At 42.5% G+C, this 63,446-nt stretch overlaps 2 protein-coding genes across 2 annotated transcripts; one reads left to right on the top strand and one right to left on the bottom strand.

The window, feature by feature from the left end:
• Positions 1 to 8: 8 nt before the first annotated feature.
• RGS2 (regulator of G-protein signaling 2) lies at positions 9 to 2,230 on the top strand (the record flags this gene model as incomplete). The annotated part of the gene is given in 5 exon segments (XM_010088113.1): positions 9 to 61; positions 332 to 433; positions 535 to 596; positions 1,389 to 1,588; positions 2,036 to 2,230. Coding segments are annotated over 5 exon segments (612 nt in total), but the record flags the coding sequence as incomplete, so codon positions are not given.
• A 44,326-nt stretch (positions 2,231 to 46,556) lies between these two features.
• UCHL5 (ubiquitin carboxyl-terminal hydrolase L5) lies at positions 46,557 to 62,745 on the bottom strand (the record flags this gene model as incomplete). The annotated part of the gene is made up of 10 exons (XM_010088111.1): positions 46,557 to 47,171; positions 48,933 to 49,031; positions 49,507 to 49,620; positions 50,074 to 50,176; positions 51,262 to 51,325; positions 52,709 to 52,839; positions 52,926 to 52,987; positions 53,073 to 53,198; positions 61,699 to 61,804; positions 62,682 to 62,745. Coding segments are annotated over 10 exons (914 nt in total), but the record flags the coding sequence as incomplete, so codon positions are not given.
• Between the last annotated feature and the right edge of the window lie 701 nt (positions 62,746 to 63,446).

Raw genomic sequence — 63,446 nt, 5'->3', positions numbered from 1 at the left:
CGCTGCGCAGGGAGCGGAGCGAAGCGGAGGAGGCGGAGAAGGGCAGGATGAAGAGGACGATGTGAGTGCCCCCCCGGGGGTCCCTCCAGGGAGCGGGTCCCGGGCGGGGGGAGCGGGCTGTGTCTCGGCTAGCATTAGCCATTGGCCAGCAGGCAGATCTGCCCGTTTAAGCCAGGGGAAAAGAGTTTTCTTGTCCTCAGAGAGGTGCTTTGGGTGACCGAGTACAGAGCTGGAAAAGCACCGTCAGGAGTACTTTTGCAGCTTTGGCCGAGAAGGGGGCTGGTGTCTAAAGCATTTTGGTCCTAAGCATGCTGCTTCTCTGTTCTTCCAGCATTAAAGATTGGAAAACGAGGCTGAGCTACTTCCTGCAGAACTCTTCCAATTCTACTAAAATGAAATCTAAGAAAGTGGGAAAACACCGCACCTACTTCAGGTAAGTTATCAGCAAGAGACTTTGTTTAAATAACTCAAGTGTTCTGCAAAAACAATAAAACTTGAGCAATGGAGTCCAATGTTCTCCATCTCTTTCTGCAGACCTTCCCCTGAAGAAGCCCAGCTGTGGTCAGAAGCCTTTGATGAACTTCTTGCTAATAAATGTAAGTTTCTCTTCAAAAGTAACATTCAAGAGCAAAGGGATGGTGAAGTTCATATGTCTGTAAGAGATTGCTTCCTTGCATGTCAGCATTGTACCTTCCTTAGCTTTAATTCTGGTTTTGAAAGTTAAATGCTTTGAACTGTTTAAAGCCAAAATTCACAGAAGTGTTCTTTTAAAAAATTATAAACTAATATTAAAACATCAAGAATACTACATTGTAGTTTAACTTTTTCTGGAACCCCCATAGTTTAAAATCATACCTGGCAGCTTAGCTTTGCCGAATGTGAAAAGAGCATTTGTTCACTGAGCTCACTGCTGCATTCAGATAACTTGGGAAGGATTCTGCAGCACAGAAGTTGAATGATCTCAGGGTTTTACTGCAGCTCTACAAGGAAAAGCACTCACCAGCAGAGCAAAAAGACTAGGAAATAATATTACCATTTGCTCTTTGACCTTGCGTCATCCTTTCCGTTGCAAAAAATATTCCAGAGTTTGTAACACAGTCATAAATATTTACTCCAGTGTAAAGGTTAACACAGGAGATCCCATCTAGAGGGAGGGGTTTTTTAAATATATATGCAGACATCACAAGAGGGAACAGACTGACTAGAAATGGCTTTTTTTTTTTGTGTTTGCTTAAAAAATTACTAACTCAAAGTAAAGCCTGCCAAGCTGTTAATTTGTTTGCATGTGTAAATGTGAAATTTTTTAATTGCTATGACATCCCTGAAAGAACCAGACCTATAGCAAAATGTTTTGGTAGAAACAGATGTGACCAGTGGGTAAATTCAAGATTCCTGAAATAGGCAATTGATGGATATTTTTTTTTGTCTTGCTGCTTTCCGAGCTTTTCTGAAATCAGAGTTCTGCGAAGAGAACATCGAGTTCTGGCTGGCCTGTGAGGACTTCAAGAAAACCAAATCACCCCAGAAGCTGACATCGAAAGCAAAAAAAATCTACAATGACTTCATTGAGAAGGAGGCTCCAAAAGAGGTAAAGAAAACCTATTTAAAGATAACTGCCCTGCTCTTAGTTCTTCAAGCCCTTCTTTATTTCTTTGACCTCACTTCCAGATAGATGCCAAAACTGTATCCTACATACCTCGCTGTTAATATCTGTGTCTGAACATAACTCTCTTCCCTAACTGCCTTTCACCAAGCTGGAAAATGGCACAAGCAGTATTTTAGAGTTTGTCTTAACTGACAAAAGTCAACAGCCACATCTCACACCTGTCGTGTATTGGAGCGCAGTCCTGAAAGACAGTATCATCTGAATTACTCTGGGTTTTATATTAAAGAGTCATTTTCTTCAAGGAAATGCCATTAACTTAACCCTGTGGTGATAGGGTCTTGCCTTTTTACCTCTTCAGAACTGTTATGGTGTGTTATACTTACTTGAATTCCGTTCTCAGAAGTAAGCATCCTTTTTTTTGTTTTTCAGATAAACATAGACTTCCAAACCAAGAACATGATCGCGCAGAATATTCAGGAAGCCACGCATACCTGCTTCAGCGCGGCGCAGAAGAGGGTTTACAGCTTAATGGAGAATAACTCATACCCACGGTTTTTGGAATCTGAATTCTACCAGGAGCTGTGCAAGAAGACGCCTATCAGCAGAGCAGCCCAGGGGACATGAGCGATGCAGAGGAGCGAGGAGAAGCCTCTTGGCTAGTGAGGACATGAGCCACAGCTCACGGCAGCATCCTGACCTGACAGGCTGAGATAGCAGGCGCTCAGTCTCTTTGCCATGGTGCAAGGACAAACACTGACTCTGGTGCAGAGCTGATGGCAAAGCGTGGTACTGTTGGCAGGCGTTCAGAGGTGACACAGCAGTCTGCCAGCCGGCTGCTGGCAATGTGCTTCTCTGGGGGTGCTGCAGCGAAAGGTGACTGTGTGTTAGAGCAGCCTGTGCAGCACAGGAGTCCTGCTGGCACAGGGGCGCAGCAGGGCTGGACAGAGCTGCCTTCTCGCAGACAGAAGCTGCTCTGTATGGTTGCAAAGTGCTGGGAACTTGAGTAATCGGTTGCGTATTTATTTTTCCTAACCAAGAGCCAGTGTTGCTGTCATCGGTCACCCTGTGTGTTCACGCTGGTTCTGCAAACAGCCTGGAGCTGCAGAGGGACGTGGTGGGGTTCTGTGCGACTTCCAGACAGTCACAGCACTGTGCAGGCTGCAGTGAGGCAGGGACAGAACTTGGTTCCCAGAGGAGAAGGTTCTGCAGCTCAAGCGTGCAGGGCTGGCTTGTGTCAGCAGGGCTGCATGAGGCTGGACTGAGGGCAAAACGTGGCCGAGGCGAAGAGGGAGCTGCACAGTATTATATTTATATGTGGATTGTGATTGTGTTCAATGCTGCAATAATGGCATCATTCTGTCTCAAGGACAGCAAGCTTCAATGAAGTCTCTTATTGTTTTTAATAAACTATTTTGATACAAAGCTGCTTTTGGTGCTCAACTTATTTTGCACACACAGATACTCACTGTCTGGCACTGAACTCTGGAGTTTGGGGATGGTGTGTCCTGGGTGCGATCTTAACAGGGCTCATTTTAAAGCAGTTAGTTCTTCATGTACTGGGCAAGTGTTTTGTTGGGGTTTTTTTTAACAGAATAAAAATCCTCAGAGCTTGAAAGCTTAACAGAGGAGGCATATTCCATCACATCCTGTCTTAACCATGTCCCTGTGAAACCAGTCTAAGATGGGGCAAGGCACACACGTGGCTACACATGGTGACAGATCAACTAGAAAGCAGCAGTAGTGCTGCCGGAGTCTCAGGATGCTGTTTGGAACTCAGCACCGTTGCTCCTGCTCCAGACCTCTGCTTCAAAAAGGGGTTTAGGAGGGCTTTAATATCGGGCTGTAAAACCCATCCAGAACACTGGAGGCAATATTAGAACAGAAGGATCCAACCCACTGCTAGGTGAGTGCTGCTCAGGGGGAAAGGCATCGGTCATCCTTATTCCAGGTCAGTTTCCTTAACCGACAACATCCAAAACCACTACTTCCCAAACAGTCCCTAATTTGTTATTTTTGTGACTTGTCTGCACGCTAGGTCTCTGTAGGTGCTGGCTCCAGCTATTTTGACCTCAACACCTCAGGTGTTAATTGTTTAGTTCACATATGTCCACAGCAACCACTTCTATAATGGTCCGCTTCTCCAATCATCAAGAAAATTCTAACGACAGGATTTTCCACTTCAAATACACATCCAAAGATTGTTCAAAAGCAACTACTTTATGCATGTGTGTACATATTGCAGGACATATAGTGGTGTCTATATATACATACACACAGATATGCATATCCATTTACTGCCTCTGTACATGGAAAGAGCCCCCACTCTGATATAGCCCCATTTCTGGGGCTGTGAGAGCTGGCTCTCATACACCCAAGTTTGCTGATCAGTTAAGTCCACAAAATACAAGCACAATAAAAACTCAGCCCAATAATTTACTGCAACAGAGAAAGTTTTTTCTCTAAAACAGGAAAAACTGATTTGAGCTTATAATTGCATTTGTGATCTAACAAAATCTTCTGACGACCATAAAAATAGCCAGAACTATAGCTATTAATGACTCGGAGTCAGGGCAGGAGTAATTCCATGAAGCTTCTTTAGCTTCAGTGAAGCTTCATTAATCTATGCCAATTTGGGATGCGGTAATTAACCACTGCTGGTGCCTGGTTTCAGGGAAAGAAACATTTCTAGTTTCAGCAGGTGCCAGAACTACTTATAGCACAGTATGCAGTTCAGAGGAGAAATTAGGTGGGGCCATTAGGCAGGGCATCACCGCCTGAGGGCTGTTCTTGTATATTTTTAAGATTTGAATCATGAACTGTATCTGTGTAGGCAGCTCCATAGCTTCCCCAGAGCATGCCACCAGGGTGGCAAGCCAACCAAGACGCACTGAGTCCCTGGCGGGGTCTGTCCCTGGTTTCAAGGCTAAGCTTTGCAGCAAAACAGTTTGGTGTATCAACCAAAAAAAAAAAAAAAACCCCAGAAAACTTCTTTGTAGTAAAATGCAACACATCTGTGCATGCAACGTGCCTTCCAATTACTGCTTTTCCAGTCTTTGTTAAGAGCCCTGTTTCTCCAACTCCCAAAGGTAAGCTTCACCAGGAAAAGGGCACTGCAGGCGTGTTGGGAGCGTTCCAACCCTAAAGATTGCTATGAACAGTTCCTGGAGAAAGATAAAACCACCGATTGCTTTAAGAGATGCTGGGTCTGTACTCTGGGCAGCCTTACAGCTGTGGTTCCAACTGATGCTCTGCTATCAGCATCCTATGGCACCAAACAATGAACTGCTCATTCCTCCGCAGCCCAGCTGACCAGTTCACCCTCCCACCAGGCTGCACACAAGCAAACTTTCCACGGTGCTGGGGAAAAGACCAGTCTGGGACTGGCAAAGGGAGGGCAGCAGAGCTGGGGTCCCACAGGAGAAGCTGGGGGCACTGCTCAGCAGCTGCCCAGAGCATGGTCCTTTTTTTGGCTTCCATCAGGTTATAAACGTGCTCCAGCCCACATCCCTGCTGACAGCCACCAGGCAGGGAAATACGAAGAGATGCCGATGGGTAGCTGTGTTCCAGGAACCATAGCTGCAAAGGAGCAGGGGTCCTGGACAAGTCTGTAAGCAAGCTTAACGGTTTTAGAGAAAAGACCTGCTGCAAAGAGCTGAGGGGAGGGAGAAGCCGGCACCTCCAGCGGGCGGTGGGCAGGAGGGCACCGCAGCTCTGCTGGCACGGCCGGCAGCTGCACAGCCAGTCCTGGCTGATCCCGAGAAAGCCCATGGCAGTCCATGCACTGCTGACATAACTGATGTGGGCAGGTAGAGCCTGGGGATCTGGAACGGTTGAAAAACACCAGCAAATCTGCAATAAAGGAGACTTTTAACTGTCCATGTATCACTGGTTTTAAACCAATCTCACAACATTTATTTGGTGCTTCTCTTATCCGCTAGAGGCAAGTGATCCCCCTGCTTTCATATCACAAAAAATACATTTCTCACCCTTATAATTATGAAGAAAAAATTGAAATTGTAACTGGAGTATCCTCAGTAATTCCCAGAACCAGAATTTAATGCAAAGCCTATGCAGTCATTTAAAAAAAAAATAATAATCTAACTTTGTACATCAGTCTTGTGACTTTGTGAAACTAGGTCATGAGTGTCAACTGCCTGGATCCAGGAACAGCCTGGGTTTGTCAATGGCTTGTGCTGACACTGCAGCATGGGGCAAGCTGAAGGAGAGCCCTCTGTGCTATCAAGAGGGCAACACACAATCTCCTCAGAGCCTGCACCACAGCAGCTGACCCTCGGGCGAGTGCTCTCTGGCCCAAGGGCTGGAGAGGAGCTCCGAGAGCAGGGGCAGCCCGGCAGCAGCGCTGGTCACCGCTCCCGCCAAAGCGAACAAACTGGAGCGCAGTGCTCTTGCTCCATGTGTTTGTGTATGGTGGCTGAAAAATGCGCCGAGACTAAAAATAAAATCTGCATTTCCACTTGAAATTCCAGATCTCCGTCTGGAGAAGGGGACACTGATGACGGTTTAAAGGGCTTTACAGGCACACATCTGTGTGTGGAAGTGTTCTTTGGATGAGACTTCATAACTTGGCAACTCGCATGGAGCAGAACAGTGACCTTTAGAAGTAGTTTTAGGATCTTCATGGATTTTTTTTTTTTTTTGGTGGGGGGGTTGAAAATTTGACTTGCTGTGATTCAAGCAGGAAAAACTGGTTGAAACCTGGGGAAGCATCCACATCCATCTTCCTTCAGGTGGCAAAACATTACCAATGGCTCCTTCCCATCCCACCAGCACAGCAATGTCCCAATGGCTCCTTCTCATCTCACCAGCACAGCAATGTCCCAACCAGCTGATGAGTAAGGTGGCAAAACATTACCAATGGCTCCTTCTCATCCCACCAGCACAGCAATGTCCCAACCAGCTCATGAGTGCCAGGAACAAACTTCCAGGTGACACTGCTACACCAGCCCAGGGTCCACCCCAGAGACCCACCAGCAGCAGAGCTGGTGATAGACCTACCTGCAACACTGGTCCTTGGTCCATCCAGGGAAGAGAGCCAGGCATGAGGATGCAATGCCAGCACAGCACAGGGGAAGGGCCAGGTCCTCAAGGCTGAGCTGAAATGGAGCCTGGCTGATGGGCAGCAGGTATGGTGGGGCCAGCTGGGGCTGCTCAGGGCCATCGTTAGGGCCATTAGGACCCCAGGGCCCTGGTGGAAATCTGAAGGAGCCCTTTTAGTACAGTTTGTCAGCTCATGGCCCCAGTGCAGTCTGAATTTCTGAGGAGGGTCTGCAGTTGGGTTTGTGGTAAATGCCCTCAGGAATACCCTGAGTGGTTCTGTACCCGTGCTAACGGGCATCACCCTGAGCAGTTCTGTACCCGTCCTAACAGGCATCACCCTGAGTGCTGTCACTGGGACGTGATGGCTGGCAAGCACGGAAACCAGGAGAAATCGCCTCACTGTTATCCTAGGTAGGAGTTCAAAATCTGAGTCCTTTGGCAATTTTTCATTAAAATAATAATTTAGATCAGAGTTTCCAACACCTGCAAAGTGCCCCTGAGAAGCAAGTAAATGATGTTCCACTAAAAATATTAAATATTCCATTTGAGCTAGTCTGATTGACAGAAATCGGTACTTACGTTTCCCAGCCAATTTTCCCACTCAAGATCTCATGGAATAAGTTGTGTTTCTGCGTTACAGATTTAGACCAGAGAGCAGCTCCGTGGCTTCTGGGCTGAGAGCCTGGCTTGGGGCTTTCAGGGGACATTTCCAGGGCTCGGAAAGCCGGCTGTGCGATATGGAAAAGGCCCTCGGGAGCCGAGCGGGCTGTTCGTTGCACTGGTGTGTTCCTGCACCTTTGCGGATGCCCAAAGGAGATGGGAATAACAGAGGCACGGAGGGGCACAGGGCTGCAGAGGGGCAGCGGGAGCTCTGCTCCCACCCCTGTTCCAACCCTTGCTTTTAAAGGCTGCCCAGATTAACCCTTTTGCTGGGTCCAGCTGGAGCTGCTGGGGCTGAGCTCGGGAGGCGAAGGGGCACAGGGGGAGCCATCCCCGCCATCCAGGGCCGTCAGAGCTGTGGCACATGCAGATGTTGGGGCTTCCCCTTCCCTTCTGTACTGCGTCAGAGAGACGATCTGTGTGTGGCTGCCCTCCCTGGCGTCCGCCCAGCCCGAATACATCTGTCTGCAAAGCTGAGCTGTCTCCTGACTTGGCTGCGGGGGGTTCCTGCTGTTTACTGTCCCCGATACCCACTGAGGGCTGGGACCAGGCGTCCGAGCAGGGGGAGGGATGACTGCCAGGCGGGCAGGACCCTTCCAGCCGCACTCGGTGCTGCTGACAGACTGACACCTCGCTTTTGCCGCTCGTCCTCCCTGCAGGCTGCCGGGTTTTGGAGCAGGGTCCTGTTTTCCCGAGGAGAGGGCAGGTCACTCAGCAGCAGCAGCCCTTTGGGAGGAAAGTGCCAGAAAAAGTATGCTGCATAAATGGGTCACAGTTGAAAGCTGAGGAAAAGATCAGCTGTGACCTTAGGATCAGATAGTGACAGAGCTTTATGGAGGGCAGGGTGGAGTGACACAGTTACATGGGCCAACTGCAGTGTTTTTATGGTGCTATGGAGATGGCACGTGTTACAGCAAGCTATTGCCTGTATGGACACATAGGTAGCTACTGAAAATGTACAGAATCTTCCTGATAAAGTCTCTTGGCTTCGTTTTTTTAGAGGGGAAAACCAAGGTGCTCTACAGAGCTGGATATGGGAAGACGATGGGTTAGCCAGACACAAGGGGACCAGATTCATTTTCTGACATCTACATAATAATGTCTTGGAGCTGTTTGGAAATACCAGAATACACAGTTTTTATGGTGTGGTGTTCTGAAACACAAACACACTTGTAAACCATTTCTCCTTTTGTATGTTTCCTTACAAAAGCAAAAAATAACAATGGTATAAAAAATAAAAAATACTGCTGTGCTCTGGAACATGCAGTCTTTGCACTTCACAGTTCACTTGTCTCTTGGCGTGCTCGTGCCCTCTAACTTCTGGAGAAGGTACCTACCTCACACATGCAAGAACTTTAGCAAATCTCTTTCTTTGTATATTTTCCTCAAGGCTGCCAGTTGTGGGGGAACCTCCTGAAAGGGGCTCCTACCTGCCTTCCCTTTTCATGGCTGGAACCAGAAGAAGTAAATTTTTTAATCAGCACTACTGGCCACCATAAAGCAGTTAGTTATGTTCTTTCAGTAATTTCAGTCCTGTGAGAAAACCAAACATTTATCAGGGCAACAAACTAACGACAGCGTCTAGTACTGACAGGAGCACCAAGCAGCGACTGCACAGGCTGTACCGCACCTCCCAGCTGATGCACCTGCCCTGCAATGCTCCTGGCGTGTTTGACACAGAGTAATTATTACATAAAGCCTCGCTGAGCAAAGTCTAGTTTTTTACGGTGTCTGTCAAGGGTTTGAGCAAGGTGTTGGATCTGGTGTCAAATAATCCCAGTACCCCTCTGAACTTGTGCCCTCTGAGGTGCTGAAAGTTTCCCAGAGCTGCCCAGCTGGGTGGAGTGTTGGGATTGCCCAGCTGAGCACCAGCACTGCAGCCAGGGATACCTACAGCCCTTCTCCAGAGTCTTCGGAGCAAGGAGCTTTGCATCCATCAGAGGTTAATCACCACGGTCTCGCTCTGGGATAGCAATGGGGAAACCAAATCACTGATCAGCCAAGTGACAGATATGAGGCAGAATGATGTAACAGAATATATGAAACAGAGATCCTCAGCTTTGAGTAGGGCAATTATACAAATCCAGAAGATCTCGGCTGATGTGGTGTGGCTGAAACAGCACAGCAGAGAATATGCCTGTAATCAGGTTGTAATAGCCAGCTCCCACAAGTAGCACCTAGAAACCTCAAAGGAAGGTGAGTCTCTCTGAAACACCACTTCAGCAGTCACCGGCATGCCTTCAGAGCAGAAGCATGACTCCAGCCCAGCAGGCCAGCAGAGTTACAGGAGCTGTGGGATTGACGAGACAAAAGAGAAGCGCCCTTGGGACGGGAAGTGGTTTCCCTGGAGAAGACAGAGCATTTCCATCAGGGCAGGCGCGTGGCAGGCAGCATGGTCAGAGCAGGATGTTGTAGAGGGATGGGCTGGCCACCAGAACGAACCTGGCAAACATCTGCTTCAGCCACATGAATCACTGCCGAGCGTAGGTTCAGTGGGGCAGGAGAGTCATCCCCTGTTCGCGCAGGAGCAGGGAGGATCAGCACGGCCTCGGAGGGCAGGCTGTGTGGAACATATTTTCCACTAGGAATTAGTAAGTGACTAATGATGATGGCAGTCAATAACAATGTGACAAGTTAGGAAATAATGTCCAAAGCCAGCAGCAGCTCCTCTGAGTAAGCGCAGGCAGGTGGAGCATCAGCCCCGCCGCTGCCTTGGGGGAAGGCTGGGCTTGGGCAGGTGCTGCTGGTGACAGTGGGAGGACTGGGAACCAGTGCCACCAGAAACAAACACACATAAGAGGAACAAAGTACTATATATAGGCAAGGAACATGTCAGCTGCAGGGTTTGCAGGAGGTTTTAGTGCCATGAACAATAGAGGAGCGTGGATGAAATGTCAGTGAGGAAGCGTGGGTGGAGCTGATAGCAGATTGCCAACAGATAGGAAACCTTCCCCCCTCAGATCAAGAGGAGCTGGCAGAAGCACCACTGCTTGCACTCCCCAAGGACAGAAATAATGCAGCTGCTTTGCTGCTTTACTGACAACAGAGCATAGCTTGTGCCTGTGGGAGTTAATATGCCCCAAATTACTTTTTCCTGGAACAAGCCACTTGCAGAACTGATATAACCACAAATGGCTACTCAGGGTTATTTTCATAGGAGTTTGCCAAAACCAGCCACACTTGGGTAGCTTTTTTAAAATCTCAGCATGCTGTTAACATGCACATGGAAGGACCTTGAGCAACATGGCCAGCTGGGGGACAGCTGTTTGGTCACATCCTTCCCATCCCTGCTACCCTGGGTGACTGACAGGGCACAGGATGTGCCTTTGCTGCGACAGCATCGGCGTTCCTCGGTGGGCTTTCCGAGGGGCTGAGTCAGGTGCTGCTGGCAGCATGGATTCAGGGAATTTTGCTCAGACAAACGAAGGATATGGTTTTCATGTTACGCTTCGGGATGACGTATCAGCAACAGCTGCTTTACCGGGAAGCAGGACAGCCATGTTACGCTTCGGGATGACGTATCAGCAGCAGCTGCTTTACCGGGAAGCGGGACAGTGGCAATCCCCCACTCCCTCCCCTTCCCTGCTCCCTGCACGTCCCTCACTTCCCTTGCATCTGATTTAGCAGCTGTGCAGCTGCTGCGGAGCTGGATGAGCAAGCTGGTCAGGCAGGAATTTTTTCTTCTTTTGGCAGATTTGTTTTCTGTGGGACCAAGGCCCTGCTCCGACCTGCCCTGCAGCCACCCAGCCACTAGACGAGGGTGCTGGGGAAGAGAGGAAGATGCTGGGGGGACGTGCAGGATGGTGGGGCTGACTGACCTCAAAGTTCAGGTCCCTCATCACTGTGTTGTCATACTTTCCCCTTTGCACTCCTCCTCCACCTTCCTCTGGGCATCGCCAGCCTCTTCCCAAGGAATGCCATTCACCTGCTCATTTTCTGCCCCTCCTTCCTCGGTAACCCAGCCAGACCGGTCGCACAGCAGCACATCAGGAGACATGCAGAGGCTGGGGAGCAACTTTCACAGTGATGCCCAAATAGGGATGGGACATCTTGGGTTGGTCATTAGGAAGGAGAAGGGCTCGTTGGCTGGTTCAACATCCACTAAATGGTTTCACGTTATGGATCACCTGAACACCTACTGACGCTCATCAGCCTTGTTGGGAGGTCCAAGGTTCAGGTACAGCCTGAAAATAATCTTAGCATGTTGGCAACGTGACCTGATCTGACTCACTGGTGTGATGCAAATAGGCAAACGTGTAAATGGACAAAGCAGCTCAGCACTATCATTTTCCAAAAGCAGCTCAGCTCATTTCCAAACAGAGCTAGAAAAGCAGTGATGCAAATCCACATCTTCCAGTAGCACCGTCTTGTACTTAGTGGCTTTCCAGTGAGGAGTGCAGTTTCCAGAATGAGCAAAACCCACACTGTTATGGAATAGGGAACACTGTCCACAAGTACCGTAGGGATTTTTATAAGGCAAATACCAGGTTGAATAACTCCTTTTTACAAACCCTTTGCCAGGAGCCAGTTTCACTAGTGATTAGGGTAGCCAGCTGAATTTGCTGCTTTCTGCAGAATTTCAATGCCACCAAGAAGCAGTATCTTCCCAAACTAGTTGGGCTCAGACTGACTTAATCAAGAATCCAGTAGATTTGAGATGAGGACTAGTTTTAACTTAGTCTGTTGATGTTTCTTTCTTACTGTGTAGTTTGTAATTATTCTTCCCCTCTCATGCACTACCCATAACAGAGGAAATTATTTCCAGGCAGAGCTCAGCAGCAGCAGCTGAAGCAATTGTTTTATTGACAGCATGGGCTCTCTGCTGTCACCAGACTTGCACTTTGACTAAGCCCAAATGAACTCATTCCAATTAAAGCAAGGACTTTAATGGTTCTTGCTTGAACAGCTTCAATTTTCACCTAAAATTTGCTAAAGTTTCATTGAAAATTCATTTAGAGTACATCTGTGTTTCTAAACAACCCATACATCCTAATTTCATCTCTCCTAAGGAGGTACGGGATACGCTGCTCGCTGATAGGGGGCAAGCGAGGAAGCGCTGTGATTGACCCCTGCTGAGGTTTCGGAAACACCAAAAGACTTGGATAAGTTGGTGTAGCAGATTGTTTCTTTTTCCCAGACCCCGGTGTCTGATGGTAATTATTTCTATTCTTGCAATCTTCTCTGATTCCCCAGCTGCTGTTTCTATTTACTGCCATAGCTGCAGTATTGCAAAACAGAGGGACTCCTTTTCACCCACATTTCCTCCTTGGCGAGAATAAATGAAGCCAGCTACGTCAGATGTCTTTTTTTCTCCGTCATCTTTTTACGAACAAAGAACCAAATCTGTCCTTGATCACTAAAAGCTGGATCCAAGGGACAGAAAATAACTGTGAGATGACCTTGGAGCCAGGTTTCTGGTTTGAAATACCTCCGAAATATAGCTTTTCCCTGTCATCAGATGATGGCCAGTTACTGATGGGCACGTCTTGAGCTGTATGCCGACAGCACAGCTTTCTTTCCATCAAACTCCGCGGCAGCCGCTCTCCTCCTGGGGGAGCAGCAGTGTCTTTTCCAAAAAAGATTCCTCCCACAGTCAGCATTTCCATTTCTAATTAACCTTTCCCAAGAAGCCAGGTTTGTCTGAAGCCGGGCTGGTGTTGGAAGCTCAGCTAACATCGGTTCAGTTGAGACACACCTGTGGTAACGCTGTCTCGCTTGCATTCAGGGTGAGGATCGAGCCCTCCAAGACCGTTGGCTCTGCTTGAAGGTCTCAGCTTCAAAAATCGCCCCCGCTTCTGCTGGTACAGCCCTTGATTTAAACCCGAAATAAAGCACAGTGCACTCTGTAGGTGGTTAAAAGCATTTTTCTTTCTGACTGGTGGTATATAATATATGCAAATCAGTGATTAGTAGCTAGATCCAGTGCAAAGGGAAATAATCCCGTTTATTTCAAGCGCTGCTCATACATTTCTACCTATCATTTAGTTAGATCTTAGGAGTTACCATCTTTAAAGGTTGTGTTTAAAATGTAAATACTTGCTAATATTAAAATATGATGTATATGGAATAGCAATGGTTAATGCCACCGGAGCATTAACTTCACCCTTTCTCATTGCTCCATCTGAGGCCCCATCTGTACATGGGTTTTGTAAGATGCAAAGAGGGAGGAATTTTACTTTTTTAAACTGAAACTGTTAACACATAAAAATTAAAGAAATACAATGGTGGTGGTAGGAAAGCCACAAGAATGGGCAAAAGAAACAAAGCAAAATAAATATATTAATTCAATTTGCGTAGAAATCTTTGATCTTCAAGATTAACCAGCACTGTTTTAGGAAAAAAGTGTAAGAATAACAAACACCAGCCTCCCTGGTGCCTGGTGCGTGGGCGTGCGGGGAGCTGGAGACGAGGAGCCTCACTCTGTGAAATAGCCTAGACTTTGGGGACACATTCAAAGAAATGAGGAAATACACCCTGGCTTAGGCTTGGCTCCATCCTGTGACAAGGCTGGCACACTTTTGTTGCAAAAAGGCAAGTTATTGCTGTATCCTTCTTGCTTCTCAAACTAAACCCAGGCCTGTCGCTCCAAAGGCAATTCTGATCTAAACAGAGTACAAGATTTTTCAAAAAAGAGATAGCTGGTATAAAGACTGGCATTTATAAATGTCAGCATAACAGAAATTTCGACTTTTCTGTCCAAAATATCCTTCTTGGTTCTTTAGTCTGGGAAAATATGAAGCAATTCAATGAGGTTACAGTGATGCTTCGGTTTACTGGAAAAAAAAAAGGGGGGGGGGGGAGGGTGTTTAATTCTTTCTGTAGTTCCATTAAACTTCTTTTTCACAGGAGAATTTTCTGGAATAGTTAATATGGAAGAAAATATTCCACAGTAGCTGGGCCAGGATAGAAATATTCAGGTGCTGGTACCCAGTTGTCTTTCCCTTACTTATTTTAGCCCATTCAGGGAATCACATTAAGCTAAAATGGGCTTTTGTTTGGAGCAAGGTTCCATGAACAGAGATGTTCAGGAATCGCTTTAAATTTTAAACAAACCTAAGCTAACTCCAGAGCAATTTCCTAACACTAGTTCTTATTTTCTTGACATACATTACTGGGAGGAGATGGGAAACGGAGAGACATACGAAATCCCCAGGCAGCATCGGAACAGATCTCAAAAGCAATTTTGGCTTCCCTGGGCTCCCGCTGCCCTCAGCAGCGAGTGCTTAAGAGAAATCCCGTTACTGCACTGGACAGCTTTCCCTTTCAGAGATTTATTTCCCACAGAAAAGCCCATGGGAACGAGAGGATAAGCAAAAAGACCCGGATTGTGAAATCGGATCCACGGTCATCTCCCCGCCCAGCCGGGGAATCTTGGGGAAGGACTTCACACCTTGTTCCCTGACAGCCAGTTTTGAGGGGGTTTAACACTTCAAGCTGAGAAAAAACGGTGGCAGAGGAGACTGTTTATAATTTCTCAAAGAGTACAGAGAACTTAAAAAAAAAAACCCAACCAAACCCTCCTTGCTTCATGCAGTACGGGAAGTGTCTGGCTCCCAACTGCATCTGCCAGGGGCAGATCTACAGCAAACAAGTGGGAGCACATCCTTGCACACTCTGTAATTGCACTCTGGATCATCCAGAGGCCAAAAGTATCAACAGCTTTAATCCATGACTAGATTACAAAGAAAAAACAAATTGGGCTGAGTGACTATTAGAGCTGATGGTCTGCTTGCAAGAAATCTCCAAGCAGTGGCTGCAGCCAGGGCATGAAAGGAGAGGGACCACCTCGTATTTGGTGCCTTCACCATGCTGAGCGGGGCAATGAGCAGCAATTCATGCCATTGCACAGAGAACCCTTAAAAGTTGGGGGCTTCAGCCGATGTGCAGATCTAGGAATGGGAATGGGTTAAGGCAAAGCTGGAGAGCTTCTCAAGGCTTTTGCTGAGTTTGCAATTACGACTGCGGAGCTGCGTGTTTTATCTGTCTCTGCTGTACCCCCTGTGCGCACACGCTGCCGGCACTGCCAGCTGCTGAACTGGGCAGCTGAGGAAGGGGCAAAAATGCAGCCATCCACCAATGGTACAAATCGGTGTGATTAGAAGCTCTTTCTGCACGGCCACTGCAAAAACTCAGGACAACCTTACTGAATGCCACAGATGAGCACATACGCTCCAACGTGCCTAGCTTTATGTCAGGGATGTGTTTCTATACTGTGCCAAAGCAGCTAGCACACACGGGGCTTGAACAGCATAGCCCAGGGCACTGGAGAGAGATGTAAAACCAGCATTATGCTGCAAAAATGCGGTCTGAGAATCATCTGCTATTGTCAGAGACTGGAATGTAGTCCCACAGCACTGTATCTGGGGACTTCCCATCTATATTTAGGGTGTTGCAATGCTACCCTCTCACCCACACATTCTCACCCACAGCGGGATGCCAGCTCTGGCATTTCTGGAGCAGAAAACAAGCCAGATCCTGCACCCCCATCCACATCGGTGTCACACACATCAGCCCTCGAGTTGGGGCAAGAGCGTGTGGCAGGGCAGGGCTTGGTGACAAAACTCTTCATCATTTCCAACCCCTTCGGTGACGGAGAGAAAGGTTAAGAAGTGACTCAGAGCTCTCCAATACTTGATAGCTGGTGTTAAACCTCTGTGCACCGCTCTCCCTGGAGCTGTTTGCGCTGCGCCCGGAGCCTGCCCTGCAGCGTGGGCTCAGACAGCCTCTCGCCCTGCGAGCCACAGCAGGGCTTTCAACACCCCTGCAGCCCATGGGGCTCTATGTGCATGTCCCAGCGAGCACAGAGGTGGTATTTACACTGCAGCGGCTGTGTGCGTTCCCAGGTTTCCAGCCAACAGGAGCAGGGATTCCTACAGGACTCCTGCCCTATGGAAACCACACCCTTTGCTGCTCACACATCCTTCTGCAGCAAACCCAAAGAAACGTTCAGTTTAAGAGCAGAAACCTGATGCTCTTGGCTTGTTTGATTTGCTGTTCACGTAAGCCAGCCCAGAAAGCTTAGGCACAGCCTTTTTGTTCTCGCTCTGTAGATTTAAGACTTATTCAACCACTTGTCAGACAGCGTGAGGCTTTTTTTTTGTGAAGCCCCTCGTCCACCCAGCACTCCCATGTGCACTGTTCGTTAAGCTGATGCTTAATATTTTCCATACCATCACTGCTGCACACCAGGATATACATATTGAAATTTGCCCTTCCCCTTTGATTCATGCGGAGATGTCATTGCGCACAGCCACGGATGTCAGCGCGGTGGCACTTACGTGTCCCCATGACACAGCTTCCTGCGCGGAGCAGCAAAAGCCAGGCAGTGAGGCAGGAACCCCTCACTGCTACCAGAGCAGCGCCAGAAAACAATCACGGCATGTCAATTAAGCGGGTATTTAGTAATACACTGTCGTGAGATTGTTTGACAAGGTTTGGGCAAGGGAAAACGGAAAGTGAAAGTTTAAGACTTAGAACCAGATGTAGATTAAAGGCATGCTGTACTCCAGCAGCATTTCTGAACTCTGTGATCTTTTTTGCTTTTAGGAGAGCCCTCAGTTCTTGGAGTTGTGGTTTAACATGACAAACTCAATTTTCTTTTCAGAACATGTTTATAGCATTTGTGGTTGCAGAGCAAAGGCTAAAATACAACTTCCAAAAGCACAAAAGACTGCAAGGCTAATAACCCCACCATTCTCCCCAAGCCTAAATCCTCTCCTTCTTATTATTATTTTAAAAGCCTTTACTTGTTAATTCAATTTTTTTGAGTGTTTAGGACTAACAAAGTGGTGCAGCGTCATTGCTTTTGCTTAGAGCCCCCACTGCTGCAGCACAATGGGCTGCTGGAGGGTGACAGCCTCTCCCCCTGTGGAACATTTGAAAATGATTATTTAGCCCCAGTTGTGGAGGGTCAGAGCCAGACTTGCAGCAGCAGCATCTTAAAATAGCAACTGTTTTACTTGGTTTATAAATCTAAATACCATTTATGGACACAACCCCACAGACAAGGGTGGGATCCCCTTCTAATGTATGAACCTCATGTTTCAGACTGAGAGAACTGAATGAAACTGCCAAAATAAAGGCACATCATGGAAAAACCTGCAGACAGGCAGCAGAGGTGATATATGAGCGTGGAGCTGTGTGCAGATCCAGAAGCAGGCACCACGTCATTGCTTGTTTAACATCTACCAGTGCGTGAGCACAAGGGGTGAAATAGCCTCTGGTCCTTGTGATGGTCCCTGGGGCACAGACGTGTCCCAGCCCCTGCCATTGGGGACAACAGAGCCCAGGGCAGCCCACGGCCACAGCAAGGTCACACACAAAGGGCAAGGACAGTAGCACAAACTACTGCAAGAGTAGGTCAGAATTGCCTTGATGAGGACAGAGAAGCGATTGCACAATTAGTGCAGAAGCGAAACAGCCCACAGCCTTTGTCACATCTCCAGGGAGCAGGGTGACGCCTGCGCAGCCCCAGCCGGGCACCAGCGCCTCTCCCTTGGCGATGCAACACCTTGTGCTCAGCCCAGCACAGCCAGGGGAGGGCTCACCAAGGAGGGCTTTGGGTTGTGGGATCCTAAATGAAATCAGGGGAGGTATGAAAGGACCTGAAGATTTGCAGAGAGTTTGGGGTTGTTGGTTTTGTTTGGGGTTTTTTTTGGTTTGTGGTGGGTTTTTTTTTGGTTTTTTTGTTTGGGTGGTTGATTGTTTTTTTTACTGCAAGCTGGATACAAATAGCTTTAATCCCATTTTAAAGCACATTATTCAGGCTTCAAAGAATGACCTGTGGAGAGGGGCAGGGAGCTGTTACAGATGTCAAGTCAAGCACAGCACAAAGGCAGCATCTTCTGAAGTGTAGTGTCCAGACCTTGCACCTCCATCTACATGGACTTAGGATCTGAGCACGTGGATGCAACTGGCCTACGCGTGCTGGGTTTACATCACTTTTTAATCATACGAAAGATCACCTCCCTGGAGTGGATAACATTAAGATAAAATTTAGAGAAAGAAAAAACAAAGTACAGGCAGGACCCAGAACTCAAACATTTTACGCAAGAGTCCCTGAAACTGCACATTTTTAAACAAGCGCTGTAGTTTAGTTCTAAACCTTGTTGCATCTTTGTAAATGCAAGAGGCAGAAAATAAGTAAGCATCATAAGATATATTTGTATTTCTGTCTAAACATTTCCAGAGGCAGAAAGAGGATGGGGTAGGACTGGGTGCACAAGAAGTTAATGTAAGACAACATTATTTATAAATTCTCTGAGGAATGATACAAACAACTTTTCTAAGACAAGACTTAAATTCTTGCCATATTTTCGTTAAACACTTTGAGGACTTTTAATTACTCTTTCAGAGAAAACGCCAGCGTCACATAGAAATCTTCAAGATGGTTACGCAAAGCGCTATGAAGCGAAGGTCTCCAATGAAGTGGGCTCTGCAGAGGGGGTGGGTGGGCTCCGCAGAGGAACTGGCTCACGGATAAAAGTCAAAGTTAGTGGAGAGTCTGGCGGCATCTGAGAGAGTTTGTGCCTGTGAGCCACACAGACAGACAGCAGCACTGCAAGCCGCTGCATGGGAAGGTAGGAAGATATTTCCATCACCAGCCATCCCCTCCTGCAGGGAAACCCAGGTTTTGTTTGGGGTTCTCTGGCTCTGACGCTGCCCTGCAGCCACTGAACATTTCTGCCTGTGTTAAGGGAACAACGGAGTCCCTTTGGTCTGTGCAAAGTTTTGCATTTTTGCCTTCAAATCCAAGGCAGAGCCCCGCACCTCCTGCTGCCAGCACGCCTGGATCGCTGACAGAGGCTGCAACTCCTTTCCTGCATCGCTGGAGACAGATCGCTTGTACATCAGAGATTACTGCAAAGTCCAGACCAGGCCATTCTTGTTTGGGGAGAAAACGAGAAAGTACAAAAGGTGACTGCGGGTTATGTTTATAGACTTACTGTGCAACAGCAAAGCAGTACAGAAACCAGAGAATGCAGAAGGGCACCAAAAAATACCAGTTCCATGCGGATTTTGTATGTCACCTACCTGTGAATGATCTGCTCAGAGAGGGGGTATGAGCTGGCTGCAGCCGTGTCCAAACTAAGACAACAGTATGTATTTAAAATGTCTTTGGAAATCAAAGCACTACTTGAATTCCAGATTTAAAGACCATATCTTGATGAATGTACTCGGGGAAGACCAAGCAAAATTTTACAAGCAACCCTAATTCAACCATTTCTTTTGCACGCCCAGTTTGCCCCCCTGATTATGTTCTTTTGACACAGATGTACATGTATAATTTATGCACTGATGCAATACCTATTTGCGTAACACATAGCACTCCGTGACATTCACCAGAAACACTCGGGGAGGAAATCCTGACTGCTTGGTGCTGCCTTCACACAGCCTTCCCCTTCTCTGGGGCAGCGCAGAAAGTACAGGGAACATCCTCTGCCATCCGCTGTGCATCTAACAGCGCAGATCCCTTCTTATTTACTTCCCCATATGGCTCAGGCTCATTGACACCATTCACAAACAGATACACTGCGGTGTCAGATGCAATTGCATGGCAGAAACCACAAGTTACCTCATCTCTGTCTCTCTCCTGTTGCTCTCTCCTCGTGCGCTGTACATCCTTGGCGCAAACAGTAAATATGTGCATTGACTGTGGTATTTCGCCTCTGGTTTTGGGATAGCCTGCTACTTCTACCTGAGTAGCTCTGAACGTTTGTGCCGGCTCTCTTGGAAGCCGCGTCAGTAGATTCTCACTATTGACTTCAAAAGAGTTCAACCCTAGCCAATAATTTTGAACCAAATACTTATGTTGTTCTTGCTTTATCCACCCTTTGTGACTCTTGATACAGTCTGGGATCGGGATTACAAAGGCTTGGAAAATGCAGGAGAGGGAAGGGTAAAACCCTGGAGCTCCTGGTTTGGGATCTATCTGAAATGCATTGATGGATGCTGATAGCATGTGGGCACTTAAAACACCCAGTGCCACAGGGATGTCTATAAATGAAAAAACACTGAAATTTGCTCTTCCACATCCAGCTCACTTCAAAGGGGCCAAGTTATAGTCTCATATTTTACTGGGGTTTTGACACTGAGTGTTATTCTCATATAGTTCTTAAGATGAAAAGACAAATCTTTTTCTGTGGAAAAATGGATGGAAATGCCTGTTAACTTTGAAAACAGGTTTCTTGATCTACCTATAATCAGTTTTTCAAGTATTACCTGTTTGGAAGGAGAGGTTTACCTTTGCCAGTGCAAGCTAGCCGCAAGCCGTTTGCAACCAGCAAGGTCCAATGCTGAGCTATAACGCACGTGCCACCAAGCATCCACTGCCCGCCCACTTCTCCTGTGTTTTGGAAACACTTACTGGCCTCTGCAGCTCTTCTGGGCAGCTCACAGATAACCTCGTCGATACATATTCTGTATAAATGTACACCTTCCCATGTCTCTACTGATTTTTCCTGACCTGTGCCGCACATCTCCAAGTACTGGTGCAACTTGCTTCTTGCCAAACGCAAGCATCTCTGACAAAATAGAGAGTCTCCTCCTCCCTGGAGGTCACGTTGCTATACAGCAAGAGCCTTGCTAACGCCAGCAGTGATTTATTATTGGCTGGAGATCCTGATCCGATAACGCTATTTGTGTTGGTAGGTTGCTCACGTGTCAGGATTAGTGCAAGACGCCGAACAAGGAACACAGTGTTCTGCTCCTATTTGTGTTTCTTGCTATAGTTCCCTCAAAGACTAATGTGATTAACTCCCCTGGCAGAGAAATGACACTCCATTCCAGGTCATTTGTACCTGCCCCTTGCACCTCAGGAGTTCTTAGAGGAGTTTAAAATCTGATGAAAAGCTGAAGTATAAACAGAGCAATGTGTAATACACGTATTTACATCAAAACAGACGTTTGTGGATGGCTCCTGTCACAATTTAGGACCTCAAGCCATCAGCAAAGCACCAGGAGATGCTGTATTGACTTTAGGGACATCACTCACATCCTTTTCCAGATGTAAGGCCTCAGCACTGCCTTTCTGGAAGTTTTGGAGTGACACTCACAAAAGGCAGAGCTGACCTCTGCCCGTCAGACTCTCTGGCCGAGGGACACCTGCATTTCACAGGGCAGGGGCTCCAGCATGCCCGGCAGCTCTGCGCTGTGGAGCCTCAGCTTTCTGCAAGTGTCCCCAACGGGGACTCTGCCGGGAGCAACGGCATTGCAAACCACTGGAAGGATGGAGCAAGAAGAGATCTGCAGAGAAGAGTCTGCAAAGCAAATGCATCTCCATGCCTAAATTTTTGGGTTGTATAAGCACTATCTCCATCTAGGTTTCCTTCTTTGAAGGAGGGAACCGCAGCCTTCCCCTCTTGGCAGAGGGGTTCCAGGGCTGGGAGAGCGTCAGGTTCACTCGCCCGTGGCTGCAAAGCACGAAGCGACCAAAACACTAATGCCTAGACCTTGACTGCAGCCATCGCAACAGCCCCTGTGCAGGACACGAACGGGGGAGTGAGCTGGGGCTGATCACACACGCAGAAAACAGACCCATTTAGTCAGAGGCTGACATTTCTACATAGCTGCTTTCCAGCTCCAAACACAGAATAGTTTCCACTGTTTCCCTTTGCACACACGCTCGGAGTTTTCCAGACCACTCACCTTTGGCGAAAAGCTCTGTGGCTGGCCCCTGCTAGAAGGTCAGCTTGTTTGGAAACATGAACAAAACTCTGTCAGTTGTCACGGACGTGGGGCAGCAAACGAATTTGCTTTTAGATCTGAGAGTTTTTTAATTCATCATTGTCACAAAATCTGTGCACCCACTTCCTTAAAATGTATAATTCATTTTTTGAATGAGACTTTTGCAGACTGGTAAACAGAATTATCCCCTAGTAATTTAAATATGTAAGAGGGAAATTAGGTCTCCCATTGCTACACAGAATTATTTCTTTTTTTTTTTCAGCAAAACCTATTTTAGTCCTGTACTTTTGGTGCCATCGTCAGATTTTTTACGTGCGCACGCTGGTATTTGCATAATTTCCATGAGGGAGACTGAAACGTTTCAGGGAAACACAAGGCAAAGTCCAGGAAGAGAAAACTTTTTGTTCGGGGAGAAGGGAAATGACAGTGCCAAGGCTAACCAGGGGAGTATTTTCCATTGTGCCGCACGGGGCTCGCTCCCCGGTTCTGGCTGCATTCGTTCTGACATGTACTCCCCAGCTGTTCATTTTCACCGTTTCCACCAGACCGGGGTGTTTTGGCCAAGCGGTTCTGTACAGACCTACAGCTCCTCTCTAGCTGGTCAGCAGAACCAGCACCAGCAGATACGGTGCCAGGAAGACGTGACCCTCAGGACACTGCTGAGCAGTCCCTGATTTTCCAGCCGCCCCCCTGCCTTCAGCCTCTTGCCCAGGATCTGCTCCAGCATCTGCGAGGCCCTTCCATCCTAACTCATTGAAACAGCAGAAAATGATCCAAAAGAAAATTTAATAAGTTTTATATTATGTTAGAAAGATAAATTAGCTTCGTTATGGTTCAGAACTAGTTCAAGGATGGGGCAGGACTGCACAGCTGAGAGCGAGCAGAGGAAAGGGCAGAGAAGCAGCAAAAGCAGCAGAATGAGCTGCTGCACTGGCTGGAGTGCCACGGAAACACTGCTCAATATCCAAAAACTTCATCCTGGCCATCAAAGAACACCTTAGCTGGAGCGTGAAGAACAAGGGAATGTAAGAAGTAGTGAAACTTGGTGGAATAACAACAGTCATCTTAAAAACCCGCACATGTCTAAGGATATGATACACATCCTGAGTCAGCACATCAACAAATGGAAAAAAAATCTTCAGAGACAGGTTGGGTTTTAAACTGCACTGGAGCTATCTTCTACCTCCAACTTCCTTCTATTTCTGTGATTATATTTCATTAAATCTGATAATTTATTGCATGACCTCTGTAAATATTCTGTATGTTAGATCATTGTTGGCATTCAGCTTCCCTTTCCCACATCTGCCATTTCGTACCACATCTCCTTTTCTAGGAGAAGACCATTTGAATAACAACTGCAACGACAATGGCATTTCATCCAGAGGCACCACCACAGTTCACACCCTTCCAGTATTTCTGGTTGTCCCAGTTACACACAAATGCAAAGACAGAAGAGATGAAATTAAGAAGGCCAGACTTTTAAAATACAGGATCTACATATACGCAACCTCAGATAGCCTCCACTTGCCATTATCAAGCTGCCCACCGTATCCAAGAGCCCAGAAATCTAGAGCTGGAGAAGGATCAGAAGGCTGCCAGGAAAGATGTTTAGGATGACACTTTCTCCTGTATTACCAGCACAGCTGACGAATTGCAGTTTGTTTCACAGTTATCTTACACTGAAAAGTCACATGGAAATACAGCACACAACAGAAAATGTTCGGCTCAGGATGGGAAAAAAGCATTCGTGGAAATAAACACAATAATTATGACAATATACATCAGAGAAAGAATTATATTCATTACACTCTGCGGAAAAATGACTAAGAAAATATATGCTGGTGACATAAGAAGCCAAGGGCAGAGTTTAGAGCTGAATCTTCAACCCTCGTGCTTACCTGGTTATTGTCTGCAGTGCTTTCTTCACACTTCTGGTACAGAACACCAGAATTATTCAATGGTGCTGTTTTCACCACTCCTTCCTTGCAGATAATCACCACGACAAGGTGACCAAGGACTCAGGTACTACGATTCTGTTCCATAAGAAACCTCAAGAGTTTGCACTGCTCAGTGTTTCTGTACCTTTTTATTTCTTCATTAGCAAATAATTCTTTTTTTTTTTTTTTTTGGCCTTTCTGGCCTGTTTTCTTGATTTCAGTTGTTACCTCTGTATCGCAGGTGGGAGCCCAAATGAATCTCAGATGCAGCAAAGCATTCAGTCTCCCTGCAAATAGGAAAAAGTCCTTATGACCTTCATGGGGACAGAGTCACTTCACATCTATTACACTACTGTACAGTCTTCATTTATTTTTCATAGTTATTAGAGCTTTCTTGCACAGCTTGTAGATGAAAACCTCATTCATTTTACGCTTTAGAATGAATGGTGCTTTTCTTCTTGTCACATGTAAAACCCCACATGTAACTCCATCCCTTCGTCTCTTGGTACAGGCCAAAGACTTATAAAATTTTCTCAGGAATCTGGATTTATTACAAATAAAGAGCAATAGTGAAAAAAGAGACAGAGAACAAAAAACTATACAAAAGCAGAGCTGGTCTAAAACTTTAATGCTCACGGGAGAGCACTGACGGCACTTGCACCACTGACCAAAATGAATGGGAATTGCATATTCCAGCCACCCTGCTCCAACAGCTGGCAAGTCCTCAGAAAAACAGAGTTTACTTCTCCACAAAATCTAACCCTAAGCAAAATGCTGAAATATTTGTCTTCCTGCTTGCAACAACATTATTTCTTTTAAAAGAACATCCCTCACACTATAAACAAGGAACACAAGCATTTGTAATAACATAACTTAAATACACCATGAATAGTTTAAAAACTGGTTAAAAAAGTCTGGCTTGTAGCGCTTAAGGGAAGATGGAAAATAACGCAGTCAACAGAGAAACATTATACTTCACAAGAGAAATGTTCTAATCTATTCTTAACTCACTTTTATCAATAATCCCCATAGCTGGCTTCCGGCCATCCCAGATGAATAATTTAGAGCCAGGAAAAAAAGCCGTTTGGACAGACATTATCCACATCTGTAATTCATCTGCCTTGCTATATTAAGTCATTCACCTGTTAAAAGCTAATTTACCAGTATATAGACAAATATGCTTAAAGGTTACACAGCTAAAAATAGCACGGCCTCCAGGATTTTCTATACTGTGAAATACATAAATTCTCCTTGTCAGTATGCTGCTATAAAAAGGCGTTGGCTTGTACTTCCAAAAGCAGACTTGCAAAGTTCAGTCAGGGGTTACATCTTGCAAACACAGCTTAAATAGCTCTGCAACGTATATAAAGGTGCGCGTTTTGTTTTTAAAGATCATTTATTATTGCTGCTATTCAGCAAAAAAGCTATCAGGCTCACCATCTGTGAACAGTAGCACATGTCTAAAACTAACAAAATTATGAGTTGGGTTTTTTTGGTTTTTTTCTTAATTTTTTTTTTTGTAAATTCTCTATGGCTGATCTAACGTAAACCTGGAAATTCTATTTCTGAAAAGTCACTGCCCAAACGTGCTCCTTCTCTCTCGAGAAGGGTGACGGGGCAGCTGCAGCTCCTTTCTCCCCTGACTGCCGCTGAGCCCCAGGCTGGAGCCTGCACCCACCCTCCCCAGAGCCCCTCGCTCCCCGTCCGGCTCCTGGTCACCTGCACACCGGGAGCCACTGCGACAGTCCCCCACTGTGTTTCCACTCTGAGCTCTCTTGGGCTAGTGGGAACGTGGCTTTATTCCATCTTGAGCATCATGAATAAAAGCGTTTGCAAAGCTGCACACGTGTGTCACTGCCTCTGCGCTGCTGCTGTGACAGCCCTGGGGGGGGCTAATAGAATATTTATTGTTTGTCATTAAACACACGATGGAAAAAAATGCTCTTTGACTCCTGGGAGCCTGAGATGACTTTTACTAGCCTGAAAGATTAAAAAAAACAAAAAAAAAAAGTTCAATTTCTAATCTGGATCTGTAAATCACTGAGATGTAGAGTTAACTCTACGGCTTATGTCTCCAGTGGCCAGGACATCACCCTTCGGTGCCACCCAGCAAGGCCTTACTAGGAGTGAGTGAAGTCTGCTATGCACAGCCACTGTCCTGCAGTTTCCTTCTGCTAATGAAAATGCAGCAGGAAAGCCAAGGTGGCAGAATGCCAGCGACATTAAATAGAAAACATGCAGCCAGCAAGCCTTTGTCCATAAAAGAAGTTATCCCAGGGTCAAAACAACAATGGAAAATTGTAGTTCTAGTGTCACCACTATGCCAAGTGTCGTCAGGAGCAGAGGGTTCTGCTCCAGCCCCGCAGAGGGAAGTTATTCCATTGCATGGAGATAGAGCAGGGCTCCCACCCGGGGGGCTGACCACACAGCTGTGTCTCTGCCTGCACCCAGCCCTTCCACCTCCCCCATGCACAACAGCTTTCAGGAAGAAGGTTTGATACTGCAGCTATTTTTACTAGTGCTCCCTATCCTCTTGTCTAGAGATGCAAACACAAGGACAACTCATTCTATGAAAAACAAGAGCCTTCCTTTGGTACACAGGATGCTGGGTTTTCTGTGGAGCTGTGCTCGCACCTGTTCCCTTTACTGCTGCGTAAACGTCCCCAGCTCCCGCAGAGCCTTCCACATACTGTACACGTAACGCATCCTCCTCTTGCTATACTCATCGCCAGGCTTCAGTGGGAGAAGTTGGCGTGTCCCTCAGAGTGCTCGTGTCGTTAGCAGGGTACCGTAATCACTCATTATCTCATTTACGGCGCTGCGGCACAAAAACAAAGACAAATACATGAATCCATTCACAAACATTTCAAAGAAATGCACAAGTTTTCCTTTTAGCAGGATAAATATTGAGAAGTGACCTGTCAGCTTGCAAGATCAGCTGGCATCCTGCTCTATAGTATTACTGATATTTACTTTCTCTTGCCTTATCTAACTTGATTAACTTGTTTTCAGGATATAAGCACACATCCATGTTTATCTTTCCGAATATAGCACCATGACTGGAGTAAACCTCTGCTGGAGTGACATTCCACTCAAGTCAATGGTATCCAGCCATGTTCTGACACGTGGGCCGGGCTATCTCTTGTTTTCACTGTTTTTGGCTCACACCCAGGAGCGGTGCTGTAGCTGCACTGAAGCCCAGTGCTGCCCGGGGGACGCGGGGTCCGGGCGCTGCAGGCTCTGCCTCGGGGACACCGCCTCGGGACACCAGCCTCATGATGCTTCTGAACACACGCAGGGAGCAGCGCCCACCTCTCCATTCCACCCTTCCCCACTCTTGTGGTCCCATGCCCTTCATCCAGTTTTCTTTTCTGCAGCTCCTCTCCTCCCCATCACCCCAGATTCACACCAGCTTTCAGCTGCCCACATGCCCCTTTCCCCTTCTTCTGCACCTGAGGACTGTTCGATTCTGCAGGACAAGCCTTGGCTGCCTTTGTGCAGAGAAATCTCAGGGCAGCACACCGGCAGGAGCAGACAGACCAGCGGTACTGGGTTCTGATATCGGGACGAGGTTTATACCCAGCAGGGAAGGCGCTGCACCTTGCAGCAGGAGGTTCCCCCACAGCAGAGGTGTGCGAGCTTGCACCAACTGAGACTTGGCTCTGAGCAAGCAAAAGTGCAAAATTATCAGAGAAAAGATGTACTTTTAAATCAAAATGCTGAACAGCTTACCAGATCAAAAAAACCTAGGCTGGCTTAGGGCTCCAGGCAGGAAAACAAAGCTTTGGTTTCATATCCTTGTAGGTTTTAAACCCAGAGCAGCATCAGCTCCTGAGCTGCAGTAGACTTTTGGCTTTGGATCACTCAGCTCTGAAGCTCGAGTGGTCAAGAAGCGTCATTGATGGACCTGAAACTTCTAGGCTTCGCACATATCCGATTTGTGAGCTAAAGAAAGTTAAGGGAGATTAATAACTTTATTTCTTTAGTCAGAGCAGCATCTTTTCAGAAGCAGTGTTTGTCTGACAAACACTTCAGGGGAGTTAGGTTCAGAGATGTAAACGCAAACCATCACATTGCTGTTCCTGGAACACAAACAGCCTTTTGTTACCAGCAACCTGGAAATGAAGTAATGGAACAAAGAACACAGAGGTGTTTGATGGCTCTGCTAGAGTCACTGCACTTGTGATTCAGCTCTTAAATCTGGGGTAGCAATTTTCTTGTAAGATCAAAGAGAGATCCAATATATGCAATAAATGACAGACTTTATCTTCAAACATTTGTCCTCTTAATAAACAAAAGACAGGGAGAGAGACAGGAAATCAATACATTCATTTTAGAAATAACATCAAGAACAATAATCTGAGGAAGAATAATAAGAGGAAACAGAAAAGATAAAGCACACTGGAGTAATTTTAGACAGAAAGAAGACAATAACATTCTTCAAAACTAGCAGGGAGCTACCGCGAGGGTGACCTGGGTAGCTGGAGGTTATAAATAGCATGGAACAGTAGAGAAAAAGAAATAGCAGAACTCTTCAAGCCAAGGGAGAGGAAAGAAACGAAACTTTACAGTCCCATAAAGTTTTTTGTGCAGCAACCAATACTCATGTGGGTGGGACAGTACTTTTTTCCTCATCAGTGTTTATGAGCGTCCCTCTCACTGCAGGTCAGAGTTAGAAAGACCAGAGCTGGAGAAAAAGTTTACCAAATGTCAGGGCTATTGGCACAAAGCCACAGGGTAAGATCAGAGGACTTGTAATTGGGCATTTCTAGTGAGAGAAAAGTGCTGAAGAACTAACTTAAGACAGTTTTCAAAATGATTGTGCAATAGAGGGAGATCTCAAACACAACAATGTTTTAAGGAAAAAAAAAATAGAAGTTTAACTTTAATCCCACGCAAAAGAAGAAATATCTGTAGCAGTTACTTTCCCCAAATCTGGTTGCCTTAATGTTGTTAGAAACAGACAAGGAGCTCCATGTCTTTGAGAAGAACCAGTGCAGAGTCTAATAAACTGTTGACCATTTAAGAACAGAGTTCATTTCATACGGATGACTTTTTCTCCTCTTGAGAGTATTTTACCAGATTATAAAGGCACTTCTCTGACTGCACAGATTTCTCCCCCTCCAGTCTGCCCTGCTCCATTCTCATTTACTTTAATCAAACACTGAGGTACGATAGTTGTGGGCATTTACTATAACCCTGCAATGCACAGGGAAAAGTTACAAACAAGGCAGCGCGAGAAAGAAGAGGGATGCAGAAGGGGCAATAGTCACCAAAACAAGGACCATGCTTCTTGTGACTTAAGGATTCTTAATTATTCCACTAAAACCAAGCTCAGGCAACCCCACCTCCCAACACATTTAATGGCTTGCCCAGGCCAGCACCTGGATCTCAGTCAGCACCGAAATCCCCTCTTTAGCTTGTGGAAAGCTATTTGGAGTAGTCACTGTCATCATCCAGTTTTCAGACCTTGCATGGATATTTCATTACGTTCTCTGTTTTCCAAGATGAGTCATTCTTGCTTCAGAGTCATTACTGAAGACAACTCCACAATATGCAGAGACAATGCAATATTTTCCTCCTTCCAGAAGTTTTCTCAATAATTTTATTATTCCATTTCAGAGGGCATTATAAACACGTATAATGACATTTCTACTGTTCTTGGGCCATCAGCTGCTTCTCATCACAGTTCCAGTTCAGTCACCAGTTCTAATGAGTTCTTTCTCACTGAAATTAGGGGAATGATACAGATAGACATTCAGTTAAGATTTGGCCTAATTACATAAATAAGCTAATGCCTGTAGCAAGAAATTATTTCTTTAAACAGTTGATTTAAAAAAAATATTTAAGGATATTTCTAAGTTAGTGCAGTGCCAGGCAAGTGGCTCAGTTAACAGCACCTGCACCCCTGACAGCGGGCGAGATAATTCCCACCTCCCTGCTTTCCACTGGAGATAGTTGTCGGAAGGCAAAGGGCACGGTCCAGCTTTAAGTTTTGTCACTACCACAACTGGCATTCACTTATATGCCAAGAAGAACAGCGGCCTCCCAGCTGTCCAGGAGGCATTTGGGGAAACTCATCAGCCTGTCCCCGCCGTCAGCACCTGCCAGTGCAGACCTGCGGGATGGTCAGCACAGGTCACCGCCAGACCTCCGCTCGCAAGTCTTGATTAAAGACTGCTTGCAGCTATTTTTAAGTCCTAGAAAACAGGCCTAAGAAGGAAAGAATTAAACTATTCTATATTTGGAGACATACTTGCTGACAATGGATTTGGCTTCCCTCGCCCCTGCTCTTTTCTAAACCCCGGGATTCAATATTTTATCCTGAGCTTCAAGCTAAAAGCCCAAGACCAGATGCTTTTGATACCCACGTGATTTGTATGACTGATCTACTTAAACAGACTGACAAATTCTCATCTTTGTTCTCCTTTGCTTCTCCTCCTCCCTCCATTCTCCACCAGGCAAGAAATACAAATACCCCAACCAGCTGAAAGGTCTGTTCAGTCTCATCACACATACACCTGCTCACAAACAACGGTTTGTCTGAGTAAAGATTTTGTAATAAAATCTTCCTGCTGTGCTACAGGATTGAATTTCACTCTGATTTAACGTAAATGATATGAGATGGGAAAACTACAGAGGTTTGTTTTATTTTTTTTTTAAACTTGATCATCAGCTGATGACCAACAGAAACAAAAAATTGCATTTTGTACAAACCTATGACATTTCCGTTAGTTCAGTGAATAACACCAAACAGGCCCTGTTTTGTCCCCCAGAAATATTTATGTGTTTTAGTTATTAATCAAGAGAACCCAGAGCTTCTATTTCTAAAGTCGTAACTTCAAAGGTGCTGAAGCTATTGTGGGTCAGTAGAGCAGACAGCCCCAGCGGCTCCATCTAAACATAACCACTGATCAATAACAGCCAAGTTAAGCAGTAAATATCTTACAATGTAGCAGAGAACTTTAGTGAAGAGATCATCACTAATCCTTAGGAAATTATTTAGGAGATAGTATTGAGAAACTGTTGGCCATTTAGGATCTACCAGTTTTAAACTCTACAATTCAAGATTGCAGTATGTCCCACCGCTGCATATATTTCATATTTTAATAACACTCACATGAAGTTAATAGGTACATTAAAAGAATCCTTCTTTTCTCTTTATGAATCACAGAACACTCTGCTCTGCACCCTTAAGAAAAAATGCTTTTTTCAGGTTTTCTGCACAAGTTTAAGGATTTAGTGTAAAGCACAGGAACACAAATTAACAGTTGCACATGAAAAATCAGCCCTTTGAGGAAAAGGCTTGCTGGCTTGCCATAAAAAGCCAAACAAGAAACAAAAATTAGGTGCATTTAAATCAGAAGTGAGATGCGTGATGAGCGCTAACACCTATTGGAAAAATTATTGTGAAGAAACAGTGAGTGCTTCTCTCAGTGTTACTCAAGGCACGTTAACAATTACATTCATCTCCTGCCGAGGCTAATCTGAATTTTCACAGTGGTTCCCAAAGACCTGAGTTGGTCTCTTATGGAAGCACAGATACAGAAAACTGACTTACTGTGCTCACTGCTTTGTCTTGTCCTTAAAAAGCATCTCCGCGCCTGCTTTCAACCTCTGCAGCCTGGTTTTTCAGGTTTGGTTTGGATGAATCCATATGAAAGATCCAACAAAGTCAGCCTTTGTGTACTTGTTCTAGCATTGCTTTTATTCGCTGCTGGTATCTTCTACCCCACAACAATAAAAAGCTTTTGATTTCTTGATGCTGGAAATTCACAATCCCTTGCACCGAAATGCTATAGGAAGCCCATGACACACTAAAAAGCCCTATAAATATTGACATTTGTGTGCGTCAGGTGAGACACCAAGGAAGCTGTCACTTACTATTTGTAACCAAGCTGAACATTGGAGGGGTCCATGTGTGAGCATCTTGCTGTTTCATGGAGCTGACAGTACACTTCAACAAAAGCCACCAGCCCTGAAAGCAAACTTCCCACGCAGTCTCGCATTTCCCTACAGCTTATTTGACATTTATCAAACACGTAAAGCAAAATGATACTTAGAGACAGTAAAAAGGAACGTAACAGGAAGACACATCAAAAAGTTTTACAAAAAATGTTGCAGATTCTGCAAATAGCCAAGCAGAGAAGGGAGAGGGTGGACGAGGCGCTCCCTGTGCAGGCACTAGGCTCCCTCCCGGCACAGCAGAGTGCTCAGGGCTGGCTGCTGGGAACCCCGGGCTGACCCTGACACGCTGCCCACGGAGCCCAGGGCAACCTGACAGCTCAACAGGAAAATTCTACAATAATTGAATCAACGCTAATGTTTCTTACCTTCAAGCATGATCAGGATTTATTAAAAAAAAATATTGCATTTGCAGTATCCTTGGAGGAGGATGTAATTTGCAACCTGAAAAACTGCAGTTACTATCATTTGCAGCAATCTGTTCTCACCTAGTGTTTACTGTGTTTTGATGGTTACTGGAAGATTGGGAGCACGAGCCCCCATGTCAGTGCTCTCATCTAGAAGCCCTAACTCTGACATTTCCTATTGAATGTATCGCATAGCATCAGCTCCTAGTTTTACAGAACTACTACCCCACCCTGTAAAAATCTGATTCAAAAAGAAAATTAAAAAATACTGTATGGTAATAGAGCATCTTTCTCTCTCATCTCCAGATTGGAAGGAATGAGAGATTACTACACATCAGCAAAGCAGCAAGTGAAAGCACAGTGGGGAGAAGGGATTTCTGCTCCCAAGCAGGGGCAAAATCAACAAACCCAAGCTTCTCATGAGAACCTTGTTCTTGAAAGGGTGAAGAACAGTTAAAATGAGAGTTTCATTTTAGCCTTCTGTGTTCAGGCAAAATATCCAAGGCAGTCTGTATGCAATCTCTGCAGATCCCGAGTTCGTAGACGTGACTGTCTGCAGAAATGCATTACAAGGTCAGTTGTTTGCTTTTGCACACAAATGGAAACGATTCCCATATGGATTTACTGGGCTCTTTGACAATGTGATGGAATAGATTTGGCCAGCCAGAAGACCCTTCAGTGTGGTTTAGTGTATCATGTGCTTTCCTCAGAGCCATGGCAAAACGGATAGATGGTTCTGGATGAAATATCTGAAGACGCAGTGAATTCTTCAAAGACCCTTACTCGATCCCCTCCAGCAGCCCTTGACAACCCCGTCCTTAATTAATTTATTATATTACATTATAATAACAAAGGTTAAATTCTTCTCTTTGTTGCTATGGACTGTTTGATAGAGGTGTGTAACAGAACAGGATTTGTGCCACTTGCAATAAATTATGGCCAAGCGTCACTTTTAAGCAGGCTTCATTTCAAGTAAATAATTAAAAAAAAACCCCAAACCTTATCACAGTCTGGCAGTTAGGCATTAAAGCATTCAGTGAACACGTTACCTCCAGCACAGCTGATGACACTAAGCAAATCCAAGAAATTTCTGGGCAAATATTTTTCTTCACCGGACCTGGAACGGGCTTTGCATATAGTTCCTTTCCTCTGCTTGAATATAATAGCACCTTGGTTACCAAGGTGTTCCCTGAAGTAGATTCAGGTATTCATGTCAAAGTATTTTAAGAATCTGTCTTCACTTTACTGTTGGGAGAAGCAAGACTGTTGAACCTTAAGGCTTTTGCACATTGTGGGAACACATCAAGCCTTGAAAGCTTTGTCCACAGACCCCACAACAAACACGACTCATGAAATGCTATTCTATTCTCAGTGCTATGATGCTATTTATAGCATCATACAAACTATTAAGAAACTTTTTTCTTTGAAGTTTAGGCATAGCAAGGGAATAATAACTTGGGTAAACTGTAGTGCTCACAGTTTCTTTGAAGTGCGGCCACACATCATATCTTGGCAAAATATGTGGCTATGACGAAGGATCCCAGTTCCCCCAAATAATTCTGACATTCACAAGTTTGCTGAGATCTAATATCTGATTGTTTTGGCTTAGGAGTGACTTGAGCACCAACGTAATTTTAAGAACATGAAGAGTGGAACAGTTTCCTTGCCATAAGGCTCTCACTCGCGTGCTTCATGCTTGGTCTTTACATTTATTCTCAAAAAGGTCCTACAGTTCTCAAAAAATGCTCTGGGTAGGATTTGTCAAAAGCTTTCAGCACAGACTCATCTGTTCCTACGCAAGTTTGTCGTAAGAGCTTGGTAAAACCCTCTGCAGCAGAGAGTTACAACCAGTTGCACATCACATGACTGTTGGTGCTGTTATCAGTTCTGCTCCGAGAACTCCAATCACGCAAGAAAGAGCTCATCACTGGTCATTTTGGCCCAGACTGAAGAGATAAGAGAGTCTTCCCAAAGACAACATTTGAGGCACAATCAGTTGTAACAAAATGTTCTAGAATGCCACTAGGCTTACAATAGATAGTTTTTCTCCATACAAAATACCCTTTTTCTGCAGTTTATTACAAGGAAGAGCAGGAAGCATCATTTTGCTGGAAATGAGAGGGAGCTGGTTGTTTTGCATGCAGCAATCAGAGAGGAAAAGTCCGGACGGTTCCAAACACTCTGGCACCTTGCAACTTGGGCTATCATGTGCAGCCAAAAAATTTGCAAGTGTTTAAAGCCAGGCTTAAACCTTTTCATTTCAAACCTATTTAGGTTAAAGCCTGTTTCTCCTGCCTGCAGCCCAGCAACATTTCAAGTCTAGTAGCAGTTGCGTAAGACTCGATAAGATCCTCAGTATCTGCAAAAAATCCCCACCCCATGTGAACTGGAATGTGGTAAAGACACCAGAAAATGGATGAGAGACAGGACAGAACATAGGTGAAGCAGCTTGTGCATCCTCTTTAGCCCTGTGTTCATTCCACAGGCTCCTGCAGTCAGCGTAAGAGAGGAGCCAGCAGTAGTCCTGCTATGGAAATAAAACGACTTCTACTCATGGTGCAAAAAGCATTCGCCTGCAGCTGCTCATTCTGCAACACAACTTTTAAAAAAAAAAGGCAGTAAAAGAGTTTAGATGAAAGATTTAAAAATGTGAGTAATTTCATTTTTGTCTCCTGTGCCCTCCTGGCACAGTGTGAGTTCATGCAACATTCCTAGACCCTGAGAGCAGGTTCGCTTTCCCCTTATAAACAGGACATTGCTCTAAGTTTTGTGTTTCCCATGTTTTAATTCAGAGCAATGATACAGGAATCAAATGCAATAAAAAGCTGTTGCTAAAACACACCCTGAAACATGACCTGGCCCAAAGGAACAACTGTCGCACTTTGCACACCATTCAGAAGGGCATCTGGGTTCCTGCGGCCACCAGAAGTTGTATTTTAATCACTGCAGAACATGATATGCCCAAGATAAGCATGCAAGAGCTGCATAACAGCCAGTATTTTTCCTCAGGTCATGTCAGGCAAAAAGTACCGTAGTTTCTTTTCTTTGTATCTGATTTTATGCCAACATGTACTCGGAAAGCTGTCGTCTGGCCCTTCTGCCCCTGTGATGTATTGCATCAACCTCCCCGTTCCCACAAACTCATTTTTAAAGAGCTTCTGTTCATTTATGTCTGCCTCGTAAAAGATCTCTTGTGTTGTTTTGCTCCCCACCCCCTTCAAGATTAATAAACATTCTGCTAAGAAAAAGCCGTAGCATCAGTCAGATTTCATAACCGATTAGATGGGAGATACTGCGTCTGCGTTCGTAACGGGCCTCATTCAACTGTTTTTGCTGCTAAAATTAGCTCAGCTATTTCCTGAGAGAGGGCTCGGTACAGAAGCAGAGACACCAGCACCGCAGCACATCTGAGCCATGCCAGAAAACACGCTGAAAAGCGGATTGGACTGTCCAAGAAAACCGAGAAACCCCTCCCCACGCTGCAGATCCCAGCCTGGAGGGACCCTGTGCCCCACGCGACAAGGGGAAGCCAGAAACTGATGCAGAGGACAAAACAGTGCTCAGCAGCTTTATCTCCTATATCATCGGAGCTGCCATTGTTATTGATGCCAGGACTCGTTCTCGCTGTGTTTGCTGCGGAGCCGCCACGCACCAGCCCTGCCACCAGCAAGATCCACATGTCCTGGAGATGCCCGAGGTGCAGCCGCCTGACAGGCAGAGGCAGCAATTCATAACGATGCTTCCTGCCCTCACACCTGGAAAGATGCTCTACACAATTTTCCAGGAGTTGTTGAATTCAGCTGATTTACTGAGTTCGGTGAAATTCAGTCAATTTTGGAGCAAGGGACCAAAGTTCCAATAGCCACGCTGTAATTAATGCATCCACGTCAGCATCTGTGCAGGGCCTACTTACATCCTTCTGACGGCAGGAAAAAGATTGGACCCTGATAGAAGATAGGTCACAGTCACCCCCACATGTGGCCTGTAGTAGCCCCAGCGTAACGCCAGTGTGAATCCTCCCCTCCCCTGCCAGCCCCGGACACCAGGCTCAGGGGAACGTGAGGGTGACGTTGGGTGCAGAGTCCAGCACACACCTGATGGACACCTTCCCATAACTTTCTTCTCCCAGGAACAACAGGATCGGCACTTTTCTTTGAAAGCTGTGCAAAGAGCATAGGAGTACAGTGCTTACCAGCTCCGCAACCCCCTTGGGGTTCAGGCATTCCCCAAGGAAGAAAGCCAAAATCCTCTCCTTTTCCCACAGTGAGGCCACAGGGTGCAGCGTAACAGTAGGGCAGATGTACCTTCATCTCGATAAAGTCAGAAAATAAGAATACAGTAAGAATCCAGAAACACTGCCCACTCTGTAAGCAGCAAACAGCTTTCTACATCAGTCTCTGCTGGTTGCATTTTCTGCATTTTTACTCCAATTAACCGTAATAAATTCCAGTCGTCCCGCAGCCAGCCTGGGCTCTGCAGATACAGCCTGAGAACAAGGAGAGCAAACAGGCAGAGAGGATGCTGGGCTATCAGCTGTGCTTTCTCAGATTTTAGGACAAAGCATGCACTGAGGACAGGGTATTCTGGAGGCACCTGTCAACCAGCAGCGGCTCTGCTGCCGGAGGATATCCAGCCTTGGTGCACCCTCTGTCTGGCTTAGGCAGAACCCAGAGCCCCATCTCTGCTGCAAGCTCATCTTCCCAGCTTCCTCACATGCATTATCTTTGGAAAATAAAATATCCCAGCTGACTGGTTACATCAGTGCCACAAGCCTTTCTGGACAGGTCAGACAGCATTAAGCCTGTGGGGTGGTCTGAAAGATAAAAAGAATCAGGCAGTAAAAGCAGCGGGCATCTCTCATCGCTGGCTGGAGCTCCCAAAGAAAGGCAAGGCCAGCCTTGACTTGGTCTTACACATTGTGTCCTCCAAATACAAGAAGAGCTGGACTATTCGGTAAATCCTGATGTAGTTTTAACAGCAAAGCAAATACAGACCTAATTAGTGTTTCTGCTCTATTTAGGTACTAATCAGGTATGTGGTACATCACACACTTAAAAGTAAAAACATGCCTTAATACTTCCAACATTGCCAAAGACCACTGAGGAAGCTGGACAAAGAGATCAAACTATCACTGAAAAAATGACCTTTGTCTCCCACTTCTACACAGTAGGCAAAGAAATGGCATTTTCAAGTTTAAAAATCCATTACTGTATGCTTTATCCTCAGAGATAAAAATACAACAGCACACATTAGGACTGGATTAATTAATTAATACTTCATGCAAAGCAGACTAGTTTAATATTTTGTAATTTCAAACTAGCCTTTGCATCTCTAAGCATTACTCAGTTTTCTGTTTTTCTTCAACCTTCTTCTGTCATGAACTTGTGAAATGGATATATTTTGTTTGACCATATTGCAAAAGAAAAAAGGTCAGAAAAGCAATTACAAGAGTAACAGAGAATAAATGTAAGTTTTGGTAAAAATGAAGAACAGGAACAGCACGTAGAAGGTTTTTTACTTGAATTGTTGAGTACGTGGTTTAGCAGAAAGAAATGGTGACTCAAAGACTGAGCATTTACCACCTTTGTAAATACACAAGGGTAAAGCATAAAACGTCTTAGAAATAATGGACTAGGAACAGTATGGACTAAAGCCCAGTCTAAACACCTCATTTTTAATTCATCACTCTCTCACAGCTGTTCTGAACTTAGTTTCATTTACAGTGTGAAGGAAAACATTGGAGGTATTTCTGATCTGCTGCTCTTAGACATTAGGATCTCGTATTTGGAAACTGTTTAAAAATACAGCAAGTAGCTCTTCAAAGGCAGTGAACTAATCGAGTACATAAATGATATATGCAGGCATGAGCCTACATGAGTTATTTATGCAAGAAATCTGACCTTAGTAGCACTCTTCAAATGCACAAATATTTGCAGAACTGGGAACCAGTGAAATGCTGGGAAAAAAAATCTTCTTACACACACACACACAAAAAAATAGGTTGTGACATCATCTATAAAAGTCGTGAAGCTCTTAAGCTCCACTGTTGATTGTGACATCATCAAAAGAAAGAGAAGGATAATGAAAAACTTCCTCACATGTGTGTGAGACCCGAGTCCAAAACTAATTGAAACAGACAAACCATAGCCAGTTAACATGGCTCAACTTGAAAAAAACCGTTAGTCCACATCAGTTTTTCTCACCAGTGGAGTGGCTGATGCATCTGACAGACTGTCTGATTTGTCTATTAAATATTTTTATTTTTAGGGGGGAAGCAGTACATGAATGCATGACTTAAAAATGCAGGATTTTATATAGACAAAGCAAGCCTTTGTAGCAGAACAAAGATCTGGACTTTGGCCTCATCCCAGTGAAGATTGCTACCTCTAGAGCCAGCCTTTTGCCATAGATTATATTTACCAAGAGAGGAGGGCTGTAAACTCAGGCTAAAATAGAACCTGGAGCACACAATGCACCCCCTGTGTCCGCTGCCAGCGCAGTCATTAAGATTTTACAGCAGCTGAGAATGATAAACTTTGTTTCCTGTATGTTGTGTTTGCGTACGCAATAAACCACGTGGTGGACAGAACTCGCTGAATTTAGCTCTGCGGGGAAAGAGGAGCTGTCACCAACAGAGAGGATGCTCGAGTGGCTCCGGGTGCCCGTGTACATCTCCAGCTGCCCCCTGCAGCTCTGCATGAATACAGACAAAGTTCCGTAACGCCGTACTGCATCACGGAGAAGCCCTCCTGAGCTGCTCAATGAAAAATAACCAATCCTGAGACACTAGTGCTAACTAAAATTGGTGTGAGAGTTATAAGAATAATGAACAATTTATATTTCCTTACAACCAAAGGAAAGGGGGTTCTCACTTCTCTTGCTCTCCCGTCACACAACCAAAGCACATTTTCAAGCGTTTCTTCCACCTTCACTACAAACCTTCCAAACCCTGCCCCAGATTTCTGAGTACAAAAGTCTCAGGACATTTTCTCTGATGGTACTAACTTATCTCTTGTATATCTAGTACTCATTTGTTGCAAAAAGAACTATGGCAGAATGTATGATGATCCTGATGAAATGTTGCATGAATATGACACAGCTCCATCTAACATGAACAACAAGCAGCTCCAGCATTATATCAATTTTTGCCCTTTTCATCATTTCTTTTTAAGCCCCTTCCACTCCTGCAGAAGCTGCCACACAGCTCTGTGACAGAAGAGGCCACTTCTCTCGTTTTCCCAGTCTGAGTACTCTTTGCTGGTATTGAGCTCCATTTTTCAGCTCTTGGTTTCCAGTTTCCCATAAACTCACCAAGTGGTGTCAATTCCAGCATCACCTTGTACACAAGCATCGCTAACTTCTCCTCAGGACAGCACAGCATCCTATTTTTGCAGTGCACCAAGGCCCTTCAGTTCCACCCGGCTTCCTCTCTGGTGGTCCCCCCTGTGACCCGAGTACTTGGTACCCAAGTCTCTGGTAAGCTCTGGACACGCTCAGGCAGAAGTTTGTTAAGTAATCCAGACAATGCTGTTAGCGGGGTTTTGGTGGCTCCAAACCGTGAGCAGATGGCACAGCGTGCAGCTCGGGGTGATTCATGAAACACAAAAAGGACAACAATCTGCTGGAAGTGTCTCATCCCACTTCAAAGCACTGAACCACAATTCCAGCTGCACAGAATTTGGATACTGCTGCATCATTTCCAGGGAAAACAACACTTCCCCCCCCCACCCCCCCCCTTTCATTCACATAAACACTGTTAGGGGCCAGCCCCCCAGAGCCATCCATAGATTAGTGTCCTGCATTGAATAAACCAAAAAAAATTTCCAAAACAGTCAGCCAGTCTCTCCTTGCTTTGACTTCTGTGTTTCTATTTTACTGTAAAGTTACATGTTCATAAAATATTTTATAAACATAACACAAAACATCCTTGGCAGTTCGTATGCCATTTGGTAACTGACAAGAAAGACAGACAAACCTGGAAACAGACTTTCCCATATATTCAAGGGGTTTGAGCGTCTAACAGAGACACACACAGAAGGGCTGTCTATGCAACAAACTACTCCCATGGCATTATCAGAAATCTGACTTGACTGTCTCGTCATCGGGACCATGCCCTTATAAAAGCTGCTGAGGATTGCTTTCACATTAATGATGTGTTACTACAGGGACCTTACCTGGAGCAACAGGGGGGGAGGATGCACCCGGGGCTCTGGCAGCGTGTTCTTTAAGCCCAAACATCCAGAGGCTTTATTCTGGATCATGCATTAACTGCAAGAGGTTCAGGAATCTTCAAACCTTCAAGCCTGCCATTAAACAGAAATACGGGGCAGGGCGGGAGGACAGGGGAATGTTTCCTTCAGGCACGGAACGCACGGAACAGAGACACAGCATTCTCCCCTCTTCACTGGTCATGTTATTTTCCATGTTTGTTGTGCAGCAATAGCAAGTCAAATGCAATAATTTAAATGTATGCAGTGAAATGATCTCAAAGGGAAAACACATCCTTGTATAAGTTAACACATAAGAAAAAGACCAACATTCTACACTCCAATTTTGTTCCTTTGAATTTTTTCTTCTCAGTTGTAAGATTCAATTTTCAAATAACTTTGGTTATAAAGTTTGTGTGTGCATAACATTTCTTACCCAGAATGCTTCCTAGAATCACAAAAATCTTGAGAGGGAATGGAAGAATCCGTCCCACTACAAGTACATTGAAATTCAGCTGCACTCATCAGGTCTTTCCTTTAAACTGCCCTCTGTTATTTGCTGCAGTGCTTTTCCTTACTTTAATTGATCAAACTTGTGGATGACATTTCTGTAATCTTAAGTATTAAACATTCATTCTGACCAGGAACTTACAATGAAATTCTTATGGGAACTTTCACAACCGTTAGAACACCTTCAGTTGAGCAACAAGAACCCGATCTCCTGGCTACTTCTATTGGCCATCGCTATGCTTTTTGCCATGGGAGGAAGATCATTTTATGTTTAATCAATGATTTATTACGAGTCACAAGAAGTGAATCAAGTTCTGTGGAAATGAATCACACACTACAGCCTTATCCGTTGCTGCTTCCTCAGGCTAGATTTCTTGCTGCTTATGGAGCTCACTGATGTTTCTATTGTCGTGTCTGACTCTCGCATGTTTCAAACACACTGAGAGGTTTAGATTCTTCATTACCTGGTATCATGAACTTAACAGAAACAACTGCAGCGAATGCCAACAGAATGAACTTCCTCAAACAAACTCCAAGTTGGTCACGAAACAGCACACTTCAGACAGGGTTTGACATAAAACTAAAGAATGAATTTTTAGTAGTCAAAGCTAAAGGCCAAGTTCAGTGATCCCTAGAGTTGACCCACGTTGTAAGATGCTCAACACTGCAGAAAAATGCAAAATAAAGTTCTAAGAAGAGGCTGCATATAGTAAAAAGCTGCTCAAAGAGGCAGCATAGTGGAACGTGAATAGGTCTAAAGGCATCCATAAGACACTCAGGATTCCTCTACTCTGTAAGAAAAATTAGATAGTGGGAGATCTTTAGAGTACAATGAAAATTGTTAAGCATCTCACAGCATCCTTGGGTAACCACTCCCTGCCATCTGAAGAACAGCACGACAGAGGACCAAGCCCTGCTGAGTAATGCCACAGCAGCAAAACCCACCTTTGTCCTGACTTGTGAACACCCAGAGAGGAGCCTGGACAAGGGACGTTGGTGTATTCAGTTCGGTTTGTTTGCTCACTAGACAGGGTGATGCATCAAAGCAGCCGCACAGACCTCCGTTGCCCAGCGCTTTTTCCATGGCACATGTAATACTGTACAGAGACACACAAGCAAGTTCTGAATAACGGGTCTCAGGTATCTGGGACAGCATAATCCCGCTGTCCTGATCTCTCCATTTCTCAGCACAGTGTGAAAACTCCCCCAAGACAAGCTCTCTATCATCTGTCAGGCAGACAAGAAGCACTTTTCTCATTCGTATGCAGACAATGTTAAGTAACAGTCTCTAGCAGTTCCTGCCGAATGGGACAGCAATGTCTGTCTCACTTCCATGTATCAACAAATAATTCTAATGATTTTTTTCCTTCATGTAATCAAGCAGGTAAGGCAGCGAGACAGAGAAAACTCAGTACATCCCTCACTTGCCTTTCACCAGAGAATTGGGAATGAGGTTACATGAGAAAAAAAAGTCACAAGGAAAACTGGTACATCATCTTATGCTAGTAACTTTCGACAGTGTAAATATTCTGTGAACTGAGAAAACAATAGTTCGGAGGAGGACAGGAGTCACTGTAAAGGGACCACTTCGCCCCATGCCACAGCCTCCATTTAAAAGCTAAGATACATGAACATGAACGCCTTCATCCGTCCCACGGCTATCGTCCCACGGCTATCGTAACAACCCACACTTCTCTTTTCCCTCCATCACTAGAGCATGTCCAGTATTCAAGTCACAGTCTGCTTGGCTAGTTACACCTTTCTGATGAAATAAATACCACTCACAGACACATACCGTTCCTGAAAACACACCCCAACAATGCTTCATCACTTAGCCAGCAAGCCCCTGCTCTCATACCATCCGAGAGAGGATACAGAGCTGGAAGGCAGGGTGACATTTAAAAGACAGAACAGGGGAAAAATAATGAAAGCAGCTGAAAAAGTTCCACTTTTAAATCTCTTCTTTTTCCCCTTAAGAGCAAACTGCATTTTCAACAGTAATCTAGGAATCTGTCGTCACGTTTAGATCACCTCCTAGCGCTACCGCATCCAGACTTCAAAGTAAATACTAAGCTCAAAACTTCCTGAGATGTTCTGTAGGTTTCCAAATGATTGAGAAATTACCAAAGCATTACTGGAAAAATAAAAAGTGGAATGGGAAAGATGTGGTACAAGAAAAAGCTCATAATATTCTCTTCACTCCTGGAAAACAATTTTTTCTATTGAGAAACAAAATTCGTAAGCTGTGATGCTGTTTTATTTTTTGAAGCACACCACAGAGTAACCACAATGAGTCAAGTCAAATGTGTCCAGACTGTTCAGGGTTCTTTAAATCTATCAGCAGAATCACACACGTGTTTTATTTCCTCAAGACTTACTCTTTGCTTTTCCATCAACTGTAAAAGCAAAGGAGCTTAATAATATCTTAATAGACCTGACAAGGAACAGTAAACCACAAACTGTTTGGTCTTACATAGCATAACACTGTCCATTAAGGACACAGAAATCTGACTTTTTACTATAAAAACCAGTATTCGGCACTTGCTGTTAAGATAGACACTTCTGCGTACCTTTGCAGCAGGGCTTTCAAATAAGAGGCACTACTGGATGTTCAAATCAGATTATTTTTATGAGAAATATCTTACAGATATTTAATGTTTTCTTGTTTAAGTTGGGAGTACAGCAGTTATCTTGGTGCCATGCTGTCATCACTACCATTAGCAGAAATTAATAAAAATATTTGCTTAAAAGCACACTAAGTTTTCATTCACTGAACTGTAAGTATCAGACACTGATAAGGTCGCAGGTGATTGCCTGGTTATTGTCAGAGACACAACCTTAGCAATTAGCAATGAGTATACTTAAAAAAATAAGTCAAATATTAACATAATCTCCAGTGGATGTAACTAAAACATAAACAAACTGTACAAAATTTCCATGGAAAATACTTATCATGGCAAAACATGTAATTACATTTGCAAAGTGCCTTCAATATAGCAAAATCTATTAGCTGTTATTAGCAGAGGGAAGTGAGATTATCCACATCAGACAAAATGGCTCCATGGCGGAACTGTTCTTTGCAGCACCTGTGGCTGTGACACCTGACAGAGAAACCTGCCTCCATCTCACTGCACTCTGTAACGGTGGGGACAACTCTGCATTGTCATCACTTCTGCTAAACAACAGATTCCTTGAACACAGAAAGTTGAGAACGCTAGCAGAACTTCCTGTGAGCTATGTTGCTATTTTTGATCTTACAGGATAAAAATACATTAAAGAAAAAAAACCAAACAACTGCATATAGGTGACTGATTTAAATATCCCTATCAGGTGTCCACCAAGCAAAAAGGAGAACTATAACACAGAAATGGAACTGTTTCCTCTGCAGCTGTTTCCCTAAGGATGCCTTTCTATTTGTGTTTTATTTCACAAGAATGCTCAGGGACCTTAGAGAATATCCATATTCTATAACCCTGCATAGTTCCCATCTCAGAAATACATTAACTTTCAGAGAAAGAAGTTTCACCAGCAAGGCACAAAGCAATCAAGCCCAAATATCCTTAATGATCTCATTTTGACTTATTTTTTAACATAACTTTTTTGCTCCTTCTCTGCAAAAACTAGTATCCATAACATACTTCCACTATTAATAAAACTTCTGTTGTTATCATTATTCAAGGTTTGCTGAGGATACAGCCTCTTACAGCAGCAAATCATGTTAAAAGGCTTTTGCAGGAAAGCCAGCATTCCTTCACAAAGGTACCTGATGAACACAGGCTATGAACTTGACACTTCTTCACTTTCCCACTATACTTGTGAGGTTGAAAACAAATAAAGAAGTTAATTAAGGTTCCAGCAAGTATTCTTTGGTGGGCACATTTACTTCACTCTAGGAGGAACTGCACTGTCAGTTTGATGCGGCTTAGACATCCTCATTACACTCACTGATTTTGAGGAAACTTCTTCATAGAAGATTCACACCCATTCTGACAGTATATGGTTTGGCATCAACTCCAATTCTTCCAGAGATCTCCTTGCCTTCCAGCTTTTCAGGCCCATTAAGCAAGTACAACTGCCATTGAGTAATAGAACAAAGAGTTTCAGCTTTCTCAAGACAAGACATACTTCCAACTGAAGATAACCAAAACTTTCTCTGTTTAACATTCACCAGAAGCCAGAATGTTCCATACAGCTGCCTTACAAACCCAATAAGGTTGGTTGCTACCACTGCCACAATAAGACATGCTCTAACTTATGAAGAGGTTGATTAGCCACTTACTAATAGAAATATACAATATACTGAGTTTGAGATGAAATGTTGCTACAAGAAAGGTTTAGTCCCTACCTGGTTAGGTAGGTACCACTAAGGCTTTGGAAATGCCTACAACATAGAATTGTTTCTCTTCAAACCCAGCAGTAAGCCAACTTTTACGGAAGCCACGGGATAATCCACTGAAAAGATTTCAGCCATCCCAGGAGTAGTTTGAGGGATATGTAAGAATTATTTAATTCCTTTATGTTTGTCAGGTCTAACCATAGAAACCACGTAAGAGTTAACATGGAACTTGGCTTTTCCTTTCCCCTAAATGATACTGCTGCGATGAATTACTGAATTAGGGAACTCTCAGAGTTTATGTGCTCATCAACCTGATCAATTTTGTACAAAACACAGACATGGATCTCATGCTCTTTTCTGAAATAGATTTTACCTTTCCAGCCACAGGAATGACTCAAGTGGATCCTGTCAGCAGTAAGAGAGCACAGTACATGTTTTACTTCTTTGGCCAAAATTTTATCCTGTCAATATATATGCAATATATACGAAGCACCAACAGATAAGAGAATTTGTTTCAGATCAGGGTTTCAAAAAATTCTCTAAACATAGTATATTCTCATCATACAAGCCTACAGTACCCAAAGACCTCACAGTTCAATAAAGCATGCCTATAAGCAAAGCAGGTGAAACAAACATTTTACTGGGTTTAAACATCTTCCAAACAATCCAAGTTATTTTGCTTGATTTTCTTGTCTGGATCTTTTAGGGAGAAACAAATTTATATACACTATACAGTGATTCAGTAATTCAAATATTACATATTGTTACAACAGCCTGTTACTATCCTTACCAAAAACAATTCACCTCTTCACATTTCACATACAAGCAGCACTGAAAAGGTAGGAGACCACATGAGCTCCATTCCCCAGATATTCCCTTTGGTCCATGGAAGACAGTTCAAGCATCTTCCATTACATTCCATTGTTATCAACAAGAATCTTCCATACATGTTTTTTCTTATATTAAATTACCTCCCAAGATCAATTGAAAGGCATTGTTTTAAAGACTTAAATTTAACATACTCTAGGACAGTATTACCTTATATCCAAGCACATTAGCTCCCCAAAACAGCGTGCCTTCTTTCTAACCCAAACTGAGAATGCATATACTCAAACTCACAAGGCTGACGACCTCCTATACATATCCTAATCATCTTATCCAGTAATAAAATACCACAGAAAAAGGTTTGCCAAAATAAAAATGGGAGTATTTATTATCTTTTCTATGAAGCAATGCAGATCTTTTGAGATTATACATTGGTCTTTGCAAATGTTTCTACCGCTAAATTAATACTTTTCAATTTTGTAAAAAAATTAGACACGTACTTCATAAAAACAAAGACACAGGGTATGTCACTGAACAACTGGGATAGTATTATGATTGTTAGTAGGGATGAGCAAAGAAAGCTCATGCTCAAACTCTGGCATTTGTATTTGTGTCATTATCACATATTCAAGTAGGACAAAATGGGTACATTTTCCTTGCACATTTTAGGTTCACTTTCCAAGCCTTCAGAGATCAGATAGACTGTTAAATACTGAATTTGACCAAGAGAACCTAAACATTATTTAGCAGTACTACACGCACAAGATGCAGGAGAAGGAAGAAAATTAGACCCGTGCATACAGTACAAGACAGACTGTTACAATTGTCAAACGTGCGCTGGACAAAATTTAAAGTTTATGAGAAGTTTTATTTGTTTTCTTGAAAATAGTTTCAGAAGCACTAAATTGTATGTATTTTGCAAAGTCATCTTTACTTGGCCTCCTGAACTTTCTTGGCATTCTGTTTTTCTTTTGCCTAGAAAACAAAAGGAGATGATGTTAAGCTCTGGTAAGACAAAAGTTTTCTTTTTTTCATTTTTGAACATTCAATAAACTATGCTGTAGAAACAAGTAATTCTAAATATAAATTTAGAGCCTTCAGAAGTATCCTACTACCTATGCTGTAGAAACAAGTAATTCTAAATACAAATTTAGAGCCTTCAGAAGCATCCTACTATTATTTTACTAGGTTTATATATAAAGCCTTTTAAGAACACATACAGATTTTAAATATATAATATGAAATAAAAAGATTACATAACTTCCATAAGGAAAAATATTTTACTAGGTTTATATATAAAGCCTTTTAAGAACACATACAGATTTAAATATATAATATGAAATAAAAAATAAGATTACATAACTTCCATAAGGAAAAAGGCAAGCTGGAAAAAAAGCACTATTTTAAAAACATAATTTAACCTTCATTTTTCATACCTCCACATTAATTTCATTTAACATAGAACTATCCATCTTTCTGTCAAAACATTTGTTCATGCTAAATCAGACTACTGCTTGTTACCACTTATTGCTGAACAGAACTGGATCTACTTCAGTGATTTAGATTTAAGATCTTTTATCATCAGGCTACTCAGGTCCACCGGAAATTTACTTGTAATAGCTGCTTGATGGTGTTATAAGTAACTCTTATTAACATGAAACCGGATTCAAATTGCACAAGCTACCCAAAGAAGGAAAAGATTAAAAACCGAAATCAAAAGTTACTGTCTTATAAACTACTGGCCTGCAAACACATTTTCCTAAGTAGATTCAGCTAGAGAATGCACTCATTAAATTTTCATTATAATAATAGAGAGATCCTTTTTCAGCACAAGTTCAAAATTAGGGATACTGTCTATGGCACATGAGCAGATATGCAAGCCAGCATAATATAATTCAAGTACTTGACCAGTCATAAGTTTAATAACCTTGCCAGTGACAGACACACTTTAATAAACAATCCTTAATACAAACCTTAATAGTAAATCAATGTTAATAGCTAGACATCTTAAAAAGGGAAAACAATGAGCCAGTAAATCAGTATAAAAACAGATAAAACAAGAGAACAAATTCCAAGCGCCCTACATTACCAGACCCTCTGTGCAAAGGTTGCCATCTAGTGTTGAATCAACAAAACTGTTTAAAAGAGTCCGGGTTGTCAAAAGGGCTCAATCTTTACACATACACAGATGTGAACGTACAAATTTAAATAATCTTCAGTTTAAACGGGGATATCAAGATAGTATGGGGAACTCTACCACCCACTAGCCAGAGCTACACATCACAATTTTTTAGGACTTTTAATTTCCTGTGTAGAAAAGCCCAAATCATGTGTCTCTTGTATTGCAGCATCTTATGCCCTGTAATGTGATCGTTTAGCTGACATTGAATTACTTCTTTCTATATTTGCAGCATCTTATGCCCTGTAATGTGATCATTTAGCTGACACTGAATTGCTTCTTTCTATACCACCATCAGAAATTTTTTTTAGGTTATCAAAGAGGGGATAGTTTGCCTTCGCATAACAGCGCAAAGCCGGTTTGTCCCAGAATCTTCAATCTCCATTGGAACTGTGCCTCTTGAGAGCTGCAAAGTACTATCAGGTAAACTGTAATGGTTTAAATAAACCAACCCATGCCATTTATGCTTCCAAGATATTTACCTGTATTTTTAAGCAGAAGGTATGAAGAATTATAGTCATATACCGTTTCTTAAAAGTCAGCTAGGAAATACTTACTTTTTCTACTAATGGTATTAACTGTTGGTGCTCTGCTAGAGTCTTTAATAATTCCATGATGAAAGGCAGGTAGTTATGTTTTCTTCTAATATTTTCAATCTAAAAAATAAATTAAAAGCATTAACAGAATTATTATATGGCTAAGTGGGGTTTTTTCCCATCTCTGTCACTGTCCCCTACCCCCAAGAGCTGGAGCTCTTTTTCAAATTTCAGCCAGCTAAAAGTCAAAGCAATAAAATTCTGAGCACACAATGAGAAAGTACATGCCAGATGAATTTACTGCTTAAGGCACAAATTCTCCTTTCGGTCTTTTGCCACACTAGCTGAAAAACCCAAAGTAGTGGCAAAAAAACGGAGCTACAGCAATTACAAACTGACTTGTAAGCCTTTTGCTAGAAGGAAGCAAACTGGTAATTACCCTGCAATTCAGGAACGGAACATGAATTTACAAAACACTGTCTTTCTAGTACCCATCTAATTCCTTCACATGAATTGCAACTGCCTCCCATATAAATGAAAGCTGGCTTTTTCTTAAAATTTTCCCAACAGTTTCATCAAAGCAAAGGTTACATACCTTATATCTTTTTAATTTTTGGTTCTCTTCTTCAATTAACATCTGGTATTTTGCAACTTCTGACTGTATAGAACTTAACATATTACTACTTTGATCTGTATCCATAGGCTCCTCCTTCCACAAAACAGAAAATGTTAAATGGATGATGTTACTGCACTTTTTTTAAAATTAAAATAAGTCTTGTCTTTAGAGTATTTCTATCACAGAGTTTCAGTTTTGCTTAAGTTACAGGAACATTCAAGGAACTTCTGCAGTTAGTTATAAGCAGATTAGCTCAGGTACGAGGAAAATAACAACTCCATTAATCACAGCAAATTAGTCAAGACAGATGCAGTGATGTGGTCACACTGCACCAGGTGCTCAAGTTAGCTCACTTGGATCTATCCAGAGCTGCATCAGCTCATCCACACAACACCGCACCGTGCTGGACAGATAACGCCGTAATCCTTCCCTGCTCTTTTTAGTGATACTGCATTTGGAGCAAGGGAAAAAGGAGGTGAATAACAAAGCAAAGACACAAAACTACTATCAGAGAACTACTCCAGTAACTTAAATACCATGGCCCACCTCTGCAAGTTGCTGCTGTAATTCTGCAATCCTCTGCTCATATATCATCTTTCTGTCAGATACAATGGCCATCAGGTTAAACCTTATCTCACCTTCACTGTACCTAAATGAACAACAAAAAAAAAAACCCTTTCAAAATTTATCTTTAACATGACAAGTCAAAATCTTTCTCCACAATTTCCTTCATTATAAGGGAATACTTTTTTTTGGGGGGGGGGGGAAGAGTGGAGGGCGGAACCTAAACAGAATATTAAATTAAGTTGGGCTACCGATCCAATCCTGCTATGAAATACAATCAGACCTTAGATGACCGCTATTCACTACATAACTCCTAACAACATGCTCTCCCAAGACATTCCTGTCTGTGGTCACAACAAATAGGTATTCGAAACTGTCCAAAAAAGAAAATAAAATATGATATAGTTGACAAAACTTGCACAAGACTGTTGCACACAACAGTTTTTACTTTCTCACTACTGTCACTCATTAGAAAATGTTGGAGACTTCTTCACACAATTTGAAAAGTACATTCAACAATTAAACTAGCAGGCTTTTCAGAGTTTAAATTCTCCAAATGGGATTTGGCAGTAACGCTTCACTTACCAAAAAAAATCTTCCAAGTAAAAGACTTGGAAAATTGTTTTCTAAAGATGGCACAAAATCACCTTTGCTTCTAACATGTTTGGGGCTGCAGTTTGGGGTCAGAGCTGAGAAGTACAAAAACTTCTATAGTATGCTTTCTAGCTTAAATTTCTAAAGCAAGCCACATACCCAAGGACAACTTGTTTTCTGTAAATACCAAATGTATGGGTATAGTTATTATCTGGTATTTTTAATTACAAGCACACACCCAAACTTTATCCATGGTAATGCCACAGCATTAATCTAACAGCATTAATCATGCTCTTCCTTTTTCAGAGTATAGCAGGATCTCTCTTCACTACACAGATATCTACTTTGACTAATCATACAGGAACACGGCCTATTTGGGGCTTATCGATCATCACATTTAGCTCATGTTTGGCAATACGTTCCGAAATCACACAGTGATATGCACGTAACAACGATGATGCATAAGCGCCATTGCTTAGAAATTCAGTTGAAAGCCTTTAATTGGAGGAAATTAAGAATAATAAATGTTTACACATATAGAAGGTGCTAGATTTTAAAAGCATCGTGACCATTTACTTTTGTATACGTTTCTCTATGACAGGCCGTACAGCACTTATCCAGTCATCTTGACTGCATGCGCCTAGAAAAAACACAAAGAAAGAAATAAAATGGAATCTTCTTTGCGAAATTTATTGTAGATTCAAAACTTGTATATTTCAGGTTTATGAACCAACTTCAGACTATATAAAAAGTTCTTCCTTGGCAACTGCAGTCTCAAATTACTTAGGTGATTTTTTAGAAGCATTTTTTAATAATGATATTTACATAATGTACTGGCCAAAGCAATGGAGCAAACCTAAATTTTAAGGGCATAAGCATCTAAAACTTATTTTGTTGATAACAATGAACTATAGGGGGTGAGTATGTTATGTACGATTTTTATGACACAAGAAATTAGTTGGTATGACAACATAAGAGTAGAGAGCATAAGAAAAAAGTATGGGTAGCTACAGCTGTTCCATTTAGACCAAATGAAGAGTCAATACTATGTAGCTGCAATACAATGTTAAAAAATCAGCTACAGAAAAAAATACAATGGGATATATGACAGACAACTTGATTTTAAGAGAAACAAGAAAATAACTAAAGGTCATTTCAGAAGTTGGTAATGCCTCTTTAACAACTTCAAGACCTTAAAGCAAATGAAAAGACTCATGATCTTGTGACCATAAAAGTCAAGCTACCGGTAGGTCTGCAGACTATAGTCTCTCTAGGTGGACTGAAAATGAGATTTAGCAGCAAGCCATTACTCAGCCTAAAGAGAAATACAACTATCAAGAAAATTAGGAAAACACTCTGGAAATAGAGCATGGAACATTTTGTGATTATATCAGACTCAAAAGAAAGCACAGACCCATGACAGGTACTGCACAGCTTTTCAATACACAAGGTTGCACACATACTGCAGTTAAGAGAGATTACAAGACACAAAACAGGAACAAGTCTTACAGAGACTGAAAGTATACTACAAGGAGCTATTCTCTTTGAAATCATTGGGAAAATATTTGCTATCCAAGAAAGAAGGCACTGTGTAAATGTCAACCACATAATATATAACAAGTGTATGCAGTCAGCTGTACACATGCTCCCACAGACAAAACAAATAATGAAACACAGGGAAAGTTTATAATCAACCTGGAAAAAAACCAAAACACTTTGAAAACAGGACATGGTAATTGTCTTGGGTAACACCACCACAAACAAAGGAAGATGTGGGGAAAAATATTAGCAAAAGGAATTGCACATATTCAGTAAGGAAAGCCAAAAAAATCATATAGTTTTACCAGCAAAATTATAACCCTATAAATGACTGCAAAGTACGAGCCTGAACAGCATATTAAGAAAACCTTAAAGACATACTTTATTTTCATAAATAACTTGGTTTGATCCTATAACATATAACCAATTTATTGCAATAAGCTACTGTTAAAAGGAAGTATGTTGAGAAAACATAAAATATTACCTAAATCAATAGGTCCTTCCCTTAAGCCATCTAGTTCATACAGCCGTCCATTAACAGGAACATAGCTTACAAAGTGAAATGCATCTTCTTCTTTTGCTGAAGACTTTGCATCAAATTCAAACATCTGTTGTCTGCAAAGAAAAATAATTTAAAAAAAAAAAATCTGAGATGAAGTAGTATTTGCCTAAATTTTGCCTAGATTTAAAACATGTGATACCTGGCAAAACTGTTGTGAACCTGCCGAATCACCTCTGAGTTGCTTAGTGCCAAACCTTTCATCTGAAATAAATAACAAAATTACAACTGTGAGCCAATGTAGATACAACACTATAATATTTAAAATACAGAAACACTAGGCACTTACCGCGGCATCAAAACTTTGTGAAAATTCTTTAAATTCTGACAAAGTCTCTCCTAGATGGATATCTTGATGAGCACAATTTAACAGCACACTTACTATGGCTTGAGTAGCACAAGCATTATTTATTACCTAGAAAAAAAATGTAAGCGTTGAGAATTTAGTTCAGTACTGCCTCACCACTGCTCTAAAGCAATTAATAAAGGACGTAAGAAATACAGAAACTCTCTGATGTTAGCGGAAAGACAAAGTACTATCCAAAGCAAGCTGCCTGAGTTAGATTATTATACCTATTTTCATTTAAAAAAAAGTCAGGCCTCCCAAAAAGTGTCCTTCAAATAATCAGAACTCCTACCAAGAGTAGGAGCTCAAAAAAAGTAATAATTTGGGGCAATAAAGTACATTATGGAAGCTATAACTTTTATTTAAAGGTTGTCTTGGACAAAACATTTCAAATATTTTAGGGATAAACTAGTAAGTGTTCCAAGATGTAAAGATTTTTTTAATAGATCGTTTGCTGAATAATAAGCCATTTAAAACTTTACATTTTTCACTTGTTTCTTAATTTACAACACACTTATCCTTTTCAACCTAACATTTAAGTTACTAGTTTGTATGACATTGTTCCCTAAGTGTTAAATACTCATTTTTTAGAAAATATAAATACAACCCTTCACATTACAGCCACGTCTTTAACGTTGCTTAGTGATACCTAAACTAAAATACAGTATTTAAAGAAAGTGAGAGAGAGACTACAGGGATAATTAAACATAATCTGAGACACAATTAAAAGCATAGTAATCAAATAGTACAAGGCTATAATAGAACAAAGACTTCATACTAGTAGCTTTTTCTCAGTGAGCTACAGGCTAAGAAAAATAATGTATCTTCAGTCTTTGAGACTATTTTGCAATTGAGAATGCTACTTAACCCTTAGGACTGGGAGAGAGGATGTTGATTTTGTATTAAGAAATTAAAATTACTTCAGGGCTGAGAATGTGAAACCACTTCTGACAAGAAGGGAGGGGAAAAAAAAACCCCAAACACAGAAACAAAACAAAAATCCTGTTTTACAATAAAGCCTGGTCCCTAACAAAGGCAAACCTACTACGCTAATACTATATGCTCCATCAGAAATTCCTTTTTCTATACTCCCAGGCGTCCTCAGTTCAGATTATGTCTGTATAATGCAAATGATAAAGAAATAATAAAGCATTTCCTAATTTAAGAAAAATACAATCTAGCTGACTTAAATGGTAATCAAGGGAGTCACCTACACACAGAACAGATCATAGCAACAAACTCAAACTGCAAATATGCAAGCTAAAGGCTAGAGTTCACAGAATTACAAAATAAAGGACATAGAAGGAAAAATCCATCAACAGCAGTGAAATAATGAACAGCAGCAGAAAAACTAAAAAACACAGACTACAAGAACGACATAATTTGAGAGAATTAGTATTCTAACATAGGAAATGGAACCAAAACCTAAAGATTCTGTGAGACATGACTAGGGAATGGTATTAGAGACAGTCGTAAAAGTAGTACTAGGGTGAAAGCAGGAAGATCCTAAGTGGATTACAGGGGGCTGACCTGAAGCAGTGGTTACAAACATTGTAATTAAGCTGGTAAAGAAAGGAGAGAGGAGGTAGAGACCCCTGCAGAGAAGAACTACTAGAACAGCGCTATTAAAATGAAGGGAGGGATGCTACAGCAAACTGCACTTGTGAAATGACAACTAATACAGGACGTTATAGGGAGAAACAGCACTACACGGTAACTATTGCTACTGAAAAATCAAGATGGAACAATCAGTTGCTCTGGCAGACTGCTAACTCAACAATGGCTTCAAGAATAGGAAGATAAATTAAAACAGAGGGGGTTTGAGCCTAGAGGCAAGATCAACACAGAAACTGTGTTGGACTAGCTAGATAATACCAGCAAAAATAGGAAGAAAAATTAAACCCTGCAGGGAATTTGTAGTCTCATCAAATATTATGCCTTTCAGCATAAATATATTTTTGCATTCCACCTACAGTATGAAAAGGAGTCTGTTTAAGTATATAAAGACCAAGCTAAACTATTTTTTCTTACTGCTAGAAAACAATATGCAACAGAAGCAGATCTTAGACCAGTGGCCCCCAGCTGTTGAAATGGAAACACATTCTAGAACTGCAACAACTCTTCAGAAAGTGAGAGGCAGCAGGTAAGGAAAAGGCAGCAAGAATAGTCCTACAGCAGAGAAATAGCAGGAAGTGCAGGTAAAAGGCATAAACCCCGTGCATCCCTGAATCTCGATGACATGGGAGAAGTACCATGACGGAAGAAAGAGGTATGTAGCTAATGGCAGCTCAGGGGCAGGGTGAAGAGCACAGAGTGAGGAAGCAGTGACTGCAGTACCAAATGTAGAAAAGTGCCAGGTTTATTTGTCACACGGGCACAGCATCCGATCAATGCACACAGCCAGTCCAGCACTGCTAATGAGCCATTCTAGGAAGAAATTGGTCAGGATACCCATCTATCCCAATTTCCAATGCACCTCTTACTTAAGTGTTGTCAGAAAACATTTTCTGCACTTAGGTAGCATGACAATATACACAGGTGTCCCAGAAAGATTTTTTTTTTTTGCCTTTTATTTTGACTTGAGGAAACGTAACCAATTTCCAACGCACCTCTTACTTAAGTGTTGTCAGAAAACATTTTCTGCACTTAGGTAGCATGACAATATACACAGGTGTCCCAGAAAGATTTTTTTTTTTGCCTTATATTTTGACTTGAAGAAACGTAAGAGGATTTTCTATATTTGTCCAGAAATCACAACATTTGCCTGTACATTTCTGACTAGGAAGTCCTCATGAGGTATTTGATTGATCAATACTCAGGACTCCAACTTAAAGCAGACACCCATACATGAAAGATATTGCTAGCATATCTACAAGCTACATTGAATAATATTTGAAAGAAAATAATAATATATACACAGATATATATATATGCACATTAGTGAGATGATCTAAAAAAATAAAATAAAATTGCCTTATCACCCAGTAAAGCTTAGCTTAAAACAAACAAAATGACCACTTGAACAGGCTACTGTGCCCTACTCTTCAATTAAGTTGCACTACTTCGTAAGCATGCACTCTTCCCTAAGGATCCAGTCCAAGTTTCTAGACCAACTTAAGGCTGAGGCTTAAATCCTTGACTCACATCCTCTACCTGATGGATTATGCAGTTTGTTTTAAAAAAATCTGTGGACAACCTTGTGCTGTAATTGGTAGTATAAGCAGCAAATCTCTGGGGGGTCACTTACTAAGCACCCCAACGTTACAGAACAGTTGGCTTTACAAAGCTCAACGTGAAAAATTCAGCATTAGGACAAAGATCTGAAAGTTATTCTTGTTTAAAAATCCTAACTAATTTTATTTCATTTATTTATTTTTATTCCATTGGAATAAATATATAATCTTCCTATAGTTACAGGAAAATCTCTGATTGTGTTGCAAGTTCATTTTACTTCTTATGAAGTTATCTGTTATCCCAAGTTTAGCTTTAACACGGATATCTGGTCTATCTTAATGTTAACAAACCTGAAAATGTCAAAAATTTTGAGTCTAAAATCAACTGAAGCATTGGCAATGTTAAAAAAATACATATAATATGCTTCTATTAGTGACACAAAGACTAAAGACCAGTGTTTTCTTATTAACAGTATCATTTAGAAGATCCTCCTTCTGAAAGTATATAGATTTTATTCCAATTAATGAAGTTAATTTTTTATTGTTAACAATCGCAATATTCTATCACCACAGTGCAGCATAAAATAAATACATGGCACAAAACAAAGGCATGATACCAATACTTCAGTAATAAAATGTGAAGAGGTTATTGAACTAAAAAGTTTTAGTACATAAGCCTGCAACAATGGCATTATTATTTTGTCAAGACACTTCCACTTCTGCAGTGATCAGCACAGGATACAGCTATTCAGAACAGTGCTGAAGACAGCTGAATACATTGAGTGGTACAATTGTGTAACCACTGCATGTAAAAGTAAGAGCAAGGGCCTACTTAAGCAACACAGAAATCGAGAAATTCAGAGTTAAGGCTGAAATTGTATCCTTAACTCACCTCATTGTGCCTAGGTATCCTAGCTCAAAGGGTATGTAAGATCATCCAGAGTTCTGAGGCCTCAAATAGAGGACCAAATCATACCTAGGCATAACAGGGAGGCCAAATTTAACATGAATGCACATAAAAGTGACCATTAAAAAAGAAAAAGCCTTTAATATGCATGCATATTAGACAGACTTAAATTCAACCCCCCAAATATATTTGTGATTTAACTCTGAACAAGATCTAGTCATCATCTGGAATTCAACTACGACATTGCTATGAAAGTGGATATGAGTAAAATGTGAGCATGCACAAGCTTCTTATCAAAATTATGTGTTTCCTAATGCAATTTCAAAGACGTTTTGCTAGAAACAGTTTGAGAGCTGTATCCTTTTACATCTAAAGTTCCACCCCCCCAAAATGAAACCATTTTTAAGATGGAACATGTAATTAAATTTGAACAGATACTGAGCCACACTGTAAGAAAACCATTTCTTTCCCATACTAAATTGTTGGTAAATATTAACAGTTACCTAGCCTTGCTCATACAGGTCTCAGAATGACATTTTAAAATTTCTCTGCAGTAAAATGGATTGTATATCAGATCTCTTTAAGTGGTAACATTTAAAAGAAGAAAATGTATGGGAAGGGAAAGACTCACAGACTTCTCGAGATGTTTAGGGCTTCAGTGTCATCAACCAACCAATAACCTTAGATATCATAAAAATTTTGCTAACCCAGAAAACAAATCTATTTGTTCTGGGGTTTGAGCCTACAAATGAACATATGGTTATTTTACTCATCACATTTGTAATAAAAGAGTCTTGACACCTGAAAAAAAATCTTGAAAGGTAACAAAACCCCATCCTCAAAGCCACTATAAAATCGGATTTAAAACATGCATAGAGAAAATAAACAAAAAAGACACATGAGCCCAGTTGCATGATAGCTGGGAGGAGTTGCTATTTTACCACAGAAATATTTAATATTAATGCTTGTCTTCCCTTGTGCTCCTGAGTGACTCAGAAGGATTCACAGACTGCGGTTTCAAGAACTGCAACAACCTCAGCATTACTATAAGGGAACTCCTGTTCTCTGACTTACCTTTTAACAGCTTTGGCCTGTACAGACTCACTGAACAAATACATCTCAATGTGGCAGGAGACCAGCCCGGAAAACACACACAGAGAATCTACAGAAAACTGCTGGCTGATGAGCTGCACTGGCTCATGGAAGCTCAATGAGCAGCTGAGCCATTGCAAGAGGGGAACAGAACCATGAAGTCAAAAGGAGACAGGCTGGGAGGACCAAGACATCCTGCTCTCATCATCACCCAATCATCAGATCAGCCACTGGCTTGAGAAAACTCTATCAGTCCTCAAAACACAGCCTGTCAAGTTGGATCTCTAACTAAGGCTAACTTCCTCCAATGTGAAAGTCACCAAAGTTAAAACCCTCTTACAAATCCCTCCAAAATAACAAAACCAGTTTCCTTCATTTATCTGTGGACTTCTAATTTTAACTTCTTCATGACTGTTTCACTAGTTGTTCAGTCACAATACCTCAGTCCAGGCAAAACTGAAATGACATGAAACACAAGCATATATGTCTACACAAAAGGTTTTGATTTCGCTAAGCCACTGCACTGACTAACAGACCGGACACAGAAAAGATATTCTAATGTTAAACTCTTTGCAAGTCACTTTTAAAACATACAATTCATGCCATCAAGTGGCGTAACTAGCTACTACTATTTCAAAATAGTGAACACTTCCAGAAATTGCTTTCCATGCTGACATTACTGAATTCAACTTAGAACACCCTCCTTAGAGGCAGCAGGTGAAGGAGGGGGAAGATTAGAACGTTCCTACACCTCCACAAAGAACGCAGTGTAAAAATGTAAAATATGAATGCTTAAAAAAAAAGTGACAAAATAAAGACTCTTCATTGTTACCCTTTAATTTTCTCATTTTTTAAGCAAGTCTAACATTATCCACATTTTCTGATGTATGTTCTGCAATCCCAACTTACAGCTTAGCAAAGCTCCTTTCAGCTACTTGCTTTTAAACACAGTGTCATGCTCCAAACTTGGAAGTGGAGAGGTGAAAAAAAAAAAAGCAAAAGTGGAACAAGCAGATAAATGCTTTGAAACTTTTCAGTGTCCATGAGAACAGCAGTTCTGGGAAAATCTCATCCACTCACAGGAAACAAGAAAGACTAAATCCCTTGAATGAGGGTAAGTCTGCCTTTATCTTAAAAAAAGGTCTCTAGATTCAGATCAGCGTCATTTCCTCCTCCCAAGTTACTATCCTTCAAGAGTTATGTCAAGGACCTTCCCTGAGGTTCTTTGCATCAAGGCTATTCTGTAGCCACAGCCTACTGATCACTAACAGTGTGATTAGGTGCAAACCACAACCTAAACCAGTGCCCGTCAGACCTATCAACCTAGAGAGACATTTGGCAAACTACTGCTGATCATTTGCAACCCAAACCATTCTACGATTCTATAAGAATGGTGGACACTGCTTGGCAGGACTCAAGAGCTGCAGCGGGGGAAGAATGGAGAAAACAGTATTAAAAAAAGACCAAGGAATAAAGTCATCCACAATAGCATAAAATGTGATTATAAAAGAAACAAACTAAAGATGATTATCTGCACAACAGAAGCAGAGGTACAGAGTAGCCAGGAGAGCTACAGATACATCTAATGTTTCCATTGTTTTCCATATTTCTATACTTTTATCTAGAAGTGTGTGGAGAATTCTTTCCATCCTGAAATTTGCAAACAAAACTCGTGTGTTTGTGAAGAAAAAACCAAAACAAACCCCAAAACAACAACCAGTCTATGCATCAGTCTACCTAGAAAGCCTAATAATCTACCCTTTGATATGAATGATTTGTAATTAACACATGTAGGGTTACACTTCTTCTTTGGACTGTTACATTTACCACTGTTTGAGAAGTAAGTCTTGAAAAAGAGCCCAAAACGTTTATCAAACACTCCTACTTTCATCCTGGTTATTTTCTCTTGCTTTTCTAGCTTGCAAACAATACACACAGCAGCCTGTCAAAGCTAACGCACAATTTAAGCACTCCTCACTATTAATAAAACACAATGGATTACATCAGCAAAAACATTTATTTTCCTGTAATTTCTAGTTTAAACTCACCTTTCTGATTTAAATGCTTAAAACTTTCATTCCAAAATGGTCTGAAAGCTTTTAAATGAAAGTACTATCCTAGAGTTATACTGCCCTGACTGCAGACCATTTGAGAAACACAAGAAATAAAAACTGGACCAAAAGAAACATTTCTTCCTAGAATTTGCTGAAAGGGGTTTAAAAAAAATAATTTGCTCATTCTGCTGAGAACACTTACTAAGTAATTATTTACTGCACAGAAGAGTGAGTTACTCTTATAGGAGAGGGCTGACAAACAAAGAAGAGCTTTACTCTTCCATACTTGACAATATCCACAGCTGATATCATCCAGAGACCATGACAGGCTTGAGAGGTGGGCCCAGGCAAAGCTCATGAAGTTCGACAAGGAAAAGTGCAAGGTCCTGCACATGGGTCAGGGCAATCCCAGGCACAGATACTGGCTGGGAGGAGAATGGATTGAGAGCAGCTCTGAGGATAAGGATGTGGAGGTGCTGGTAGATGAAGGTTAGCATGAGCTGGCAATGTGCACTTGCAGCCCCAAAAGCCAATCATGTCCTGGCTGCACCTTGGCCAGCAAGTCGAGGGAAGTGATTCTACCTCTCTACTCCACTCTTGTGAGACCCCGCCTGCAGTGCTGCATCCAGGTCTGGGACCCCCAAGATAAGGAGGACACGGACCTGCTGGAGCAGGTCCAGAGGTGGGCCATGAAGATGATCAGAGGGCTGAAACACCTCCCCTAGGAGGACAGGCTGAGAGTTGGGGTTGTTCAGCCCAGAGAAGACAATGCTCCAGGGGGACCTTAGAGCAGCCTTCCAGTATCTGAAAGGGGGCTACAATAAAGCTAGAGAAGGACTTTTTACAAGGGCATGTAGTGACAGGACAAGGCATGACGGCTTTCAACTGAAAGAGGGCAGATTTAGATCAGATATTAGGAAGAAATTTTTTCCAGTGAAGGTGGTGAGGTAGTGGCCCAGGCTGCCCAGAGAAGCTGTGGATGCCCCATCCCTGGAAGGGTTCAAGGCCAGGCTGGATGAGTCTCTGAGCAACCTGAGCTAGTCGGAGGTTTCCCTGTCCATGGCAGGGGGGTTGGAAATCAATGATCTTTAGGGTCCCTTCCAACCCAAACCTTCTATGATTCATTCTATGATTCTGTATTTTTGTCTAACTTCACCAATCAATGTGATTTGCTTTGTTAATCATCTTAATACACAGTTCATACTCTCACAGAATTTGTTCAAGTTATTTCACCTTGTAAAATTTTAATTTTTGTGTGCTTATTAACAAAAAGGCAATTTATTTTTTGGTATTACAAGCTATGCTTCATGACATATCAGAGAAAAATACTGAATTTTATGTACCTGTTTAGCAAAAAATATTGTATCCAGTCTGGAATCCTGAACAACAGAACCTGCTGGTTCCTCTCCAGGCTGCCACTTGAAAAGGAAAATCAGCCCATGTACTGGCCTAAAAAACAAAAATGACAGAAAAAAATAATCTGTACTGATGAAAAATATCAAAGCCAGAAAACTCTACTATAATTTAACTGTATGCTGGTAGAGTCATTGTGTTAATTATTTCTTTCTAAACTTAGGGAACTTGCACTGAAATTTTCAGATGTGGTCTTTTAATTATGCAAAATATACTTCAGGCTTCTTTCCATATATGCTGAACAATCGCAATCTGAATTAGCATTCAGTCAGTAATTTTTCTAAGTCAGGACCAGTTTTCCTGGTTACTCTGTTACAGTTGCATAACACTCATCTGAACTTGTCAGTGATAAATAGCTATCAAAACATTATGCAAGAGCTGGAAATACAGTTTTGGTAATCCTCTTAGGCATAAACAAAATATTCAAAGAGGAGCTCTCGTGAAACTTCATGCTTTGAGTTATCTGTCTGAGAAGATAAATTCGGTTCCCTCTTCTGCTAAAGGCAACCCTGCTTAGCTGAGGCAACAGATGCAATATCATGTTATGTGAGGAAGAAGGGGGATAGAGCAAGGAACAGAAGTTTGTCAAAGAATATGATGCAAGCCAATGACAAAATAATTAGAAATCTACTTTCACATGCTAGCTGATAGTAGCACCTCTTTACAAAACCACAAAAGCTAGATTAAGTACCAAGGCATTATAAAAAGTAATTTAATTGCCAGGTATTCAATTAAATAAAAATTCTAATGAACTTCTGTAGCAACTGAAGGAAAACAAAAACCACAAACAAGCAACAAATAAAAAAGTGCTACCAAAAAAACACCTGAGTTCAGTACACATTCTTTCAATGACTTCAGAAAAATAAAAATAAATAAAAAATATGTGATTTTAGTGTTTAGAAAAGCAGCTTACTTCAATTTTTCAAAGTTCTCTGGTTCCAAACTCCATATTTCTTCAACTTGTGCTCCTCTACAACCTGAAACAAGGAAAGATATGGGCTTCTTCAACTACTCCATTTAAAAGGGATGTAGCCAATAAAGACAGACACATGAAAGAACTGTGGTAACATTTACAACTTGTATGTCCAGGTTGTGGAAAAGTCTATTTACAGGCTTTAATGCATCTTCATTAAAAAAAAACAAACAACAAAACAAACCAACCAAACAAGACAGGTCAAGAGAAACTATTTCAGGAATTTCTCCTGCATATGGTGATTCTGTCTTTGTAACACAGCTGCATTTAAGAAGAAGCAGAGGAGATCAACATATCTTTGGTCACTTCACATCCTTTGCTTAAACTGAAAACAATACTGTTTTTAAAGACATTGTCAGCTAGTCCAAAGCAGAACTTAGAACATGTATCTCCAAAGACCCATTGTAGTAGAATGAAAATACTTTAAACAATACACTCAACCAAGATGCATAAGACAGCACCAGAGGTTTGAATACTTAGTACGTGGAAGATTAATCTACCAGTTAAATAGAAATACAAAAGAAGAAGAATGCTTGGACTTCACTTGTGAGAAAAAGACATGACAGAAATTATAAATTAGCGTAACCTAGTATAAAAGAAGTGAAAACTTCTTTAGCCGAAATCCTGCTTAAACTTACCTGTTGTTACAGCTATACAACCACAGCATTACCAAAAACATTAAATGCAATTCACCATGAAGTTTAA

This window comes from Pterocles gutturalis, unplaced genomic scaffold (genome assembly GCF_000699245.1).
Source record: "Pterocles gutturalis isolate BGI_N339 unplaced genomic scaffold, ASM69924v1 scaffold137, whole genome shotgun sequence".
Taxonomy (NCBI): Eukaryota; Metazoa; Chordata; class Aves; order Pterocliformes; family Pteroclidae; genus Pterocles; species Pterocles gutturalis.
The sequence above is the reverse complement of the archived record's forward strand: the minus strand, read 5'-3'. Positions and strand labels throughout refer to the sequence as shown.